This window comes from Populus nigra, chromosome 1 (assembly GCF_951802175.1).
Source record: "Populus nigra chromosome 1, ddPopNigr1.1, whole genome shotgun sequence".
NCBI classification, from domain to species: Eukaryota; Viridiplantae; Streptophyta; class Magnoliopsida; order Malpighiales; family Salicaceae; genus Populus; species Populus nigra.
Genome location: NC_084852.1, coordinates 39,384,868 through 39,449,203, shown reverse-complemented (window position 1 = coordinate 39,449,203; position 64,336 = coordinate 39,384,868). Strand labels below are relative to the sequence as shown.

The window sequence follows — 64,336 nt, the reverse complement described above, 5'->3', positions numbered from 1 at the left end:
CACGGAAAACAAAGAATGGTCAGACGAATCCTTATTTTCATCACAAATATTTAACGTTAAAAAAGACATAGCTAGTAGGAGTACGTACGTAGTCGTGTGTAACGCTACACGGATGTTGGTTAAAATTTAGATTTTTTTATATATTGATATTAAAAATAAATTTTAAAAAATAAAAAATATATATTATTTTAATAATAATAATAATAATAATAATAATAATAATGCTATTAATTTATAAACACCCTGGAAAAAAAATCAAAAGAAAGGAGAGAGAAAACAAGAGCCAGGTTAATTCCAGAGGTAAAGAGAGAATTTCTTTCTTATAGATGGGCGTCTGTCTGTACATTACCAAATGGTGGCGGCGTTGTAGTGCTGGTATTTACTGGGTAGTGCAGAAATTGTCCGCCTAAAAAAGTCCCTTTAGCGGCGTCCTCGGGGTTCTGTTTCTGCCTTCTGTTTAGGCACCCCATCATTTCCTGCGTTTTCATTTTCACAACCAAATCTCACTGTCAAGTATTGCCCCTTCTCTTCTTCAACAATTTTCATCGCATATCATAATTACCACTCACACCATAACCAAATCTCACTGTTAAGTATTGCCCCTTCTCTTCTTCTTTTTTTCCCATTACTGTGTGCACAAGCCCCTCGTGTGTGTGATATATATATAGTGAATTGAATATGTACTGTTACATAGCATGATAATTCTGTGGTTTTTGTAATCATAATTTTACTTGGGGACGAAGTATTTGTAAATTGTAAAGTGGGGATTGATTTGCAAAACACACTGCAGGGGACTTCTTTTTTTCTTTTTCTTTTTTTGCTGTTTGTTATTTTTTAGGTACTTCGTAGGCCGTGTGATTGAATCAATGAACCTTTGATTTGAAAACTTTAGACTTCAATGGAGTTGACAGATAAAACAGCGCGTGTGGTTTGGGAGAGAAATATAGTAGTAACAGTAATTGGTGAGTGCGAGAAAAAGAGAACAACTCACAGATATTACTGCAACATCAACCAGCTCCATCTTAGTGATCTTCTGCATTTACAGAAACCGTTTCAAAATCACAAGTTAATACTAGCCAACATCTTTTCAGTTCATCAACATGAACATAATTAAAGAAAAGGAAAAATATATAATCATGCAAATCTTGTGAAGCAAATGTGTGCGTATAAAATCATGATCTGTCAAATTATATATTTTTGGGTATTTGAAACAAATGAAGAGAAGATTGATCAAAAAAGAAAGCAAGAGAGACAGGGAAGTTTTGGGGCAGAGAGTTTGAAGCCTGATAATTAATGTGTGTGCATTTATAGGAAGTGATTTTGAAAAAAGCTACAAACACACAAATTCAAAATCGAAGTTCTGATTTCCTTCAAAAGTAGAAAACAAAGTAATAGACAGTGAGAATTTAGTCTATATCCTACACTAAGGACATGCAAACAGGTCACTCCTTCTCAGATTTTTTATCCGATACCAGTACTGATTCAAAGAGCCAAAGAGCAATTAAGTCCACCAGCAATGCATGAAAATCAAGTTGAAAATGAAAAACAAAATGAGATATAAAGATGAGACGTTTACAGTAACCTTAAAGAAAACGCTGCTTGTGATTAATTGTTTGGAGAGAGCGGGAGAGAGAGGGAGAGAGAGAGCTAGGGAGGAAAATGCAGAGAGAGAGGGGGGGTGGGAATTTTTTTTTTTTCTGTTCTGTTGTGAAATCAACAATGGTGTGGTGCAATTCTGCTATAGAGAGAGGGAAGATTGTAATGATTAGCAGACGTGATGCACCTCACGTGACCTGGATTCTGGTCCCCGCCCAGGCCTCCTCTCCTCTACAGTAATTGTCTCATATCTTACCGTTTTACCCCTCTCAAGTCTTGTTGATGATGGATGGGACTAGAGAGAGTTGGAAGCTCATTGAGCATACATCCTGCAAGTAGCCAGTAGCATGTAGCCAGGTCATAGCCTTTTTGTAACTTCCACGACGTGGCGGATGGTTACTTGTGAGGATTATAAGAGAGGTTTGGAGATTGCCACATTGAATAGGCTGACCTTTTAGTTCCCGGCTGGAGAGAACGTAACTGTCATTAATATTCTTTCTTCTGTAATCAAGTTTTACTGCTCACACCACACGAGTAGCAGAGGCCAGAGAGAGAGCCATATGCACGCACCAGAGTATACCAAAGAGGAATAGCCGGTTACTATTTTTTAAAATATTTTTTATTTAAAAATATATTACAATAATATTTTTTTATTTTAAAAAATAATTTTTATATCAACATATTAAAATAATATAAAAAAATTAAAAAATTTATCAAATCTCTATTTAGAACACAGTGCCAAATAAATGCTTAGTCACTTTGTAAGATATTTAGAAATGCCAAGTGCACCACCACATTTTGAGTCGTAGGTTTGAAGAAGTGAAGTGAACAAATTGGAAATACATTGTATTGGTACGTCTTCAAATCATAAAACAATTAACCAAAGTATATGATAAGACTGGACCAAGGAGGAGGTGTGTCTTAGAATACAAGGAAATTGAATGTCCTCTGAAAAATATTTTTTTAAAAACCACTTTGATGATGAATTATAAAAAGTTAATTTAAAAAATAATATTTTTTTTTGGCTGGAAAAATTTTCTCCTCCTATTAACAATGGAATACACTCTTCTTTCTCACTCTTCTTCACTGCTTACGATTAAACATCAGCAGCTACCTCTTTCAAATAAAAAAAACTCTTACCATAGCAAAATTAAACCATAGGTAATTATTTTCTCTATATATTTCTTCTGTTTTTAGGGTTTTATTTCTTTAATTTCAACTTTATAGATCAAATTTATCTTTGCTATGGTTTTTATTGCTTATTGATGGGTCATGGTTTTTACGAATAGACCCCAGTTAAAAGACAACATAGAAAAATCATAACCCCAATATAGAATTATGTTTTTCTTATCACTCAACCCTAAGTTGAGGAGGGGGATGACTATGCCCAACTCCCCTAATGGGTGAGGGCACGTTCGCGCCCTGCTCTTATTGGGCTAGGAATGTACCCATGCCTGTTGAGCATGGACACGGCCGCGCCCAGCTCTTGTTGGTCAGGGACGCCCCCGCGCTCAACTTCATGTTGGGTCTGGATATGTTCGACCCCCTGTTGCGCCAGGGTCGTCCCCACGCCCCAACCTTATGTTAGGTCTGAATGCGTCCGCGCCTAACCTCGTGTTGAGGAGGGCATGTCCACGTCCAACCCCCTGTTGAGCAGTGACACGGGCGTCTATGATCATTCTTGAGTGCAATCGCGAGCTGGACCCGTTTTCTCCTGGACTCCGGACGTGAATTGAGCCCAACGTCCTTCAGATTAGATGCGTAACTGAAAGGTCACTCCACACTAGCCTCCCGTACCCTGAGCCTGGATTAACAATTATGATGCTCATCATAATCCCATTAAATACGAACAAGCAGTCCATGCTTATATTAATTAGATGTGGTGGTACGAGCAGTAAGACAATATTATTTTAATCATATAAGATTATTTTTCTATCCCTCCTACGTTGCATGAGGTAGTAAAAATTAGGTGATATAAAAGATGGAAAAAAGAGAAGGAAAAGACTCTTTCAGCTTCTTCTCCTCACCTGTAGACCTTCTTCTCCAACCTTTTCTATACATTTATAAAAGCTCTTTAAATCTCCATTAATGTCATTCTTTACACAAATATTCTTAGTATTGATTTGATCTTCGGAGGGTCCCCCATCAACACCCATAAAGGATTTTGTGCAGGTATTTATTTCAGAAGAGTTTTATATCCCCCGAGAGATTTTCCCAAGGAGAAGCCTACGTGGTCTTGTAGTAGAGGTAATTGAATTCACCATAAATGATGTATGAAAATTTCTAGGAATAATTCATTCCAGAATATTCCCTGTAATTTTTATAACCTCATCACTTATTATAATAAAATTTTGTATAATAATCTTATGGGTTAATCAATTTTTTTTGTTATAGAGTTGCATTTTGCTCTCAGATTTGGGTGCCGAGAAATTGTCTCAAGTACTTTATTTTGAAACCCTTGTAACTTTGATTTAATCATGGTTATGATAGTTTTCATTTTAAAATATTTTTATATCTATTTATTTTTTATATAAAATCTTTTACCATAACTAATTTTTGATATAAAAACTTAAATATTAAACTTTTACTCAATACCATTAACTAATTTGGCTTTTTCAATATTTTTTTTTGGTTTTAAAAATGAACATAAAATATTAAAAAAATTCACTTAAAACATATTTAATAAGTTTATATGTCTATAATATTATACTTAAAATATTTATATTATATGTATAGGTTATATTTTATAAAATAAACTATTTATGCCCCGTTTGTTTGCTGGAAAGTAGTTTTTTTTGGAAAGTGAATTCCGAGAAAGTATTTTCCGATGTTTGGTAGTGTAATGGAAAATAAGTTGGAAAACACTTTCCATTGTTTGGTTATGTTATGGAAAATAAGCTGAAAAATAACTTATTAATATTTTATTTTTTACAAGTTTATTAAAATAATGAGGAACAAATCTTACAAATTAAAAAGTTGAATGGGAATGAAATTGAAAAAATATATAATTTCATAAATTATTTCAGATAAAATAAATAATAATCAAAATAATAGAAATCAAATAAAAAATAAAAAAATTAAAAGATGAAGAAATTGAAATAATAATAATTAATATTTCATAAATTATTTCAAATAAAATAAGTAACAATCAAAAGAATGAGGACCAAATTTGATAGATAAAAATTTTCAATAAAAAAATGATAAGAAAAAAGCAAATAGCAATTATAAAAATAAGGACCAAAGTTAATATAAAAATTAAATTTTAAGAGATGAAATTAAAAAATAAATATTCAAAACAAAATATATATATAGCAATCAAAAGTTTGAGGATCAAATTTAATATAATCAGCAAATAAAGACATTTCTAAACTTTTCACAACTTCTGGAAAGTGTTTTCCGCCCAAATTTTTCAGGAAAACACTTTCCTGAAAACCAAGCCAAATTTTTCTTTGACTAGAAAGTGTTTTTCGTTGATCAACTTTTCTAATGGCAAACAAACACATGAAAGTTTGGAAAATGTTTTTCTGAAAACCACTTTCCGAAAAACAAACACAGCCAAAAGGGAAAACACTTTCTTGAAAACCAAGTCAAATTTTCCTTTGACTGTAAAGTATTTTCCGTTGACCGAAAAATGTTTTTCTTTGACCGGAAAATGTTTTTCATTGACCACTTTTTCTAATAGCAAACAAACAAAGAAAAGTTTAGAAAGTGGTTTCCCGGAAACTACTTTCCGAGAAACAAACATGGCCTTAAAATTATATGATATGATAAATTATTTTTTTCTATTGTTACACTTTTTATATTTATTTTTTTATTGCAAGTGATTAAATAGTAACATTTTATTGCAAGTGATTAAATAGTAACATTTAATGTTTTATATATGTTAAATAAACTTAAAAAATAATATATTAATAAGTAATTTTCTAACTTATTTTTCATGACATAACCAAATACTATAGAGTATTTTTTAATTTTTTTATGATACTGTTAAATATAAAAAAAATAATTCATTTTTTATAAATTTATATTTTATAGAAACCACTTTCTAAAAAGAAATTTCGGCAAACAAACAAGACCAAAATATTCATTCATAACTGGTTTTTAATATTTAGATTTTTAAGTGATCAGAAAAAAAAAAATCTGAAGCATGTATGGATTGACTGTATAACTATAAATCATAAAGACGAATAATAAATGAATTATAATAAATTTTATATGTATATCTTATTATAAAATAAATGATTTAAAAGTTACATGATATTACAAATCTTATCATTAATCGCGTTACGTCTATTTATATTAAATTTATTAACTCTGGTTCTTGTTGTATAACATTATTCAACTATATATCCTGAGTAGCATTCGGTATAATAAATAATTCTTAACGAAATGAATAATTTAACGCAACTTTTTAATAATTTTTTTATGACTATATTATTATTGAATTTTTAAATGAAAATTTGATTAAACCTAAAAGGAAAATGTTCATACCCAAGTGTTATTTGATATTTTTATTAAACTGAATTCAGCTGGTCAATTTTAAATTCTCCAAACCTAACTCATTACATAACCTTAATTTAAAATTAAATTGGATGAGAATTACCTTAACATGACCTAATTATATTAATTGATCCAAAGATAACTTGAATAACTTATTACCTATCCCTACTTTTAAATTAAACTCTATAAAAAATTCTTGACATGATTTAGTTAAATTAATTGATCCAGAAATAATCCGAGTGACTTTGTAAAAAGTATGGATTGGCTTACAAAAATAAAAAATGATATTTCTTTTAATATTAAAACTGCAACATATTAGAACATGGATTTTTTTGAGTTTAATAACTTTCTTGTTTTAAACTATTTTTTTACTTAATTTTAAGATTACGATGACCTCATAAAAAGTAAATCAAAATAAATTATGAAGATCAATTCAAAATTAACTAAATATTTAAAGATAAAATTAATATAACAAAAGGCAAAAAGGATTTAATCGAAAGAAAAAAATTAATTTTTTTTTTTAAAAATAAAACTATTTGACATTGTTATTAAATCAGAACCAACTAAATTAAAGCCTTCCACCCCGACTCCTTGCCCAGCTCGAGTTTAAGATTAACCCGCATATGAGTTGACTCTACATGATCCAGTTGATCTAGCAGGTTTAGAGCGTGTTTGGCAGTGTGGTTGCGGATGCTTTTCAAATAGCTTTTCGTGCCGAAATGCATGCCAATGATGTTTTTTTATTTTTTAAAAATTATTTTTGACATCAGCACATCAAAACGATCCAAAAAGTACAAACCGCACTCGCTTTTAGCAAAAAAAAAAATTTCAAATTTTGACAAAATGCAGGTACAAACGCAGTACCAAACGTTCCCTTAAAGGCACTTGGATGATCGGTAAAAACATGATTTGACTTAAAAAAGTCAAGATGACATAATTGTTTTTTTAATATTGAAACAATAACATATTAGATTGATGCAAGTTTTGCAGATTAACTTGCAAAACCTGGAACCTAGATCATGGACTCCACTGAATTTAAAAAATTTGTTTTTTTGAAAATCTATTTATTTAATAATATGATAACAAAAATAGATACTTGCAAAAATTAAGTATCAACTAAATATCGGAGTGTTTGTTTGAGACTACGATAATCTCATAAAAAACAAAATAAATTATAATGACCAATTCAAAATCAATAAAATATTGAATAATAAATTTGGAAGAATAATATCTAAAAGGTATATTTCAAGAAAAATTAAAAGATTTATTTTTTTCAAATAAAAGGTTTTATTGTTCATATAAATAATGAAACACCATAATGTTCTCCGCTTCTTTTAGAGAGAGTAACTAGTTTATCACCCGCGCCTTCACCGCGGGTTGAATCTAATTTTTTTAGAATATAAAAAATAATATTTAGATTGTTTGAAACTTTCAGGTATAGTCATTAAACTCGGTATAATAGTTCAGACTTAAAAATCATGATTTTATTATCTGCTTAGCATGTGTTTTAAATTAAATTTTATGGGAGTGCCTCTACATGATCTTATTCGCTAAGTAAGTCTAAAGAAAAATCATCGAACAAAAAAGAAGAAGTAGGTCATGTTCATCCTAGTCAAACCACTAAAATCACAACTTGGGTTATGGACTCCACCGAGTTGAATTAGTTTATATATATATATATGATACAAATATGATACAAATTTTTTTATGCATAAGCATTTTGGTGCATTGTTTTCCATTCATGTTTGTGTAGCTCTTGCGTTTCTTACACTTTTCTAGGGTCGTGTGATTTAACCTGAAAGTAGGATACAAATTATACGATTAAACATTCCAGCACACTTATTACTCCATGCTTGGAACCAATGCTGGATGCCCCTAAGAAACCAGAAGGCTGGCGTTTGATGCTGCTACGGACCAGTAAAGGTATGCAAGTCCATACAAACTTGGTTTTTTGTTGCTCTAATTTGGTTTCTGTTTCTTTGTTTTTTTTTTACTGTCTAGCCATGTTAGTGCGACTCAAACCAGCACGAATATAGAGAGGATTATCAGTCAGACAACCAGAGTTGATCACCTTAAAGTTTGAATGCGCCATCCATGCCTACCAAGAAACAACACTCCTTGACTTCATTGCAGACAAAGGTAATTTTGTTTCCATGTTAGTTGCCATCAAGCTCCCGAATATTTTAAAACCCCAGTTCTTTTCTTTATTTTTCCTTTTGACAAAACAAGTTGAAAGGGCAAATTGCTCTTGTTTGGTCAGAATGAACGTAATTATTGCTTTGTCTCGGATTTGTTTCTGTATTGTATTTTAAAAACGTGTTTGGAAAAAAATAATTTTTTTATTTTAAATTAATATTTTTTTAGTGTTTTTATATCATTTTGATGTGTTAATGTTAAAAATAATCTTTTAAAAAATAAAATATATTATTTTAATATATTTTCAAATAAAAAATACTTTTACAAAAATTACAACTACATCCTCAAACATCTCACAGCAGTGACTAGCCTCATTCATGCTCAGAAAACTAAGTCTTTCTACCAACTTCTTGGAATTGTGATCAATTTGTTGGCTTACTCTACAATGTTTCTTTATTTGTTCAAGTTCTGGGGTTGTTTGTCGACCCCAAAGATATTCAACATGCTTGTGAATTCCTGTTTAGTGCACCCATTAAAAAACAATAACAATTTTCATTTTACCAGTTCCAATCATCAATTCATCGTCCTTGCACCTTTTCGACGGGTGTTTTTCGCAGCCTCCCCTGTAAAAATATTGCTTAGAATGTCATCTATATATATATATATATATACACACCGTGCGTCTAGATATACATGTTCATATAATGGGATGTTGGCTGTTGTGTTGCATTCGTAACTGTCATGGGATTCTTTCACGTTTTTTGTGATTTTGTTATAATTACATCCCTCCTTTTCGATATATTTTTCATCCATGTGATGAGCATTCCTTTTTCTGCCTTGGATTTTGTTGCTGAGAGGATGTTCGGGAGCTGGCTTTCCAGCATCACTTCATGCCTTTTCCCCACCAGTTTTTTTACCCCTTTTCAAGATGATAAATACTGAATTGTTTATGTTTTTGTCTTTCAAAAACATTTTTAAAAAAATATAATTTTTGTATTTTTTTGTTTTAAATTAATTCTTTTATTGTTTTCAGATTGTTTTGATCTAAAAAATAATTTTTTAAAAAAATATTATTTTAATATATTTATAAATAAAAAAACACTTTGAAAAACAACCACTATCATCATAACAAACGATCTGTACATCTTCTCCTGCCTTACATATTTATTTTTGTGACATGTATTTTCTAAGCTATTTTTTTTTAATTAATATGGACGTTCAGTCTAACTTGCACGTACCTCAACTAATCCTATGAATCTTGAAATTAATGAGCATGTAAGTCTTCAATGAACTTAATATTTATAAAACTCGAACATGTAACAAAAAGCCAAAATCATTCCCTTTTTATTTTGTCCCAAATGGCATGCATTTAAACAACATATTTACCCTTTTCTATTTTAAAATTATGGTAATTATTATAGTTGAAAGTTTTTTTTAATTAGAAATATATCAAGGTAATTTTTTTTATTTTTTAAAAATTATTTTTCATATCATCACATCAAAATAATTCAAAAAACTAAAAAAAACTTATTAATTTTAAACATAAAAAAATTAAAATTTTTAATAACACGAGCAGAACGAATCAGTAGCACGCCATTGCATTTAGAACCCCTTTGCTGCTTTTTAATCCCTTAAAGTTAGCTCCTTTGTATTCCAATTGTATCCCTCATAAAGCGGGTGCTCACGCAATGGCTTGTCTGCAGGAATAATGATTACACAACTTTCCTTACATTTGGGTTGCGCGCCATGCAAGCATCTGTCATTATTCTCAAGCAAACCTTTTGCTTCTATCCCCCTTTCCTCTACTGTAGTTTCAACCTTCACTTTAGAAGAATGGTCTCCCAGCTCCAATCCTCTCTCTCTCTCTCTCTCTCTCTCTCTCTTTTTTTATTGCACGCAATGGAAGTTTCTACATTCATACAGACAAGCTATGTTTGTTTCACTGTAAATCTTTTATGTGTCGACTTCTTAAATGTTGGGGAAGCTTTGCGACTGCCTTTTCGCATGACAAATCAGTGCTGTTTTTTGTTTGCCGAATGCTATACAATGAAGTTGCATTTTACGCTTCTTTTCATTCTCCCCAAGGCAACACTAAATTATCAAGAAGAAGTGATTGTTAAGAATGCAAGGAGTAATTACTAAAATGTTCTTACAGCTCTTTATCATAACAAAAACCAAAAGTCTGGCAGTGAAATAAATAGTGTGTTTTTCATTATATAAAATTTGATGGAGGAATGTGCCTCATTATTAAAATTTGTTTTCTTTAAAGATTAAAGATTGGGTGTCACTTAATGACATTAATAACATGGACAAAATTTTCCCTGCTAATATGGAACAACCCCGAAAGCTCTATCAGTCCCACGTGGCTTCCCGTCAAACACTTTACACTACCCCAGAAATGCAGCCTGCAAATCAGTAAAGGAGGAGCCTCATGTTCATGTTCATGTTCATGTTCTCCCTCCCCCCCCCCCCCCCCTCTCTCTCTCTCTATCTTCTTTCAAAATTATGCAGTCAAGCCCCTCACTCACTCGCTGACTGAGACAAAACACTTCCTTAAAAAACCAGTCTCCTTCCCATTCTCTCTCTGCAAGTAGTTACTTTGTCTCTTTCTCACATCTAATCTTCACTTTCATGTGCAACTCCCCTTTACTCAACCACATTAATAAAAAAAAATAAAAAACTCAACGTTATGTGATTCTCACTGTTTCTCTCTATTTAGATCTAACACTTTTAAAAGATTGAAACTTGGCAAGAACCCATTTCATTTTTCTCTCTCAAGTTTAAGAACCCACTTCACCAAACACTCACTGGTCCTATAAATGCAATGCCCCTTATTGTTAGATCTCAATGTTGAAGCTTTTAGGGGGCAGTGATGTAATTTGGGCATCGTTTTGTGTGGAGTGATATTCTGGAGAGATGGGATCCAGTGGAAGCAAGGCATATTGTGGTGGTGCCTCAGCATCATCATCAAGTGGAAGTGGAAGGAAGGGAAGATCTAAAGAGAGGAGTAAGGTTTTTCAGTCTGCTTGTTTGGGTTCTTCCTGTGGATCTCGTGATAGTACCAGCGGTGACCATGTCAGTCCCTCCATCATTGTTCCCTCTTCGGCTTCTTTGATCGTGTTATTTTTAGCTTTCTCAATTTTAATGCAGTTTAGTTCTTTTGTTCATTCACTCACTTATATGCACTTTCAATGGAAAATGTTTATTTTCTTTTCTTGAATTGTGGAAGTTGTGCTAATGTATCCTTTCAGAAATTGTTTTCATATGGTATCATCATAATATTCATAAGAATGCCGTGGGAGTTTCTTTACTGTTTATGGGTTTTTGAAGGACTAAAATCGTTTTACCCATGCTTTTTTAGGTTTCTGATAATGGGAATAAAGAAAATCACGAAGGAAATGCTTCAGCTGCTAACCAGAATGAAATAGACTCGGAAGAGGTTAAAATTGAGTGTTATGGAAAGGTTAAAGTTGAGCAATCTGACGAAATGCCTTGTATATCATCTGATGTTGAGCTTGATGAATGGAATCCAGCAAGTATCACGAATACTTCCTCAAGAACAGGTAGCAGCTCTGCTCGAGCTGCTGCTCCTACGCAGTCATTGACCTCTCCAAGTCGGTTTCTTTCTCGCTTTAGTTTTATTCCTGGTAATGTGAGCTTTAGGCTGAGCAGAGCAGTGAGTTTAGGGTCATCAAGGGGATATCCCATTCATTCTACTAGTCTCAGAATGTTGGACAATGAAGACCAGATTCGCCGTCATCCACAGTCTGCCAGTGGTGCTGTTGATGGAAATGGAAATGAAACACAACAGAGTAGTGATTTATTTGCTACATCCCTGGTTAATAGAACTGCTGCGCATTGTCGTGAACAAACATCTGCTAGTTTGCAGTTGCATAGTCAAACACCTGATCTCTTAGACAATATGCAAGAAAACCAGAATATTTTTCTCCATGCAGGAAGAGATGGCGGTGGAACTAGAGTGGGGGTTGATGGAAACTTACATTCTCCTAGAATATTCAATGATGTGGATGGGATTGGGACTAGACTTTCTGATAGGCGAATGGGAACACGAGAACCTGCTGATCGTAATGTTCGTTTTAGCCGAACCTTGAGTGTTGGAAGACTTCGTGATAGAGTTCTTCGTCGGTCATCAATATCTGACCTTACATTATGTCCCTTGCAACAAGAGAGAGAAATGAGAGATTCTAGCCATGGTAGCGGGAGACAGGCATTGGGGGGGCAGATGAGGGTGTTAGAATCTGAAGGGAATGCTCTAACCTCTCCAACTGCACCTGGTTATCCTCCATCTGGCATGTCTAGCTCGCTGTTCGGCATTCGAGATAATGAGGTGGAAACCTCTCGATCAAGAGAAGCCAGGTATCACGACTTGCTAGAACATAGATCAAATTTCCTTGAACGGAGGAGAAGAATACGATCTCAGGTACATAAGTTCCCTACACTTGGTAGTTATTAAAAGTTTCCATTGGACTTATTTTCATCTAATGAACACAGTGCACGTGGCTTATAATTTTTTATTTTGAACAATGGTTATTACATTTGTTGTCGAACAGTATGTGTTAAACTAGAGAATGCTTTCTACATGTTGAGCATGCCATTTGATGTTCTTGTTTGGGATTGATTTAGGTCAATGCCATTCCTGTTGCTGCTTATAAAATTAAAATTTCCTGCATCCTTACCTTCTGTTGGAACTCTTTCTCCTGAAAACCAATAAAAGGAACCCATCTTTATTTGGGCTAAACCTCATGTCTCTTTCAGCCTTCTTCCCTTTGTGCTTTCCACCTTCTTGGTGCCTGAAATTACACAAATTACTCTCATCGTATATAATGGTTTAGGTTCGTGCTCTTCAGAGGTTGGGAAGCCGTTTTGAAAACCTGTCTGGACATGAGAGGTCTTGTATTTTATCTGGACAACACAGAACAGGTCGCTGCACATGCCGTGTACGAGATGCCAACTTAAATGATGAAACAAGTGCCAGGGCTAGCATATCAAGAATTGTCATGTTAGCTGAAGCTCTATTTGAGGTAATTGGCTGTTAGCTTTGTGCTGCCTATCCTCCAGTTTTTTTGTCTTTGGTTTTTTTTACCCTACTTTTTATCTCTATAAGTTGAATCATTTATACACTTAATCAGGTTCTGGATGAAATTCACCAGCAATCAGTTGTATTGTCCTCTCGGCCTTCTATGTCCTCGCTTGGATCTGTACCCGCTCCAAATGAAATAGTGGAATCATTGCCTGTTAAATTATATGCCAAGGCCCAGAAACATCAGAATGAGGAGACAGCCCAGTAAGTAGTTGTGTCTACTAATCAAATTTCTACTAATGAAATAGTGGTGGAATCTTTGAATTTGTTTTTCTGTCTAATACCATCCATTATGCTATACTTGCCATCACTTACCACAACCTTTATGATGTCAGCTGATTGCTTACTAAGATAGTAAACTGCGGTCAAATGCTTGCTTAGAGCCTGGTCATCTAACTGCAACCTTCCTTTTCTTTTATTAGTTCTCCATGTCAAAACTTTTAAATTCCCATTTTTTGGAGGTGATTAAAGTTTTTGAGTTTGCCTAACCTGAAAAAAGAAGAAGGGAAAAAGACTAGCAAATACAACAAGGTATACATATGTAGTTACATATAGGGTTTTTTTTTCTCTTTCAAATAATTTCCATTTTTAGGCTATTGCCTGGTTTCTGATTTTACATCAAGGCCAATATGGTTTGGTTTCTGTGTAGATACATTTAAGGGTTGGCAGTTGACAGTAAGGAGTTATATATATTACCTGAAGCCACAAACTTTAAGATAACTGCTTGAATCACCTACATCTAGAAAATTGCAATTTGGTTAACTGTTGGTGAAAGATTCTACAGAGACTGCTTCTGATCAAGTCTTTAAAGTTCCAGCCAGGAACTGAGCTTGCCTTCACAAAATGAGAATTCCTACATACAACAAAGTGTTAGTATAATACCCCAGGAACCTCATCTCCTGATGGTAACTTAAATTGCTTCTCCTTCATGTGGTAACTTAAATTTCTATCATCTTCCTAATCAGCCTGCTGTCCTAGTAATTAACCACTGAAACTCTAATTTCAATGTTGCCAATATTAAGTCTTTTGTGCTCCAATAGGAACCCTACAATCTGAGTTGAATGTTCCGTTGAATAAATGCTTTGAAGGAATACTTTCTTTAGTATCATCCCTCCCTATTGCAACTTGTGGATTTCACACCCATAGCATGTCTGATAGTGCTGACACTGTCACACAAAGATCCTGAGGAAATTGCCAACTCTGAGAAACATAGTATACTAATGCACATGCAGGCAGCTCCATGGAACCAGCTTATGATGCCCTGCGTTAAATAGTTAAGCTGTTGACATATTCGATGTACAGTTAGTTACCTTCATATTAAGTACCACTTAAAGCAGGCTTCAATAACATTTGTGATCTTTTCCTTCTTTTTTTGGATAAAAAAAGTGTCATGGTTTGTGTGAGACTTATTTTTTATTATCTGCAATCTTTTGTGTAAATTTTTTAAGGTTTGTTCATGGTTACAAGGTTCACTGAGTAGTGTTTCTTCCTTTTATGTATTTTTGTTTATGTAATCTTGTTATTTGATAACCTTGTTGTATGCGTTTCTTATCCAAGTCAATGAAGTATGACCGGAATTTTAATATTGCAGTTCTTATCTCTTTATCATGATTGCCTTTTACTTATGCTCCTTTCCCTTTTTGCCATTTAAATAACAGATGTTACATATGCCTTGTGGAATATGAGGAAGGAGACAGCATGCGAGTGTTGCCTTGCCATCACGAGTTCCACAGAACATGTGTAGACAAGTGGCTTAAGGAGATACACAGGTATTCTTTTTGAATCCCAAATCTGTAACTAGCCTATAAATACATGCATGTCTAAAATAAATTCATTTGCAGCGAAACTACAATTCATGTTTATTCATGCTTAAAAGTTTTTAGGTAATGTAAATGACAGCTTTGCTGAAAATTTTGAGATAAACTAATTTGTATCCGCTGTTGTATGTATGACTCACATTTTGGGTCACTGACTATTGATACTAATATAAGTTGATAGAACTGACTGAAGGTTGCACATTGTTGACTAGAATGTCAAGCACGATTATCAGACTTGCTCTAAAACTTCAGTTGTTGCAAGATCAGAGCAACTTTTCAGAACTCCCAGTGTATGTTCACACTGTCACATTGTTGTGGGATCCATGTCTATTATAAGTGGGTTCCAAATGATCCAAGAGGGGTTGTACATGCACTGGAAGTACCATATAATTCCTCGTATCATAAGGCTCATCAAATCTGTATTTTCTGATCTTGTTCTTGTAGGATCACAAGAAATCTTAAAATGGATCTGGGCTTTTTTTTTTTGGGCGCAACAGATTTTTTGTTGGTATTTATTTATAGCAACCTTGAGGTTGGCCTGATTCTTTCTTTGTTGGATTTTTTTTTCTTGAAAAAAAAAATCTAATGGCTTGCATGATATAATTGAGCAAATACTGTAAAATGTAAGAGAAAAATTCTTAATAAGGTGACAGCATCAGATCATAGAAGTCTCAATTTTTAACCACCGGTTGTCCCCATGAGAACATTATCAATCCAAATTCAATGCTTTGCACATGAGCTGCTGGTATAATGTCAGATTGCTCTCTCCATTTGACTTTTGATGCTTTCTTGGTGGTCTATTATCTTTAACCTATACAGGTGATTTTTCAGATAGCTGCTGCTATCCCAGTTTTTAGTGTTTGCCTAACTTGTTAATGGTTTTGCAGGGTATGTCCGCTTTGTCGTGGTGATATTTGTAGATCCGATTCATTGCCTACAGAGAACTAAGGCTGCCAGTTTACAAGCAGCTACTTGATGACCGCAGGAACTCCTGCCATCACCAAGTTCTCCAGCACGACAAAAGTCTCAAAAGTTCAACCCATTTCTACCAGTACAGGAGATCTTTCTGCGATTTCAGTGGAAGATGATTGACATCAAATTCTGGTAGAAATGGACCGAACTACTTGCATTGGCAATCTCTTTGGTCAAAACCGTGGTTTGAGGTTGGGTCAGCCGTATGTGGGGTGGAATATTCGTTCATTCCATTTTTTTCATTTGGCCTAGAAATTTAAACGATATATTAAAAAAAAGGCCCTTTTATCATATTAAAAATCATTGTGTTTAATATCAGTCCAATTTTTATTGGTGCTTATTCTCACAGGGACCCAACAGGTAACGAGTTCTTTTGCTCTCTACGTTCTATTCTATAAATTTTGTTGATGCCAATATTTGATTCAGTCAGATATCTTCTGCTTGAAGAGCATGGAACCAATGGATTTTCCCATTCCCATATAGGACATGCAACCACGTGAAATGGATTGCTGGCAACAGAATCTCCACTTACCTCTCCTAGCTGAGGAGGACGTATGTTGCTTGACCATGCATGTGTCTTTGTTAGTCTTAAGCTTCAGGATAACTGTTCCAGCAATGAGTATGAGATACGTCCTGGATCATGCTGATTACTATGCGTAGGGAAGTTTTCTTCCCTTCAAACTCAATCATAGACGCACAATTGTGATGGAAAATTAGAACAACAGGATGGTTATACCCAAAAGACAAGCAAAGAAAAAAGGAAAGAGTTGAAGTGAAAAATCGGGGAAATAAAATGATAAAACAGCCAATTAGCCCAAGCATAGCTTGCTTTGGATACTTAACTGTTGGGAGTGAGTCGTAAACCTCCCCTGCTCTATAGTTGTGAACTTCGACAATCATATGAGACAATTTAAATGGTATTCAAGTCTTTCTAATTGCAGTTATGCCATTTCAAATGCTCTTTATTACTTTATCCTTGTTAGCTTCTCTTTTTCTGTCATCGTTGGCATTTTCTCAGCTGTCATGTACTCGAATATAGAATCTTGGTGCAAGAAAACACCGCATCTCCAGTCTTGTCATTACCACATGTGTAGCAACACCAACTCTTTTGCCATGAAGCAAGAGCCAGAATTTAGAAAGATGTCCGTGCAGATTGGTTTTAGACCAAGCCCTCCAAGCACTAAGCCAATCAACGACAAGGTTCACACAACAGTCATGGCACCATGAGAACACTACGGCTTCGACAGGCTGTCTTGAGCTCTACCACGACCACCATAGTAAGGCTTAACTACACAATCAACAATTATGGTCAATCTGCTAATCTGGATACACAAATATGGCTCACAGCAACCCTAACAAATCTTGAGACCTGTAGGACTAGTTGTATTGAGCTTGATGTCAGAGACTATAGACCTCTTCTGTCCATCAATGTCTTCAATTTAATCAATACTGGAGAAGTTACACTGAAGAAGACCACATACCATATCAATCGTCGATAGAAATTAGAGGCTACTCATGTTGGATCTACTTCACTGCTGGCCAATCTTTTGGTGGCTAGAGATGGCTCTGGAGAATTTAAGAAAATTAAAAAGCCAGTGAATGTTGGCAATTTCCTGCTAGCAATTTCCTTGCAGGTGATTCTTTGTTGCCATGCACCGGCGTGCCTTATGATTCATATCTGTGGAAACTCAGTTGAATGGAATCATGAAAGAAAGAACGAGTTGTTTCTCTACGGACTATATTTTTGGATGTTGTTTCACTATAATTAATTGATTTTAACATTAATTAAGAATAATGCTATTATAACTTACAGCTGCTAAGGAATCTGCGGTAAAAATGATGCTCCGGGAGGACTAATTTCTGTTAACGCAAAGAATAACCCACATGTGCTGAGCAATTATACCGACTAGCAAAAAACATCTAACTATGCTCTTAAAGCTTGGCTTGAGTGATAAATGAGCTTCCTCTCAATATATTCATCTTAAATTTTGAATTCAAGAAGATGTCAAGAGAAAAGTCTGGATTTAGAATTGCAGAACGTATATGACTTGCCGGAAAGCAATTAAAGAAGTGTATTATCTCCACAGGTGAAGAAATAGTCCAAAAACAACCGTTATACAAAGTAAGAAACACCTAATCGCCTGAAACCTTAAATTCAGGGAGCTACAATATCCAACAAGGCAAACCCTTCGGGAATGGAGGACAGAGGAGAGCCACACAAGGCAACTTTCTATTCTCCTGTACCCCTGTTTATGTAGCCCCACATTCTCCCCTTCTCATGCATCCCTCGAATAAATCGAAAATAATGGAGACAAAAGGCAGTGCTGGTGGGGCTAACGATCTAGGTTCTTGTTTCAATTTTTGTTGGGTAGCAATAGTGACACTGCTCGCACTATAGAAGGAGCCAAGTTAAGACAAAAGGCGATTCTTTTTTTAACTGTGTTCTTCCGTTAATATTTTTAACTTGTGCTCTTTTTTTTATATATATAAAAAAAAAAAACAGTAGAAGTGGGCTACGAGCGGCATGCAATGATGGGCAGAGAGCGGCTAGGGATGCGACAAGAGACACATCCCGGCCTAGCGGCGCTTTTCTTGGTCCTGGCATAGCGGGGGAGCCATGAACACCGTTTCTTGATAATCTGTGGTCTTCAATCCCATGAATTTGAAATTTAAATAGCGACATGATCCATCATCAGAAGACATCATATCTTTTTTATTATTTCATAATACTAAAATGGAGCGGAAGCACACAAAGTCACCAAGATTAGATGCATGCCGAGTGTATATTATCGGTCCAAAGTTCAAGATTTTCTTGAACGCTATATATATATAGTATATGAATTTTAAAATTCTCAGCTTGATCGCAAGATGGATCATCGGCAACATATCTGTATTTCATTCTTTTTTATACTGGCACTGGCACATATATAGATGCTCATCCTTATTCTCTCAAGCTGTGTTCGGAGAATTATGCTAGAAATAACACGCTTAAATTGATCGATTCGTACAAATTCCTGCCGAATCGGATTTACAAAAATAAAAAAAAAAACAATGTGAATAATAAATGAATCCTCAACTCTACCTAAAACAACAAAACCGAGTTTCTTCCTCTAGTTTTGTTGACAACAAGAACTATAAGATAATAGCAGCTCCCGATTGTGTTATGACGAGGTGCTTGTTGAGTTATGGGAGACGCACAACATTAATCACAGCTAATAACACCACCTAACATAAAGAGACCTCGTAACTTCATGAATGACAACTTAAGTAATCAAGTACATAAAAAGGTTCGAGGGCTTGAATAGGTGAGTTGCGTTGCGAGAAATTTATGTTGCTCGGAAGATAGTTTCGGGTTTTTTTATTAGTTATTCCCTACATTTACTTAAGAAAAAAGAAAGATTAAAATAGGATAGAGAAATATAATAAAGAATTTAAAAGGTGTAGGTAAATTAAATCTGGCGTGAAGGGTTTTCTTTTTCTTTTCTTTTTTTTTCATGATTTTTTTTATTATGATTGGGTTAATTCAAAAACAATTTGATATTTGATTAAATATAAAAAATAAAAATAAAAAGGTATAAGGGTGTGTGGCAAACTCTTCGGCGCGTGAAAGACATCTACACTTTTCAGGTAGTTCAAGCAGCGCTTCTCGACATTTAAAAAATACCATTGTCTCATGTTGTTAGAAGCTTTATCGCGTTTTCTTTCTAATGGTGCAGAGAGTCTTTAGTGGTGGTAGTCCGGTTTGTCGTAAATGAACTTTTTTTTTCTCTTTCTTCCCTTAAAATTACGACTTGACATTCTATATTGTTAATATTTTAATTTTAGTCCTTATTTAATCTCTTGATTTGATTATTGATTTTTCCGGGATAACCCGGGTTGACCTGTATCTTATTACAAGGGTTACAAGTTTATCATACTAATGTGTGTTGACCTAAACTGATTTATTTAAGTCATTTTTTTAATCAAATTTTGTTATTTTTTATTTAATGAGCTAGAAATTGAGCTATTTTGTTTGCCTTCTTTTAAAAAAAAAGGTTTTTTTTTCATGTTACATAGATTTTCTTTATTTGATTTATATATTGTCATTCCCTATTTTTTATCGCCTAATTAAAATAAAACTAACTTATTTGATCCAGTTGAATTCATAACCTGAGTTGCAAAATGGTTTTTTTAAAATATTTTTGTAGTATCTAAATATTAATTTTTTTATGTAAAACAAATTAAGCCCGGGTCCACAACTAGTTGTTTGGTATTTATTGGATAACAAATTAAAAAAAAAAACAGTAGTGGTAAATAAAAAAAATAACCCCTACAGATGGCATCCTATTATGAAGGTTAAACTACATTTTAGCTCCTGCTAAAGATTCAATAAAGCTTCACTTTGGTTCCTCATAATTAAATTTCTCAATATCAATCCTATAATTTTCCAAAATTTCAAAAGGCATTTGCTCACTCCATGCCTTCCCCTAACTTTTTTTCCTCCCAAAACCTCACATACCTAATAGTATTTCAAAAAAAAAATCCTTAAAGGTAAAATAATTAAGAAAAAAAAAATTATTGATGTCATTAGTTGTTGTAAAAGAAAATAACTCTAAGTCTGAACCCTTTAAAACCTATAAGTTTAATAATAATAAACTTGGTTGAAGTAGAATTCTTAAGAATAAAAGGGAATTATAATCTAGATCGATATAAAGATACACACCTACATAAATAAAAATTACATATAAAATGTTAAGTGGTAAGAGTTTGGAATCAAAAGGTTTGCTTCTCTTTTAATCTTAGGTTCGAGTTCTAAGATTGTTAATATTGATGACCACTAGAAACTTACCTGATCGTTAACTTCAGGATCTATGAGGATTAGTTGAGATGCGCGCAAGCTGGCCCGAACACCCCACGTGAATAAAAAAAATTACACATTAAAAATAAAAAAAGTAAAAACAACATAAGGTGCTATAAAATATATTCACTATATAAAAACTCTAATTCAAAAAATACTCTGGGATCTATTTTGAAAAGGAAAAGAATCATAATTAATAATTATTTATAAATTACATAAAAAATAAAATTATCAATTTAAATATTTGATTTTAAATAGAAAACACAAATGAGAATATTTTTAAAAATTAAATACAAATAAAAAATAAAAAATTTCCCTAGAAATCAAATCCTTGCCTAACACACCGCTTATTGTCAATTAATATTGCTGTTGTCGAAATCAGGGGATGGTGGTCGTAGGAAATTGCAATTTACAGGTCCCACTTATCTTCAATCAATCAATGAAGGACGCGTCTGGTCACTGGAGGAAGGAAAGGAGCTGCCTGGCTGCAGTGCAAAACTGCAGAGTAAAAAGTAGCCCTTTCTACCCCCTCCCCCTTTCTCCCTCCCTCTCGTTACTATTTAATTAAATGCTTCAGTCTCCATTGTTCCTTACCATTTCCTCTCTCTACAAGAGAGTCCTGCCCTGGTTTTGAAGTCAAGAGTCACATAGTGATAGCTGCATGCCCTACTGTTCTGGATTGGGGTCTTACAAATACTAGCATGTGCAACATCCTTGGTGGTGCATATTTTAAGTGAAGTTACTCTCATATTACTGTAATGCTACTCATATTTTCAAGAAAGAAGCCTCCCGTGGAACAAGCTCTGAAGAATTGCTTCTAGCTGCTCTCTTCCACAAGAATATTGCTCTTAAACCTTCACTGAGGTACGTTTCTCTACCAACCCTTCACTTCTCTTTCATCTTCTCCCTTTCAAAGCCATTCGCTTTTGTGGTGGTAAAATCTTTAAGAATTCTTTTTTAATTCTTTTCTATATCTACCTCGTCCTGTATTTTGTGGTGGCTTATCTTCTTGTTTCATCTAAGGCATTGTTTGGTTCACAATCTGGGATTTTGAAGGAAACCCTTTTTGCTCTTCTCTGGAGTTGGTTTTATATGTAAGAGCCAGAGGTATATAAAACGTGCGTCCCAGATGGTAATCTGAAGATTTGAACTGAACCTTGATTTGGATTTGGATTTGGTGTTGGGTCTTTCGGTTTGCTATGCCCATATACTTTTGGGACACTTTCTGTTTAAGATGCAGCTGGTAACAGTGCAAGGAATCTATCTTAAGTCATACATGGCAGTTTGTCTTATTTTCTTCGACTTTTTGACTGCCAAACCAAAAAAGATTACATAATCATCGCTACTTTACCCTTCAAGCTCTATTGCATCCAGGATTCATTTAAAAGTTGAAACTTTTTATTTTTCTCCCTTTCCTTCTTTTGTTTTGTTTTTTTTTTTTTAAAAAAAAACCTCACCATCCATTTTACTCTCTACCTAACAGTCCAAACACAACAACTGAGGCTTCGTTTTGTTTCTTGTGAAATAAAAGGAAGAAACAAAGAAGAAGAGATAAAAAGGGTATCTTTGCTTTCTCTTCTCTTTTTTGAATTTCAAAACTGTTTTAGAAATTACAATGCCAAAAGGCATACGCTAAACAAAAGTTGTCCAAGAAAAGAAAAGAGTTTACATATGTTTAAAACTAAAGACTGTAAAAACATCACTCATGCTATCAACATAAATGAAAATTACATTTATTACAATGAATTAATTAATTAGCATTCTCTTAAGAATTTCTATTTATACTTGCATTTCCCACCCCCTAAGTTTTTTAATAAATCATAATCTAATCTAGTCTACGCATTGTAAAGATCGGCATGTATTGTTTATTTATTTATAAAAAGTAAAAGTCGGCATCTTCATAGTACTAGTTGATGAATGAAAGTGGGTCATTAAGCCCACTAAACACAATCACTTCTCTCGAGCACAAATGTCTGTGAAAATGTTACAGTATGAGTATGGTATTTGTTGTTTATTGATGCAGGGGTAGGGCCTTGTTTGAAGCTTTTTGGATTGGGTCCTTGATCATCTTGAGCACTTTTAAAAGGGTAGTTGATTTTGCATCCCGGCCAGCCAGAAAGGAAAGTTCAGTTTTATCCATAGGGATAAGAGAAAGAAAAGAAAAGGAAAGTTACAGCAAGAAGAAATGATGATCTTGAGAAGAAGGCTCGCTTGCTGCACCAGGGACAGAGAGATTAGCCTCGACTTTGATAAACAAGAGAGTAAGATTCACATATTTTTTTCAGTAGTATTTTTAGCTGGTAACACTAGCAGTGCTTAAAAATTTGATTATCCTTGATTTGTGCACTTTTTTTTTTTGTCATTTAAATCATGATGAACTTTAAGCTTAATTAGCTTCCACTTTTGTTTGTTATGCACGTTTGTGACATTACCCACCACATGGAGAGAAATACTTGAAAACAAAATAATATCAATCAAGAGGGCTTAGACTTGGACCAGACTTGAAGAACATGGTTCACGTTTTAGCTTAATGAATCAGTCAATGAGGCTGTTTATTTTATTTCCTTTCTATGGTTATATTTTTGGGTTTTGGTTTTGGGTCTTTATTATTGTCGATGATGGTTGGTATAAAATTTAAAATAAAGAGATAGGGTTTTTATCAGAAATGAAGGGGTCCCATAAAGGTAGCAGACCCCACCAGTCCTTTAAAGCTTGATAGATCGATCGATGGCTTTCTACATGCATCAATGGTGTTTCTATTTAATTTTGAGCAGAACATTTATGATGCCTGTAGAAGAGAAGTAATGCTCTTGTCCCTCGGTTAGAAGCAGATAACACGGTATACACATTTCAAAAATTGATTTTTTCGACTATTACTATGACAATCTACCGTTGGATTTTCCTTTTTCTGTTTTAATTTCACTAGAAAAAGAAACATAATCTGTGGCTAAAGAGTGGATTTCTTGGTATGAAGTGGGACCTATTTAATGGTCCTTATCATGTGCAAAACCACATTGGGGATTTTATCTCATAATTTGAACTATTAGGGTTTGTGTTCTTAACCTTTCTTGGGATGTCAGATGGTTTAGGAATATTGGTTTTAAAGTGTACAATAATCATAGATATTGTAAAAAGAAGTGGGAAGATGAGATATCACTCCATGCCTCTATGGGACTGGGCTCTAACCAAATGTGCTGCTGCTTATTATTACTAGTATTACTGCTTTGATTGATACAAATTGTGGACCCTTAATAGGATACTCGTTTATGTGATTAGAACTGCCATCCCCACCGAAGGAGACAATGAAGCAACTTGGTGGGGGACACGCCAATGTCCTTGTCTACTAGTCTACATCACTTTCTTGAAAAAATTGGTTTAATTTCTACTTGGATCTGCATCCACATGGGAATCCTCCTCCTCCTCCTTCTCCTCCTCCTCCTCCTCCTCCTCCTCCTCTTCTCTTTTCCCTTGGTTTTTGAATATCTGTACATGTATGTGTCTTATGGTACATGGTATGTTTTTGGATCTCCTGTGAACCCGGTTCACCAATCCTCCATATTTTGGTCTGCACTATGACAGGTAGCTATCAAGAGCATGTCCTCTTGTTCTTGATTTTTTGTTGAAAGAAAAGCAGTTTGGATCTAATTGTCCATTGGGGTCTCATTCAAATGATTTCTGTGAAATTTCCTTTTTGCCGTGGTCCATGTAATGATAACATAGGAAGCTTCTGGCATCTTTACTGTCAGTAAAATTTGAAAAACCTAATTTGAGAAATGATTTCCTCATTTCCAATTTATTTCCAATTACCATTCTTACAAAATCGTTTTAAGCTAAAACTTGTTACAATATGAGATCAAGCCAAAAGTTCAACGTATTATTTCTTTCTTTTCTTTTTTCAGAATGGCATGCACAAGAGGTACACTCTTCTTGCCTGCTTCTTTTCTTAATGTATCATCCATATGTTCACATGTTTATGATGACAATTGTTATTGATGAACAAAATAGCAGTCTTTATAATGCTCAAAGCACATGCATTAACATATTATAATTCACTTGTGGTTCATTGATGAAAAGGTAAACATTATCAAGCATCAAGTACGGCCATCAAATCATGTAGCTGATACATTTCTTATTCATACCGACAAAGTTCTGACACCTGGCTGGTGGAGGCTGAACCCTTGACTTGTATCTAAGGGAAGACTAAAAATTAGGGATGATAATCAATATAAAAAGCACTTGGATCTGCGTGTGCTGAAACCTATATTGTCAGAAACAGACAAATTTGACAACTTACCTGCCACACTCGTATGCCTAGAATTCAAGGTTTATTGCTACTAGATCTTAGTGGTTGAGAAAGAGATATATGATTCATTATTTTAGCATACCACTTGATTTTTAGCATAGCCACTTGTTTGGTATCGAGTGCAGCTAACAGTCACAAAATGTGGTTAGTAGTTAAGCCCTTTGAATTATGCCAAAATAAAAATGGAAGTAGCTTTGCAGAACTAGTAGCAGTATCAGAATGTCATGTGTGACTTCTGATCAGAGACTTGACTTTGGTTAAAGCCTGATATACAAACGTGTCACCATGATTTATTGAAGCCTTATTTGGATTCTACTATGCCTTGAAGAAATGATCCAGATTTTGGATCTTAAGATTAATCTTGTAAATGGAATTTACTCGTGCTAAAAATTCTGGGCATTATCTATGTTGATTACATGTTTGGATGTATAAAAAATCCCATGATGAGGCCTGTGCAATTTGTTTATTTCTGTAAAGTAGTAAAAAACTCTTACAATAATGTTATCCTTTGTACGAAGGAATTCATATTTCAACAATAGTTTACCTTGTTTGAATTATTAGTTGCTGGGTGCATTATTAACGTGTCCGAAACCAACAAGCTTGTGCAACCCACCATAAGTGTCGATCTTTCGTATGCTTCACTTCAGTTCTATGCTTTTCTTATTGATCCATGCATTTTAATGGAAAAACTATATTGTAAAATGGATTTCAGGGATAATGACATATAATGGCCTTGAGAGTTGCATTATAAACAACCAGTCTTATGAAAACGAAAGCGGGACAAGTAGAGGAGAGGGTTGCGTAAGCGACTCCTTTGATGATGATGGTTGTTCAAGCTGTTCTTCCAGCAAAGATGCTTTTGGATCATTTTCATCTAAATGGTTGACAATGAAGAAGGATGAACATGGTTTGAATGATTGGGAGCTTGCTGGAAGCCCTCAACATTTTTATGATAAAGAGAAACCGTGTTACTCCATTCATTATTCAGATGTGGAGACAATGAAAGAAAAATTTGCAAAACTGTTACTAGGTGAAGATATCACAGGAGGGCGTAGTGGCCTCAGCACAGCATTGGCATTATCTAATGCTATAACAAATCTTGCAGGTATAATGAATCTCCTTTTGTTCAACCACGAGGTAGTTATGCTTTGGTTGCTCTCTGTAATCCTTATCATTTATATGAATGTTTTTTTCACATGATCCTGTTTCCCTATGACCTGTTAATGTTTAAGCATGCCATCTCTCTTTGTGTTACAATTGTGATTGACTAATGTACTTTATTGGGAAATAAGGAGGTTATGTTTGCATTAGGGAGATATATATGGAAAAATTGTAGATTAAAATGGGGATTTTATTCATTGAAGTCCTCAAATCAGTGTGAGAAAAAAGAAGAAGAAGATGCAATAATGCTGTTTTATGTAAACATAAAGTGTGAATGGATAGTGTTAAGTTCTAGCACCAAAATTCACGTAATGATTTTTGGTTGAACTTGATCAGGCTTTGACTTTGTCGAACTTTCCTAATTAACTCTTTAAATGTGTTGTAGCCACGGTTTTCGGGGAGCTATGGAAATTGGAGCCATTACCTGAAGAAAGAAAGACCAAATGGCAAAGAGAAATGGACTGGTTGCTTTCTCCTACAAACTACATGGTTGAGTTAGTTCCTGCTAAGCAAAATTGTGCCAATGGTCGGATGCTAGAGGTATTCTTTGTTATTTTGGAACTTTGAAGAATAAAATAATGTTTTTTTATTATCTGGTGAGATATATAATTATCCCTCGATATTGAATCAGATAATGACACCAAAAGCCCGTGCAGACATCCATGTGAATCTTCCAGCACTTAAGAAGTTGGACTCTATGCTTATTGTAGGTGATCTCTTTATTCCTAAAATTGAGATTCATTTGCAGAGTTAATATTCATGCTAGTTGCATTGAATTTTCAATTTCTGACAGGACACACTAGATGCAATGGTGAATACTGAGTTTTGGTACTCAGAAGTAGGCAGCCGGGCAGAAGGAAGAACCAAGAGCGCAAAGCAGAGCAAGAGGTGGTGGCTCCCATTGCCACAAGTACCAACAACTGGGCTTTCTGACTCAGGAAGAAAGAAATTACTCAATCAGAGTAAGGTGGTGTATCAAGTATTCAAGGCTGCCAAATCTGTCAATGAAACTATTTTGCTTGAAATGCCTGTGCCGACTATTATCAAGGATGCACTACCAAAGGTAAGATTGGTCTATCTATTTCATAATAAGTGAAATTTAATCTTGAAGAAACCTTCAGTTGGTGGAAAATGAAAACAGATCCTATCTGAATTTAATTTCAGCTCATTTTAGCAGAAGAAAACTTGCTACTGTCAGTTGTCACTAAATCTACTTATCCAGGCTTGTTATTTTTGATTTTTTGATCATGCTATGAATGGCTTAGAAACATGAAGTAAAAGGAAACATGAACATGTTCACGTGGGAATTCTGTTTTGAGCTAGTCAACCTTTGACACATGCCTTGTTCAGGGATAGTTCAGGTTTTCCACTGTGACTGATTAATTTGACAATACAATGGAAAATGAGAGAGTTGCAGATTTAGTTTTTGAATGCTGCCATCCTAGTGGCATTTGCTATAACTTCTGTTGTCCTTCTTACAGTCTGGAAAGGCAAACCTTGGTGAGGAACTGTACAAGGTGTTGACTGCAGATTCAAACACAGCTGAGGAAATGCTCAATTCTCTTGATTTAAAATCAGAACACAGTGCTCTTGAGGCTGTTAACAAGTTAGAAGCTGCCATATTTGCATGGAAAGAGAGAGTTACTGCACAAGTCAGTGGTAGATCTCCAGTTCGAACATCATGGTCCTTTGTTAAGGACCCAGTGTCAGAGTTTGACAAGATGGAGTCACTGTTGGACAGTGCGGAATCCCTTCTACAGCTGCTAAAGAGCAGATATCCAAACCTTCCTCAAACATTTCTTGATTCTACAAAAGTCCAATATGGCAAGGTGAGCTCCATTTTAGACCTTTTGATTGGAAAAATCACTTTTTGGCTGGAAAAAAAGTGTATGATTGTGGTTGCTATTTCTGTAGGACGTGGGACATGCAATCTTGGAAGCATATTCACGGGTTCTTGGAAACGTGGCATTCAGCATTCTGTCTAGGATAGCAGACGTTATGCAAGAAGATTCATTGACCAATCCCAGTTCTACTGCGGCCACATGTTGCTTTCCAGGAATAAATTCATCAGGGTATGTGGAGACTCCAGTTCATGTGCTACATGTCCGACACTCACTCACCATCGATGAGATGAATAACGTGGATGGAAAGTACCGCGAATCCAATGCCAGTCATATTTCTGATCAGGAACTCTCATACAGCGAAGCCAGAACAAGCTCGGCAATTGCAACACCAAGTCGAAGTCGAGTATGGTGCATTGGTGGAGATGCTTGTAGAAGTCTGTCCCCTACAAATTCTCCATAAAAAGAAAGAAGCTGTGGTATTTAAATGCAGGCTATTGTAAATGGTGTTGCTTGCTGTAATGTTCACTGAGATAGTATGAGAGATGCTTGGTTCTGCCTGATGTATTAAAATCATTTAGTATATGAAGTAAATCAATCAAATATTGGTTTGGCTAATGTGAATTGGTATGAAAAGACTGCAGCATATATTATACGGATGATCATAACAATTTAGTTCTACCTAAATTGATAAATCTTTTTGTATTTTTAACATATTTAATGGTTGTTCTGACTTTTCTAGGATTTATTATTATTATTATTTAAAAAATGAGGAACTGGTTATGCAATTAGAGAATATTTTTTTTAACAAATAGTAGGGCTAAATTAGATTTGAAACTTGCTTCAAAGAAGGAACTTTAATTTTTTCTATATTTTCTTATTTTATTTTGATAACAAGAAAGAAAATTAACTTAAGAGAACAACGCAATTTCTAATTGTAATTATATTTATCCTTAACGACTTTTCTAAGAGGTCTCTCTCATGAAAATTTAATTATCGGATCCATTCCATTTGGGATTGATGTTATTCATTTCAACTTGCATATCTCCAGAAAGAATATCATTATTTAATTATAAAAAAACATCAAAATACTTACTTACCATAATCTCTTTGTAATCGGTAAATGTTTGGACTGATTAGCTTGAACGCTGCAGGTACTATGAGGTCCTTGCCAATGTGGATTTACACAGTACTGTGATTCTCAAAGATGGAGAAGCTGTTGGGTACCATATGAGCACCCTGACTGAAACTTTACATTCCAATTTAACATTGATTTAAAACGATTCTCTAGGCGACAATCGATTTGGAAAAAATGCAAATTATGAGCTTGACCAAATCCTATGGTCCTCAAATGGACATCATAATTTAAAGTATTGGTGTCTCCCTGGTCGTCAATTCAGGCATAGAATACGGGGCAGTTTTTTCCATGCAGTTGTTCTTTGGGTGGCAGCCCTGTGTGGTATATATGTGCTCTATCCTGGTACGTAGCAGCATTGACAAGTTTAGAATGCGCAACACTCTTGACATTACACACTCATATGATGGATAAATTATTATCACGTGGGATTTAGTAAGTAAATTCTTATCATAAACTTCTGCTATCATCAGTTTTTGGATTTGAAATTTATGTTTACAAAAATACGTTTCTTTCTCCATCTAGATTGCAGTCTGGATATCACGTTTTATTTCTTAACAAACATTCTGTCACTTGAAATCACCTCAGAGCATGGATTTGATGATTGTATGCTTCTTATCACCTGAAACATGCATAGGCCGTTCCCCAGTAAATTTTGCTAACTCCTTTTGAAACCTATCCATGGCTTGCGATGGCAAAGACATTTGTATCAGAATCCCATCCTCTCCTGTGCTCTTTTTGAACCGCACACAGAAACTCGTGTCTGGAGCTGCTTTAGCTACACCAGCGTACACAGGTTTTCCCCACCCAAAATCAATTTCTCTAAATGGGACACGCGATGAATCTGCGACTATGAAGTGCCCAGCTGTTGAATAATGAGGTCGTCCCTTGATTACCATGTAGTCCGCTACTGACCGCATATACTCTTCTGACATTTGGGTCTTAATCTTTCTGACCAGCTCAAGTGCATAACCTAATGGGTTCTTACACACTAGTTCAGCTTTGGAAATTGCAGACGGCATGGCATATGCATTACCATAGTATCCAGGAGGCAGTTTTATGCCTCGCTTACCGCCCGCGCCGACCATGTATGATACACGAAGCATCTCGTTAGGATTGTGCTCAATTGCAATTGTGCGACATTTCCATATACAAGCTATGAGTAACTCAAACGTGGAACTTGATTGAAGGTGAGAAGGAAGGTGTTTTCTAATGCAATCGACCTCTTGGAAGCCAAAGAAGAAGGATTTATCGATCAAGTCGGCGTGGGTGTCCATGGTTGCCTCGGTGCCAGCAGTGGTGTCATACTCATGGTGTACGCATGTTACTCGAGGAGGGTCTCGTGCATTTAAGATCTCTCGTTTCCACACAGGGCGATAAGATGGTTCATTGGCACCTCTTGCTATTTCTCCAATTGTGTTCAAGAAATAGAATATCCCAAGTGCATCAGTCATGGTGTGATTCACTCGTGTTGCAACGATGAATCCTCCACAGGCCAGTCTGGTCACCTAGAACAACAACGATAATTGTTTTTTCAATGTTAATGATAATTATCTGACCATCTGATGAGCCGATTAATTTGTCTTTACGTTGATAACGGTGTCCTTTTATGTAGTACAAAAACCCAATAAACCTTCCCAGGATCCTCCCCATTTTTTTTTATTACAAATTGTTTAATAAATCAGATGATACATACTTAAACGATCTCCAAATCTAAGATTTAGATTAAAAGAAGCAAGTTTGGGATTTGAACTTGCAATCTTAATTTAAATGCGGTGTTACTAGCTACTCTAGTTGCACTCCCATTTAGAGAAGTTCTTTGGGAAAAAAATAAAAACATGCTAATTATATGTACGTACTGACCTGAATCAGCATCAAAGGGCACCCGATGATACCTGATGAGCCAGGAACATCATAAAGAAAATATTCAAGGTAAGGACAAGGTGGCTGAATTGCATCTCCAAGATGTTCAAGGGTGATGTCTGCATCAGCTTCAATAAACAAGACCCCTAATTCCCCTGTACAATCCACCATAAGCTTCCTGCTATCCCCTTCCTTGAGCCTACCAGCTAATGGATAGTAATACACCAGTGCATGAGCTAGTGCATCTCTAATGACCTTCACAGGGTCAGGGTAGGTCTCATTCCCACCTTTCTTATTAGTATTGCGAAAGAATGCTATAAAAGGCATATGGAAACGAAGGCCTTCCTGATCATCTAAATCAGAGAGTTGTTTTACTTCACTTGGTGTTGGTTTCGCAGGCAGAATCAGCCGAGGCTCTTGCCGTCTCACCGTAAAGGTTACCTGAGAGGAAGGTTGGGCCATTTTCATGCAATGCAGCACAAGACTAGCTTGGAAATTAAGACCAACGAGGTAAAGAAAAAACTAATGAGAGAGGTGCTTAATTCGGCTACCAAGAGAGACAGTATAAATAGATACCCAAAGTCAGAAGCATAGAAATTTCGGCGTCTATATATTATTATTTTTTGACTATTTCCCTTCAAGTTTTGCTGCTATATAGCCAGCCATTGAATTCAAGAATTGTGCACCTATGCTACTAAAATAAGCTTCGTTAATTTGAAGGGATATTTGCAGTGCTAAAAGACTCCAATCAAGGAGAAATTAGTCGTGCTTTTGGTGTTTGTGTACACTTTGGTGTAAGGAGAAAATTACCCGTTAAACAAGGAAAAGCGCGGGAAAAGACAGGCAACATTCAAGTTGGTGGTTAAGCCCGTGTGAAACGAGGAGAATCGCTTCCATTGAAAGTGAGAAAAAAATAAAAATAAAAATAAAAATGAAAATGGCTGGCTCGTACCGTTATCATTCGTGAGGTGTCTATCTCATTCCACATCACTCTCGCTTAATGCAATCAAACTCCTGTGTAAGTTGAAATACATTAAATCCTAGAAGACTTTAGCTATTAATAGTTAAGTACGTAGGTCTAAATACTGAAAGTAACAATATACATGCAATATTAACCAAGTAAAATTAAGAAACTAGTTATACTTTCAATCAATAACCTAACAATTTGAAAATTAACTCTAAATCGCTATACATGAAATTAAGAAATCTCAACACTCCTCTCCTCTCGGGTTGGTGCCTAAATGTACACATACCTGAACTTGTTTAATTAAAATCTTAAACAACATCCGATTTACAACTGTTTTGGTGAGAATATCGGTTAATTAATTCTCATATTCATAATTATTTTTTTAGCTTTTTGTTAATGAAAATCCATCTATTATGTTTCATATGATCATGTTGAATTAAGTTATGAACAATATCACATATAGTTTTATTGTTATAATATAATCAAATCAGTTGCCTCAACGGATAATGCAAATCTTGCAATAGAAGTTTTAACCATAATGCTTCACACGATCAAAAAATCATATATTTGAATTTAGCTTTGCACTTGAGTGAGCAATCACATCTTGTTCCTTGCTTTTCCATACAATAAGATTATCACCTACACAAATAAAATAACTAGAAATAGACTACTTATTATCTAACGCTAAAGCCTAGTTAGCATCGATATATCAATCCATGCTTTTTTATTTTTTATATAATAATCAAGATTTTATAAATGAAACCGCATTATCATTAAGACAATGATAATCGGGTTAAAAAATAGTCTTTACATAAGTAGTGGAAAAACTATATGTGCGAGTGTTTGTATAATCGATCCTGTAGATTTGATTGTAACCTTTCACCATCAATATTGATTTAAGCATTCAATAGTGCCACTAGCTTGTACTTTACCATATAAATTCATCGACATCTAACAAGTTTGTTTCCTTGTGAAGGATTAATGGGTTCTCATATTTCATTATTTTTTTTGCAAGGATTTTATCTCTTTATTCATAGTTGTTTTCCATCTTGAGTTAGCTAAGACTTCTTATATACTTTTAGAAATAGATACAATAGATAATTGATTTATAAATGACACATTTGATTTAGATAAATGATGATTAGACATATAAAAATTCATGAGATTTTTACTTTAATAGAAAGTTTGGGTTCACATATAGGTTTATAATACATGTGTGATGATGATAATTTTCTGAATGACTCAGATGCTAAGTAAGGAAACATCCTCAATAATTGATTGGTTTGGTATATTAATTATAAGAGATTCTAACTCAAACAAAGCATTTTTTAAAAAAGCATTTGTTAGAGTCATATATCTTGATCTAATTTTATATTATTCAAATCCAATTTAACTTCTTAATTTTCTGCTCTAGCTTGTGAATCATCACTTTTAGAATTCAAATTTATATCTAAAAAATTATAATCTAGAGTCAAAATTTTCTTCTAATACTCTACCTGAAGTTTAGACCAAAGAAAAAAAATACATGATGTCTTCATGAAAAAAATCTAATATAATAGACATTTGTCAAGTTGGAGGATGATAATATCGATTTTTTTTATGTGAATTAAATAAATTAGCTATCATTGGTTTAACTCAAACTTGTTCAATCAATTTTAATAGTATCCTTAAATCATTATCAATTTTCTGCAAAAATTTGAATTCCTCTATATTTACCGAAACCTTCAACTTAACAATAAAATTGATAAAATATAAAACGTACCTATTAAATAAGTCATTATTTATTTCATTATGAAACACTTAAATCACAAAATTGAAATCAATTTCATCAAATTACAAACAAATACAATTTCTTAAAATCTCAAACAAACCCTAACATGTATAAATTATATATTAATACAATAAATTTTTATGGGAAAAGTTATAAAACAAGTAAACACACAAACAAACTACATATACCATATCAAAATGCAAATTTTTTTTTTTAAAAAAATAAGTTAAAAAAAGGGTATTTTTGCTTACTTGATGCGAGGAATCCTAAAAACAAATTGAACTAGAACAGAGATGCTAACAGACCGTGTGTTGAGGTGGCTGAATTTGTGTTAATGAGAGTTTAATTTGTGATAAAATAAGAGGTTTTGTTGATATTTGCAGAGAAAAATAAAAGAAGAAGAAGAAATGGGGAAAGAAAAGAGAGGGATCACTTGTTAGGTCATAACTTAAATATCACAAAGGGATTTACTGATGGATATTAGTGATGAGTTTATTTCATCGGTAATATTGTTTGTAACAATGACACACCATTTTATTTTCATTTATTATTTTTTCATTGTAATTCTCTTGGTATAGACCGATAAAAAATTACCGTTAGTGTACATCGAGGTACATAGCAAAGAAATATTCCATTAGTAGATTTCATTGTAATTTACCGATAGAAGTGTTTTTGTCAGTATTTTCATTTATATTTATGAATTGTTTGGTAATGATCTAGGACCAAACATAAAAATCTGATTTAATAAAAATGATTCCTAAATTTAAATAATAACATGAACCAATTTTATACAACATGATTCAACATTTTTTTTCACTCATTTTCTTTCCGTTAAACTCAACTCTGCTATATATATATATATATATATATATATATATATATATAACATGATTCAATAATATTTTATTCAAATTTGCTCTGCTGCAGCTTCTGCCAACTCAAGCGCACGATTCTTTAGTAATTTCTTCTTTGCTAGTGCTCTGTAATTAATGATGCAGGTTGCTTGACAGCGTGCACAGTCGACTTTGACAACTTGCTTTATTGTAGCCCGGGTTGCTGGGGCTTCCTGCTTGGCGTGTTTCACAGATAGATTGCGTCTAATTTCGGTTTTCAACCGGAAAATTCAAGCATTTTAACAGGAAAGATATATCAAGAGGTTGAGTGCTCTGATTCAAAGGGAAAATCACGAGTTTCAGAAACTAAGCTCATACTCTGTAATTTTGTTGTTTAGAGAATGAGGAAGAAACACTATATATACATACAATACTAACTGATTTAATTTAAAAGCTAATTATATACAAAATCATCACCTCAATAATTAGAAGATCAACTCTGAACGTCTATACAGGAAATTAAGAAATTTCAACAAGTCTTCCTTCCAGAATGTCCATGAATTGGTGTATAGGGGAGAAAACGGAGGGGCTCCTGGAAAAGGCTTATGGATCAAGATGGTTGCTCCATGGAGTGGGAATCAAGGAACTTGGAAAAGACTTGGAAGAACAGTGATGCAGGCCTTATACCACTTGTTTGGCTAATATTAATTATTTCTCCCTTTCAATACTTTAATTATTTTGCCCTTTTTTATATTTATTTATCTCCGCCATCCCATTCTGACTCAACCTCAACACAGCAATTATGATTGGAAGGAAAATCAGGAAAGGGTTTAACGAAAAGTATTTGACAAAAATCCTAAATGTAGTAGATAATTAATCTTTTACAAGAAATAACAAGAATAATGTCTTTATTAAAATTATTAAAATATTAAAGTTCATCAAAAAAAGATGTTAATAACCCTATTTATATTCTAGATCCAAACTCTAATCTTTATATAAAAAAAATCATAATAATTAATATTTATAGGGTTAATATAGAATCTATCCAATATTAGTATCCTAATGCATATAGAAACAATACAAAAAGATAGAAGGTATAAGCAACACATAATTCTAACGGATAATTGTACATAAATTATAATTTAAAATTTTATCATTAAATATTTATTTTCAAATAATCTCTTGAAATATAAACTAAAAACTCTATTTATACTAGTTCTAGTTTAAAACCCTTAATTGTAAAGTAATTGTTAATATTTCCATAAAAAACTCTAATTCTCTTGGAAACTATTATATAATTGGATAATTATTTAAATATCATTTTAATAAATTTACTCAAAAATAATTTTATTTTAATTTTTTTAAAAGAGAAAAATAGCTAAGGACTATTTAAAAACAAACCAAACACACCCGGGTTTGGATGGACGGGTTGCGCCTAGGCCCGCATGCCTAGCTTTTTCTTAACCTAATTTTTCATGGATCAAACAACTTATCATTCGACTTGATAGACAATCTATCATCTTTTGGTGTTGACTATCTTCTTTTTTTATTATTATTATTATCGTGGGTGTCCGGGTCAGCTTGCGCGCACCTCGACTAATCCCACGTGCCCTGAAGTTAACGACCATGTAAGCCTCCAGTGGCCATCATATGAGCAGCCATAGGGTTTGAACCTGGGATCTAAGAGGGAGCAAACCCCTTAATCCCAAGCTCTTACCACTAAGCCACCACCTAGATGGTTGGTGTTGACTATCTTCAATGGCTAAGAAGTTGGGTTTCGAGTTTTATGACCCTAAAAACATGTTTTTAACCTAAAAACACTACAAAACATTTTAATTACTATGGGACCCATTTCAATCCAAAAACATCCTTTAATCAAAAGTAAATTGAAAACAAAAATCTCGATCCCAGTTTACCTTTTCTAGTAAGATAAATAATTCAAACCACCTACATAAAACTCATCTCTACAAAGACAAACCTATCTATTAATCTCAATATCGATCTTTTTTATGGTTAGAATGTGCCCGATTGACATTTTTCTCTCTTCATCCATTTACTAGTGACTCCCTTATCTCTCCCAATATTTACAAACTAAAAAGTTAAAAAAATAAAGTTTATGATAAAAACATAATATTTATAAATCTCAAGAACTAGTTAAATGCGTAAACTAGAACTTTAAGGATTAAAATGAAGTTTTTTGTGCCCTTCAACGTTGGGCTCTTTTTTTTCTTGGTCTTTATTTTCTTAATATCTTTTAACAACAATTTAAAATTGTATTCCACAAAATTGATTTTTAATTTAATACTGAAATATTACCGCATCTTTGGCATATATGAGAGCATGTGAGGCAAAAACAAATCTCAAATAATAAAATTATACTAATATAATTGGAAAATAAGTGATTGAAAAGAAATAAAATTCAATTATCAAAATAAATAAAAAACATTTGAGGGAGGCTATAACGCGAAACAGTAAAACCGGTTCTGCTTGTATCGTTTATGTAATTGGTGAAGGTTCACTAATATTTGAAAGTTCAGAAAGTAAAAAATGGAATTCATGGCAATGTGGACTCTTGAGGAGAAGTTTTAAGAAAAGGGGAATCAGATGAACAAAGAGATAGAAAGAAAAACTGACGTGGCATTATGTGAGTCCTGTATTTTTTTAAGATATGGTGTCACAAATCTATGATAAAACTTGAGAAAACTGGATACTATTAAAAATGGAGGGGAACTTGATTGTTCTACTTCTCACAATCTTAGATAGCTGTTTAGAAGTGGATTTTTTTTCCTGGTATCATTGAAATTTATTCGGTCGTAACTGTTTAGAAATCTACGTAAATCATGGATAAACAATGGTTGTTTTCTCAATATTAATGGTGTTCAAAGTTTAAAAATAGAGAGATAAATACAAACAAGAAGAAAAAAAGGAGATTATGAAAAAGTTTCTTTGGATTCCCAGGGAAACTCTAATGGAAAGGAAAATTTACAGGATGACTGATTTCAGGAATACTGGATGGATTTTGGCAAGTAAACATATCCAAGCAATCTTAAACATCACATAAGATGGTGATAATCACTTTTCTTCCAAGAGTTTGTTGATGATCAAGACATTGTTGCATAATTGGCGGAAGATTGCATTTCTCGACAGCAAAATTTCACGGCCAGAACTTTCCACGAATCCGTTCTCACATGATTGTGCAGCAGCAATTGCTGCTTTCACCGAAGTACGAACGTCTTTAGTACCGTCCTCTAACAAATCTGACGATGCGTCACCGAGTTGCTGGATGGCATCCAAGTATTGGTCTGAGCAGTCGGAGAGGGCCTGATCAATGACAGGGTCCAAAGTCTTGTTAAGAAGCAGAGTCTTGATGTACTGCGATGTCTCTGTTGCTTTTGAAGATGCAAGGGTTAACGCGATTATGCCTAGTTGTTTCAAATCGGCTTGTTTGCTATCAGGGTTAGATTCAAAAACTGCAACACAACTATTCTTGTTATGGGTGCGTGCGCATACTTTGTCGATTAGATTGGTGTCCGCTTTGGCAACAGATGCAAGGAGAGAGAGGCTGAGGCTGAGGGTAAAAGAAAACAGGACAAAACTTGTAATGGGCTTCATTTTCTTTCCCCAGTTTTGTTCAAAGGGGTGTTAGTGCTTTTAAATCAAGAAAGAAGAGGTTAATTTGTTTCAAAGATTGTTTGTCGAACAACTATTATGTACTGATATTTTATTGCCTGCTAAGATTTGACAGTAAAGAGATTCAACAAGGACCACCAACGGAAGAAACAAATGCGCTTAACCACTACTTAAATATAGTTCTTCAAGAATTTTTCAATAATCTAATGCATGATTGCGGGTAAATCCTATTTTTAGCTCCTGCTTAAATATCAGTTTTGCATGCAACTCCGACCATCTAGAGCTTGAATCGCTCTAGAGCTTGGAACGTGCGACTTCTGTGGCATTTCTGCAGCACTGATCATTCGGAGAGTTCCCTGCCATCTTTGCTAACTCCTTTTGAAACCTTTCCATGATTTGCCATGGCAATGAAACTTGTACTACAATCCCATCCTCTCCTTTACCATTCTTAAACTTAGCAAAGAAACTAACATCTTTAATGGTTCCTGCAGGACCACCATATACTGGCTTTCCCCAGCCTAAATCAATCTCTCCAAACGGCACACGCGTTGTATCAGCAATTACAAAATCTCTGACAGTCCTATACTGTTTCTTTCCCTTAATTACCAAAAGATCTATAGCAGACCTTGTGTACTCTTCACTCAATCTGTTCTTTATCTCCTTCACTAACTCTAGTCCATACTCTAGTGGATTTTTACATAGCAATCCAGCCTCTGAAAGGGCGACCGGGAAGGTGAATGCATTCCCATAGTAACCAGCAGGCAGTTTTAAGCCTTCCTTGCCACTGGCACTGACCATGTACGATACGCGAACGATCTCATTAGGATCAAGTTGCATTGCGATCGTTCTGCATTTCCATAAACAAGCAGTTAATACTAGAAACGAAGAACTCGCACGAAGGTGTGGTGGAAGATGTTTCCGAATCGAACTCATCTCTCTGGGGCCGAAAAAGAAAGACTTGTGAACAATAATTGTATCATCATTCATAGTGCCAAAATCGGTGTCATTGACCTCATCGAATTCGTGATGTTCATAAGTCGCCCGTGGAGGGTCTCTTGCATTTAATAGTTCTCTTTGCCACACAGGGAGAAAGGATGGTTTAGTAGCACCTGCTACCATCTCTGCAATTGTGTTCAAGAACTTGAACATACCGACTGCATCAGCAATGATGTGGCTCCAACGTATTGCAAAGACAAATCCCCCACACATCAATCGCGTCACCTGTATATCATCAAAGATGAATTGGGAATAGGTAAAAAATGCTGGGAAAAAAAAACAGAATGTCATCATTTCATGATGATTTGAAACACACTTGAAAAGCAATTAAAAGTAAAAGCTACTACACTTTTAAATACTTTTAAAATATATTAAAATAATTTTTTTTATATATTTTTTTAAAATTATCAAATCAAAACAAAAAAAAATACTTAAAAAGTATTATTTTGATGCTTTTTTCTAAAGAAAAAGCAATTTAAACACTATCATAAAATTATCAAATAACAATGGAATTACCGACGGATAATATTCATTCGGTAATGTCTAATGACAATAGTGGAAAAACAACTATATATCAGACATTACCAACGTAATTAGTGATGGAATATGTTTTATTGATAATTGTCTGTTAAATTGCTGACAGAAAAAAAATAATTAAAAAAATTAAGAAATATTTCATCGGCAAGCCTATCAATAATATGACACATCATTATTTACTAATAAAATTACCAATAAAAATATTGCATCACCAATGTTTGTTTAAAATTCAGTTGGTAAATTAAAAGTGTTATAACCAAATGTAGTCCATCCTCTCTTATTTTTCTTTTTATTGCTCCTTTTCTTTCACTATAAAAAGCAACAATCCTTTCACCTATTATGCCACATATCTAGGCCTCATTCTCATAAATTCAACCAACTCAACACTCAATAGTGTTAACATCAATGTCTTAGTTTAATCTTTTCTAAATATTCCCTACATCAAGTAAACCTACTTATTGATGTTTTAGGTTAATTTATTGATATTTTTTGTAGTTTGTTTGTATATTTAAGTGTTTTACAGCCTTTTCCTAACCAACTTTGTTGTATTGAAGTATAATTTGTATGTTAGGGTTTGTTTGAATTTTGTGAAAAATTAAATTTGTTTGCAATTTGAAGAAATTGAGTTTGATTTTGTAACTTAGATGTGTTATCCTAAAATAAATGATGGGCTATTTAATGAATGTTAATGATATTTTATCAATTTTATTGTTAAGTTGAAAATTTTAAGAGACTCGAGGAAAGTTGAATTTTTATAGAATTGATAATAGTTAGATAATATTAATTTAGATTGAATAAATTTGAATTAAAAAAATAATATATAATTAGTTAGGTTTGATTACTTGTTGTTAATTTGAGTTATTGTTTACTTCGCATTTTGATGCAACATTGAATTTAGAATTAGTGGTTGATGGGGATGACAATGTTCTCTCTTCATTTAAATGGCAATGGTTCTCTCTCCTCCTCTTTCCTTCCACTACTTGAGACTTGATCTTGATGGTTTGAAGGTTTTTTCTTAGATTCATTGGTTTTTTTTTTTATTTGTTTAACTTAAAATACATGTTTTAAGTATTATTTTCTTATTATTTGCAATTAATTTCATTATTCTACTCGTTTTGGTGGGGAAATGAAAATTACACAATTAATTTTGTACGGTTAGTCTATGGGTAATATATATCGACGGACCGGCTGACAAAAATATGGTCATTAAATATTTTTTTATGCGAATGTATGTTTTTATAGATAAATTATTCTATTGACTGAATTATTGATAAAATTAAAATTTCTAACGAGAAACTTTTCAATAACAAGTTTGCATGGGTAAATATATCGGTAATTTATATATTAATAAAATAAAACTTAAAAGCCGATCAAATATTTTGTTGGCAATAATTAATTTTATAACACTGAAAAAATGACTTTAAAAAACAATTTAAAAATCACCTTGAAAATTCGAATTGAACGAGATGCCAAAAATGCACCTAATTGAGATTATAGCTGTTGACAAGTGTTTGTGGAAGCCGTAGGGATCTGACATTTGGATTTTTGGGTATTTTTTAAGATTAGGTCCCAGCCTATAAAGCCAAGCCTCACCTACAGGCTACAGCTGTATCAAACGTGTCAAATTTGAAGAAGGGAAAGGTTATTAGAATATGCAGTCATTCATCTAAAAGGGAGTTTGTTTTTCATAAAATATTCTACAACGAAACCTGATGGTTGTGGGTGGCAGAAAGTCTACGTGGTTCTCTTTTATGCATCTTATTCAATTAGGATGGCGGTATTAGCTGCCAGAAATAATTTATTGAACACTCTGTGGGGATTTCTTCATCTTTTTGCCACAGTTGCCGCCACAGGACTGTGGACCAAGATTAATTCAAACCCCACTTGGAATGCTAAAAGCCAACTACCATTCTACTAGATACCAGATTTCAGGGAAGCTCGCTAAAGCTATTTACTGTAAAAAACTGGAAAAGGTCGGCATTTTTCAAGATCAGTGGCAAGTATACACTAACCTGGATCAGCAACAAAGGGCATCCTACGATTCCTGTAGAGCCAGGAACATTATAAAGAAGCTGATCAAGATATGGGCACGGTGGTTGAATAGTGTCCTCGAGTAGTTCAAGCGTGGTGTCAGCATCAGCCTCAAGAAACAAGACACCTTCACCTGTGCAATCCACAAGAAGCTTGCCACCAGGCCCTTCTTTAAGCCTGCCAGCAAGTGGATAGTAATACACTAGTGCTTCTGCTAGGGCAGCTCGAATGATTTTCACCTGGTCTTCTCCTTCCATACAAGGATTGCTATTACTGTCATAGAACATGATGAATGAAATTTGATAACGCAGGGCTTCTTGGTCATCTACATCTGACAGCTGCTTTTGCTCATATGGGACTGGCTTTGCCGGCACAACCAGTTCAGGATCCCTATGTCTCACCTTGAATGATACCAGAGAGGAAGATGGTGCCATCTTTTGATGCAGGGATAATAAATGAGAAGTCTTCTTTTATAGCACATATTTGAGGGGGTCGGATTTAAGAGCCTGTTGGTATGACTTTCTGTGCTTGCGTTTTATTACCCTTTGACTTTTCATCTGTCGTTTATTGAGCTTCTTTATGATTTTTAATGGCCCAACTTGCCACTTGGATGCAGAAATCTTCTATCCGAAGCAGCTGGCTAAATAATCGAACACCACCAATGCAATAAAATATGTTATCTCTAATATGAGGGTGAGATACTTAGGATATAGGTTTATTTTTAAAAAATTATTAATTTAAATATCATAAATAACTATGATTATTAATTTTAAAATTTTAAAAAATTAATCAAGATATATATATAAACCGATTGAATCACTCATAATATATATATATATATATATATATATATATATATATATATATATATATATATAATGCTCTTTCCTAGATTAGCCATGGCAAGTAAAATATTGATTGTATCTGGTGTTGTTCGTGTATAAGGTATACGGGCTCACACTGGCTCGTCCAAACTGTGATATATACAGACTAGATTTTAGCCCACAAGGTCAAATCATGGGCAAATCTCAAAAATGTTTTCAACTTTCAGGGTAATCATTTGATTAACAAAATTGTTCAGCAATCCTATGAAATTCATGTAATTTCTTTCTTTCATTAAAAACTTAAATAATCATTATCCATAACTATATAAAAAACAAAAATTTTATGTCAAAATATTTGATCCGATAAGAATATCTTTAAATTTTAAAAACCATCACATGTATTAAAAATAATTTATTGATAAACACTAAATATGTTGTCTTACCTTAAAAATGTTTCTACAAAATATTTATTTTTTTATATAATTATAAAAGTTATATGACAATACATACTAATATAATATGTAAATTCAACCCCAGTTCTAAACCCCGACTAAGAAAGAGACTAAAGACTAATATAAATCCTAAAAAAATAGGTTAATTCCAAATTCTAATTATATATTTATTTATACATCATATAAAATCTTAAATAATCTTAAATAAGGTTATTAAATCATCCCTAACATTAATTTAATACCTTACTAGCACTTTATAAGTCAATAAGAGTCGATAATTAAAATCTAAGAAAAATGAAATGTATCAAATTATTAAATAAAAAATTTTTAGTTTTTTTTTTTTTTATGGAATCATTAGTTATTGTCTTATATTATCTTTAAGTCCAGGGCAGAGCTACACTAGGGCAACTGTCCCCTTAACTTTTTTTTTTTAATAATTCTTATATTAAAATATTAATATAATAACTTAAGTCATATTTTGTAAAAGGAAAAGAATTAAGAAACAACGTATTAATGTATTCTGTTGTGACTGTCTATATTCTATCTTTAAATCCATTGAAAAATATTTTTGGTGTTTGAATTATAAGCTGGTTGCCTCAATTTTTTTTTTTTTGTTTAACAGATAGAGAAATAAAGAGATATATGATGATTTTATTCTATAAAAAATAAAAACTAATCAACGCATATAAAAAGAAAGCTAGAAATATTTAGAGAGTCACATAGAACTTTTTGTTATTATTTATGTGGTTTGTGATTATACCATCAAAACTTTTTATGTTTGATACTTTGATTGATTAGCTCCTCTATAATATCAAAGTTTCTTGGACGTTCAAAGTAAAAATCTTAAGGAATTACAAATCTATACCATTTTTGTTATGAAGTATTTAACAATATCATTGACTTAATGAGTTAGATGATTATTTCACTAAGACAAGTACATAGTTATTTTTTTGTGTGGCATGTTGTAACCCAGTTGATTGTTTCTCTACTTTCAACAAATAAAAGCTTATTCGCCTTAATGATATGATCCAGGAAATGTCAAATTCAGATTTTAACGTAAAATATGTAACCATTTAGTTTTATGGTAACAGTTATAATTCTCAATCCGATCGTTGGTTCGAGCTGAATTAGTTTTAGTGATTTTATCTATTGCAAAAAAGGTTCTTTCTTCTTATAAATTGTCGTTTCATTTTCGGATAAGGGCTTGACAGCGTCGATCAGGGCGTTGGTGACTACTGGAGTGGAAGGTGTGGTTATGGAGGTTTGGTGGGGGTAGTGGAGGCTGGAGAGGGAGAAGCCTAGGTTCAGTTTGGTTTTGAATATATTAAAAAAATAAATTAATTTGATTGGTTTTTTTATTTAAAACCAAACCTAACTGATATGATGTCACATGAGTATTTTATAACTAAGATTTGGGTTAAAAACTAACAGCTTCCCTGTTTCTATAAGCTGCTCCCTGTTCTACTTTTATCGTCATACTTTTTTCTTATTTAATTTTTTTTTTATGATTTAGTTTTATAAGATAAAATTTTAAATTATAATAAAAAGAAAAAAGATTACATGTAAAACATATAGAAAATATGAGGCCAATTTTAATTTTTTTATTATAATTTAAAATTATAATTTATTTATTTTCAATTCTCAGAGATGAAAAAAAAAACCTACTAAAAAAATGATAAAAGAAAGAGTGCCATCGATTGGCCACTGTGGCCATGAAAATATAATTCTTCACATTAAAATATTTTATTTAACAGTGAAAAATATAACTCATGGTATTAATATATTTCATTTAACAATGAGAATTTTATTGAATTGTTATCGCAAAGTTAAATAAAAAATCAGATAAATAAATGTTTTTTTAATCTTTATTTCGGATCGTATAGAGTGTTTTCTATATTTATTCAAATTGTTTTTGTTTTTTTATTAAATAAATTACCTTACTAAAATAAATTTTTTTTAGAGCAACTAATGTATAAAGAGGAAGATAAAAATGCTAGATAACAATTGTCTCCACACAATTAAAGAGTACATCTTTTCAATAATATTGTGATTAAATTAAAAACATACAAACAAGCCTACGTTTGTTATGGCTTGGTTTTCTGTACGTAGTAGAATGATACTTTGATTATCCATTGTTACAATTGAATCAAGTTGACATATACGTTTTTTTGAGCTTTTTCTTTATTATTATTATCATTATAGAAAATAGGTTTACAAATCACATATATTAAATCCATATTCCCTTCTCGTCGAGAAGTTAATAGCTAGACCTCATGCTAAACGAGCATATATGATCTTCTTACATCTGAACCAATACTTTGGTAGCTGCCGACATGTACGTGCATTGTCATTGAGATATTGGCGTTTATGTAATGCTTAAGAAATTAGGGAAATAATAAAATAAAAACGTAAAGAACAAGAGAAAGCTTATGGAGTTTTTGCGTGCATCGATCCTGAAAGGCTTCGCCGGCGCAACATGACTGAACCTCTCAACGCCCTAGCTCGTTTTTCTTGTTCTGAAGCTGAAGTTTGTTGAAGTACGTGTAGGACTTTTTGCCCGAGGTTGACAGTGCAGGCACCGGGCAAAATCCGCTGCAGCTACTCTTTGACTGACCTGAGCATATTTCAGCAACATATTTGAATGACTCATGTTTTTGTATGTAAGGTTGGGCCATATACTCTTCAATCGGCATCCACTGAGCCAAAAAGAAGAAGGAAATTATCATGAGTGGCAACTATATATGTATGTGCATGAAAAAAATTATCGATTACAAGAACCGAAGGACCATTCGACGATTTTGTCGCTGTCGCATGGCAGCGGCAGCGGCAGCTACTGCCGCGCCTGTTCATCAAGAAAACTCCAATTGTTTGGACAGTAGGGAACATCCCTTCTAATTGGTATAATCTATTGAGATCTATATGCTCGATATTGCTATGACTTTTATGATGTAGATAACAATGGTTTCATGGAATAATTAATAGCATCATGCCACTGTCCAGTGTTTAATTTTAGCATCCATATATCGATCCCCTCCTGACCCATTAAATGTCAAAATTGCAATAAAATGTTATTGTTAAATTAATTCCTGATACTTCTACCGTGTTGAATCTTCTTTTCCTTGTTTGGGATAAATTAATTAAAGCAAAATTATTCAGTTCTTTGAAGTTGTGTTATTCTCTCTTTTATGGAAGTAGGATTTATTAGTAACTTTTTATACAAGAGAGGGATCGAGTGCTACTCTTAATTATCTAGCAATTTCTCTAAATTTATAAGTAAAAAAAATACCTGAGCTGCCTTTATCTCTGAATCTTGTTTGTTGATGTCAAAACAGAGTGGTCGTAACATACAAACAAAAAATAAGTCCGATTTCCCACAAAATGTCTTGTGGGTTTGTCTGTGGATAGAGAGAGTGAGATCAATTCAAAGAAAAGGGAATATGGAGCAAAAATTAATTCGAAAATAATAATCTAACATATTCATCTTAATACCAAATATTTAATGATATATATAGCATGCTTCACAATTATCAATTAATCATATCATAATTTTAAAACCCGATCTAACCCGGAAGGTAAATCCGGGATTGAAACCGGACCGGATTTAAAAAAAAAAAAATTAAAATCTAGTTGCAACCCGTTAACTTTTGTTTTTTTTTTACTAAAACGATGTTTATTGGATTTTTAAAAAAATCAGAATTGACCCGGGTGACCTGGTGACCCGTTCAAAACCCGAAACCCGGGCCTTGAGCCGCGTCGACTACCTGGTCGAGTTTAAAGACTCTGATGAATATAAGAAGAGGGTAGTTTTTGTTTTTTTGGTTTGCAGAAAAAAAAACTTGACATATTCAGTATTTCAGCTGCTCAATATTTTTAAACCCCTTTAATTAATGGATCATTTTCTATATTATTTCAAAAGAAAAAAAAATCATGAATAAATATCAGACTTTGTTGGGCCCTTTTGTGCTTGTAGATCTTGAGGGTTAATCCCTTCATATATGAAATATAATTCCAAGAATATTTTCAACATACTCATTAACGTACGTAAATCATAAAAACCTTTGGAAGTATATATCAATTCATGTCATAGGTGGGTTATTCTCTACATTATAACATTGAATTCTCGTCAAATGAAAGGTTATAAAGAAAATATATATGTAGATATGATACTCATACTCAGCAGCTAATTAATAGAGAGGTAAAGAGTTTTCTCAAAATCTTAATATGGTACCTCATGCAGTTTGCATCTCAGGTGTTATTTAAAGAGTTCTGGAAATGTTCGCGTGATAAATTATTCACATGAAACCGAAGGTAAAGATATCTATATAAACGAAAGATGAAGCCAGTGAAGGAAACTTCTTACCTGAATGCTAAAATTTCCACGAATTCTGTGTCAATCTGAGAACCAAAACAGAGCCAAAGATGTTAGACCAGAAGAAGACATTTGTTGAAGTTAAGGAACACTATAATTTTATTTAAAACCACGGAATTTGACATACATCAGTCTCTTCCTTCACTTCTCGAATGGCGGCTGTCCAAATATCCTCGCCCTGTGAACATGGTGGAGCTCCAGAATATAAAACATTTGTGGGAAAAAAAACAGACAACAAATTGTAACACGACGACTCTCCTATGATACTCACTTGATTAGCAACGCCCGTAGGGAACTTCCATACACCTTTAGCTCCGAATGCACCGCTCTTCTCCTGAACTACTAGTACCTGTAGCCGAGTGGAATCATTTGATCTCAGATTGAGAAATCAAATTATGTTACCGAGCTATCCTAGCTAGAAATTTCACCTCGAATTTGCAGCATATATGAGCGAGCAAGTGGAAAGGCACAAAACTACATCTCCATCCTTCATATCTAGATATGGACACCTACATCCTTGAACTCTAAGTTTTGCTATCTTTTAGCCATCAGAAACTCTTGTTTTTTTGGGGGGTAGAAATCTAATTAAATTATACAAGCTTTTCTTCAATTTCAATTAAAACATTCTATATATTCAGTTAAATCAACATTTAAACTAAGAAATAAAAATAGATCGTAGCAAGAAACAGAAAAATGGGATAGATGGTGATTGTCTTGTTGTCCCTAGCTCAGCCCCTGTAAGACTCTTATATAGATGGGAAAGGGAAAGCAAAGCACTTTGTTTGCAACTTGGCAACTAGAGGATAGATATACATTAGCAAGCTTGTTATCATTATTAATAAATATAGTTTAGATACCTTAACTATTGTTATAGCCAGGACACGAGAAATTAAGTTTATATTTATATCCTGTTTATTTGTTGAAAAGTATTTTTTTTGAAAATAAATTTTAGAAAAATAAATTATTTTCTAATATTTGATAGTGTAATGAAAAATAAGTTGGAAAACACTTTTTAATGTTTGGTTATGTCATGGAAAATGAGCTGGAAAATAACTTATTAATGTTTTATTTTTTTCAAGTTTATTAAAATAATGAAGAACAAATCTTACAAATTAAAAAGTTGAATGAGAATGAAATTGAAAAAAAAATTCATAAATTATCTCAAATAAAATAAATATTAATCAAAATAATAGATATCAAATCTAAAAAATAAAAAAATTGAAAGATGAAAAAATTAAAATAATAATAATTAACATTTCATAAATTATTTCAAATAAAATAAGTAATAATCAAAAGAATGATGATCAAATTTGATAGATAAAAAATTTCAATTAAAAAATGATAAGGAAAAAGCAAATAACAATTATAAAAATAAGAACCAAAATTAATATAAAAATTAAATTCTAAGGGATGAAATTGAAAAAAAATATTCAAAACAAAATATATATAGCAATAAAAAATTTGAGAACCAAATTTGATATAATCAGCAAATAATATGACATTTCTAAATTTTTTATAATTTCAGGAAAGTGTAAAAAGAAAATACTTTCTTGGAAGCCAAGTCAAATTCTCTTTTGACTGAAAAGTATTTTTTATTGACTAATTTTTCTAATAGCAAATAAAAATAAAAAATTTTAAAAAATAATTTTTAAAAAACAAACACAGCCTTACGAGAAAGGTAAAATAAACTAAAACTAGAAGTTTCCTCCCTCAGAGGCGGCGGGACAAAGGAAAAAGGGTAGAATTATTATATATGTTGAAACTAGAAAGTGGAAAGAGTACCTCTCTGTTATTATTCATGACGAAGGCACCAATACCAACAGTGTGGGAGGCATTTGCAGGAAGAGTATCGGGAGTTTCAGGAATCCAATAGACCAACATCAAGTAATCCGACTCTGCATGGTGGTACCTAAATCCTTCCTGTGCATTTTATCAGTACAATTTATGTCATTCCCTTGTGATCCGATGTTGAGATGATGAACCGATTCCAGTTTTTTTTCTAGCTGGAGATACTGATTCTGTACGTGCCTTTTGGGAAGATATGTGCTAGCTAGTTAGCGTTTAATTACCTTAACTGTAGGTTCAACAAGATGAGCAAGCCGAGTAGGCAACTTGATCCAAACACCCTTCACCCCCTAAAGAAACATGAAAAAAAAAAAAGAGACGAGAATTAATCATGTTGCTAGTAGCTTTTACACAATTAATGTAATATATAGTACGCCCAGACATAGCCAAATATTGCTAGCTAACTGTCTTCTAGGAGGTCGTCAGTTTGATTTACCTGCTGCCTCCACTGTGATATTGAAGCTTTAAGCCGAGGAACATAGACGTCACAGTCCATTTGTTCCTCAACAAGATCTACCCGAACTCCTCCATATCTATCTTCAACTGCATTTAATGGTTCAACAGTTGACGTTGGAGATGACATTTTTTGGATTGATAATGAACTTACGTTGTCGAAAAATAAGGTTGCCAAGATGATGATGCAGTCACAAATTAAAGGCCATAGCCCATATATATGCCCGTTGGCGCGCCAAGATATTTTATAAATTTAAGAGAATTTTACCTTTAATTTGTTGTCATCTCTCTTTCACCACTACTTTCCTGGAGCTGGACTGGGTGTTACCAAACGACGAAGCTGGAAATTCTATAAAAGTCTGTGCGGGGTTGTTTGACGCGGATTCGAAGACGAAGACGCAAGTTGTCGCCTGAAAGGAACTCCTCAGCGCGAGTTCCAGGAAAAAAGCAACGGAGACTTCGTCAAGAAAGGATCCATATTTTTTATTTTTGTATTTATGCCATCTTTATTTTTACATTTTAAAAATATTTTTAAAAAGATTTAAATTTTATTTTATTTTTTTTATTTTAAATTAATATTTTTTTAATATTTTAAATTATTTTGATATGCTGATGTTAAAAATAATTTTTAAAAAATAAAAAAATATTATTTTAATACATTTCTAAGTGAAAAACAGCATAATCATACTCTCAAATAGACCAGCTAAATTTAGTTGACGAAGACTTCAGGAGTGGGGGCTGCACATGATCCAACAAAGACTTCTTTTAGATTACACAAATTTTAGTATTATAATGAATTTGTTTTTGTATTTTAAAATTATTTTTGTATTTTTCATATCATTTTAATATGTTAATATTAAAAATAAAATTTTAAAAATAAAAAAAAATATTATTTTAATATATTTTCAAATAAAAATCATTTTAAAAAATAATGATACCTCCATTACTCTAAATCCTATCAGCAATACGAACGAGCTGACAAAATAACATCCACTCTCCCCTCCTCTCAGTCCATTATAATTACTCACAAATAAACCCTCGCTCTTCACTTATATAGGTCACCAGCTTGCTTAATTTTTAAGCTATAATGGGTGACTGAGTTGGTAAAGAAATGTATACTTTCTTGGTAGTTTTCAGTTCAAATCTCTCGTCCACTAATATTAATGGCCACAAGACTTCTTTTGGCTGGCATTACAGGTCCATTTTTCCACAGAAATGACTAATTAGTGTTCAATACCAAATTATATGAAAATAATGGAGAAATTGAAACTAAAAGGAAAATTATCTGTCCCTTTTCTTTTCTCACAATTATTTGGAAAAACTTTGCAAAGTATTATATGGCATGGGGCTTTTTTCCCTTTCAAATCCATCCATGGAAGAGTAAGCTATGTTGATTGTCATAACCTAATTTTTGATCATTTTATTTTAATTATTATTATTATTATTATTTTATTTACTGAAAATGATAAAAAAATAATGATAATGATGAAAAAATAAGTAAAATAAAATAAATAAACAATGAATTAAATTCTGGGTTAAAGGCAACATGATTGGAAGTTTTGGGGTTTTGGAATTAATTCAATTAATGCAATTAGAGGTTTAATTGTAGAATTGATAAGTTTTGAGACTTAATTGAGCTTGGAATTAATTGAATTAATCAAATTAAGGGTTTAATTAAAGAATTAATAAGTTTTGAGACTTAATTGAGTTTGGAATTAATTGAATTAATAAACTCAGGGACTTAATTGAAGAATTATCAAATTTTGGGGATAACTGGGGTCAAAATTGTGCTAGATTAGAGTCCCAGGACTGTGTTGTAAAAAACGCTGAAATGCTGAGGTCCAATTAAAGTTTATCCAGGGGCTCATTTACAAATATGTCAAAACTTCAAGGACTAGATCATAAATAGCAGTTGATGGGAAAACGGAGCCGTTTCTTGGACAAAACTGTTCACTGTCTTCTTCCTCCGTTTCATCAGTTTCCAGCCAACGCTTAAATTTCAGCATTGAAGGCGCTTAAAGGGTCGGTTACAGGGCATTTAGGAGGCCGGCCGTTACCACCGATTTTGGCCTTATAAAAGGAGAGGGAGTCGCAGCCAACAGGGGGAGGGGAAAACAAAAAAAACAGGAAGAAAACGAAACAGAAACAGGGGAAGAAAAACTGGGGAAAAACTAAGAGAAAAGGAGACCCAGAACAGGGGGGTTGGGACTGAAAAGGGGACGAAAAACCAGAGAAAAAAGGAAGAAAAAAACCGGGGACTGAAAGGGGGGAAAACAGGGGAAGACTGGACGAAGATCCAGAGCTAAAAGAAACCGAGCAGAAATACAGAGTAAAAGGGCACAAATTCACAGAGAGAAGGAGAGAAAGGGGAGGGGCAACACAAAGAAGAATCAGTCTTGCCATTGTCTTCGTCCCTGAAGAAAGAGAAGAATCCGAAGACGAACAAGCCAAGAACAGAGGACGAGTGGAAGACAAGGAACGCACGGTGAAAAACGAAAAACGAAAAACACAGAGCAAAAACACAACACAAAACCCAGACCCAGATTTGAAGGGAGAAGCCAGCACCGCCTTCAGTTCTTCATCGCAAGGACTGAGAAAGCAGGGAAAAACAAAGGAAAAAGGGAACAGCCGGCACAGAAGCAAAGGAAAGCAGGAGGGAAAGCTGAAGCAGAGGAGGGCCACCGCGCTGCCACCATCCACACCGTCTCCAGAGAACAGGTAAGTCTTTGAAATTCAATTTGAATGTAACGTTGCACGGTGCGAAGGTAAATTAATTACCTTCGCACTGTGCATCATGCACGCGTGGAGCCACTCCACGCGTGCTTCATCTGTCTTTGCCCAGCCGGTCACTGGCTTGGGCCAGTGACCGGGCCGGGCTGGCTGGGTCCAGCCCAGCCCATATGGGCTGAGCTGGGCCCAGCCCCCCAAAACAAAAAAATAAAAAAAATAGAAAGTGTAGAAATAAAAATTTTGCATGTCTTAGAAAAAATATATTTTTGTCAATTTATTCACTTATATCAGGATCATGATTAAAAAAGGGAAAAGAAAAGAAAATATACTAATTTTTTGGTAGCTATGAATTTTTACCAATGCCAGAGTTGGAATTATTTGTGGTGGAATTTTTACCAACGCCAGAGTTGGAATTATTCGGGATCGAATATTCACTGGCACCAGAGTCAGGAATATTATAAACAAATCATATGTTTAGCAATTTAATACAAAATCAGCAATGCAGTCTGCCTCAGGCAGAACGTTTAAGGGATGATAATATCTTTCCTTTTACCAGTCCCGTACCATAGAATCTCTGTTGACCAGTTAGGGTTTCTAGTGACCATAATATTAGATGGCGACTCCTTAAACAAGACATTTTCCCTAAAAAAACAAGATGTCAGAAACCTGTTCTCTTTCCATAATAGAATTAATTTTAGAGTCGCCGCGATATCGGGTACGACACAGATAACGCGAATAAAGAGAGAAGTGAACGGGGAGAAAGGGAAGATTAATCAAATTACTCTCATTTGTAAAATTTTAAGCAAGGAGAAGAATAATTGGGCGGTAGGCTGCAATTGGGTCTTTTGATCAGTGTATTAAAGCCGAAACGAGCCTGTCTAGGTTTTTTTTTTTGGGAGAGATGGAGTCTGTTTGGATGAAGTACTCGGAGGACGTATATTATTTACTCTGATTATTTTTTTTAATTTTTTTTTGTTTTGAAAATATACAAATTTATGAATATATTTATACAAAATCGAAACTAGTTTGTCCATATAAATCCAATCCAATCTGTTTATATTACAACTAGTCTAAGAATTATTTTGTACCTTCAAGATGGTTTACGGTTTGTTTATTTACGTGTTGCATCGCACATAAAAATAAGTGTTAAGAGAATTAATGTATTTTTTTAAATTTATATGGGTATTCGAATCAGCTTACATGCATGTGAATTAATTTTAAAAATTTTAAAATTAATAATTACATAAATCTTTAATAATTTTAATATTTATGAAACTCAAATCGATAATATATATTTTTTAATACAGTGGAGGGTTGTTAGCCATAGTTATCAAAAGTCTGCGGGCCTAGGTACTAGGTTTTTTAGATTTTGTAGGTAAATCATAAAACAATATTGTTTAAAAATCTTTTTTTATATATATAAAATAAAGTTATTTGGACAAATTTCTCATTCAAAAAACTAAAACATTGTTATTTAAAAAAAAAACAAAATAATAAATTTTTAGAGGAGACTTGACCGTATCTCACTTCAAAAAGCAAGCCTCATGAGTCAAGTCAAGCTCTAGATTGGGAAGCCACTATAATGAGTGGGGTCAACGGTCAAGATTTATAATTATTAACTCTTTTATTACGTTATGCAAAAGTCCGTTTTCATCATCCATATTGCAATTTATTCCGATGATAGCTTACTTTAGACTATAAAAGAACTTTTCGGTCCCTAATCCTTCTTTGTGAGGTACGTTTTGCGCATTATGCCAACAACCAAATCAAAGCAGACAGTGGAAGGAGTATTTTTTATTTGGTTTGATCTAGTTTTATCCAAAATAAATAATTAAATTGTATTTTGTTCTTATAAAAAAATTAAAATGAATTCAAACCAATTAATTTTGATTCGGTTAATTAAAGGAAAATATTAATTCAGTTTTTTTTGAGATTTTTTTGCGATATTTTAGGCTTTTGAAGGCCCTTTTAAAAGGCTTCTAATTGATATAAAGAACCTATTTTTATTGTCCATTTTTCCTTTTACTAGAGTTCATCTCCAATGGCAGGAGAAATATATCTCCTAAATTGCACCCCATAGTTTTCTCAAACCAGTGCCTCCATTTTGTTGATCTTGACAAAAGTTGGCCATAATCTTGAATTTACTCATAATCTTCATTAGCTGCTGCAGCACCATAATTAAGAGCCTTCAACCTTTCAACCAACTTGGCCTTTCTTTCCTTGTAGAGGTTCGCTTCTTTAGATTGTATCTGCAGAAAAAAAAAGTTATCAACAGTTCTGCAATTAGATTTACAAATCCAGGGATAAAAACAAAAAATGGTGTTCAAAAGGTTCGCTTCTTTATGATGTTCTGTTTAGATTGTATCTGCAAAAAAAAAACTCATAATCTTCATTATGATGTTCTGTTTTCACTAGAAGGGAGAGGGGGCTTTGACTACCTTTTTAATCATCTTTCTTCAGTTTATCAAAAGGTACTCCCAAAGATTTTGGAGATCCCATTCAATTTGATATTTACTGAAAAGCCACAGTTAAATGACGAAAACACTCTTGGGTCCAAGTCCAAGAAAAACAAAATTTCAAGGGCATTTAAGTATTTATACTATTCAAAAAGATAAAAAACCAAAAAACCACTTGCCCCCAAGTTATGTATTTGTTTCAAAGGATAAATTAATAAATTTATCATGATGTTATTTATTTTAAAAACCCAATTACAAAAGCTACCATAATTCTAAATACACACATCGCTGATAACACTGAACACAAAAAAAGGAAGCTTCGGAGTTCACGATGAACTTGCTATTCATTCAGCATTTCTTAAAGATTTGAGCTTTATAATTAATATATTTTAAGATATAAACATATCAAAAACTGGTTAGTCCATTCCATGTTGAGTTTCCACCCCAGCAGCATAGGGATGATAGAATAACTGAGTATTCCAAACTGAATGCATGATGAATAAATTTATACAAAACTATGTAAAAAAAGAGAGAAAAATCATACCTGTTCTGAAACTAGCTAGCATATATGGCATGCATCACATGACATGGTCACAAGTAAGTTGGAGATGTGCAAAGGGAGAGGGGTTTTTTTTTATTTATTTAAAAGAATAATAATGGTGATGATGATAAAGATAGTATTGACGACTACGACGACTCTGAAGGTGTAATTATTATTATCAATAAAGAGTGTGCAGCAGTATAGTACTGTTGTAACCGATTAAAAAAAAAAGAAAAAGAGAGAGAGAGAGGAGAAGACCATCATTAGGTATTAATTAGTGCTGAGTACAGATGTGATTTGCGCAGACGAACGCATAAATTAACATGTTCCCGTGAGGTTTTGTAAAAAAATCTCGTCGTGAGGACGTGCATTTATTGATTTCAAGAAGGAAAATCAAGAAGTTAGCTGGCACTACAACACACAATCTTATAAAGATCTCTGCAAGCCTTTCATAATTAGTAGGAGTCGAAATTCTTGGAGACTTTTTTTTTAATTCAACTAAACAAAATTTATTATCTGCAGGCTAGGTAGGTAGCTAGGTTCCAGTACCGGCTTTTGAATTTTGATGATTTGATTATAATTGTATTCATCTGTAGTGGCACACACTTCCGAGTATTATATATACATATAGGTCTTTCTTTGAGAGTGGCAGAGAGAAGGCCACTCTTCACAGAAAAAAAAAAAAAAAAAGAGGGAGAAGTCAGACAAGTTTTTGGATAAGGAAAGAGTAATGGAGGAATCATTTCAAGAGGATGAGGTGATGGAAGTGGCTTTGCGAGGGAGGCGTCCTCGCCAAGACAGTCAGTCATCCATCACTATATCGACAACATCAACTAATGGGGACACAGACGTCCATGATGCTGTCGATTCCTCCATGACTGCAAATGGATCGGCTGAATTAATCAATCAAGAGCAAAATGGAAAGCTGGAGACTTCCATTTTCGTTAACAAAGGTATGTTCCTGCGTAATATTTAAAGCTAGCTAGCTGCTTGTCAACATGCTACACAGCTTTGCTACTGTCTTCAGGAACAGTATAGTACTATACCTTCATGACATATATGCATGCTTTCTGTGTTTCTACTCCAGCTTGTTTATATAGCTGCTCATTCGCTTTTCACCGATTTAGTAGCAGCAGGTTTAAGTTGGGTTGAAATGCTACAACACAGGAAGGAAATTAATTTTGACCGGATGCTACAACATCGACGCGATCCAGTGCACAGTTTTTATATTTTAATTATAAATGATTAATGCACTGAGTAATTTGATTTACCATAATGTTTTACATTTTTAACAAATCTATATGATCTTATATATATATATATATATATATGTATATATATATATAAGAGCATAATAGTGGAAGCATGGAGTTTGATTAAATATATTTTCAAAACACCATTAATTTACTCTTCAAGAATATTGATGAAGGCTTTCTTTCCTTTACGAGTTTGACGACTAGTTCACTTACTCGTAAGAAACTCTTTTGACTTGTTTTTCCTATGCGTGTGTGTGTGTTTTATAAATTTAGGTCGATGCGAAAAAGTCTAGCAAGATTATTGCTACTGACATTTCTTCAAATGTTGATGATCATTGGATTAATAAATTACAAATTCGAATGTAGTAATCTTTCTGCTGGTAAAACTAGCTGCCATCTCCTCTAAGCTTCAAGTCGAGAGTCAATTCATCAACTTCTACTTTAGGATTTGACTTTTTTTAAACTATATTTCAATTCGAAACTGATGGGTTTTTATTTTTTAATCTATTCTAGTACTTTATTAATTTAGTAATTTTATATTTTATATTATTATAAAAATAGTATTCTATTCAATAAAATCGGTTAATAGCCAAAATACGATTAAAATGTGATGCAAAATTTGTTAACTAACGGATGGAGAACTACAAAATCTAAAAGAAGGATTGCATTCCAAGTACAACATGGTTTAGGAAGGTTAAATTCAAAATTGAGGGATTAATTCTAAATCAATTAAAGTTTAAAAAGTTGACATCATAGTTATAAAATTTATCTGCTACACGATCTGGATTACGAGTTGATGGATTAATTCAAATTACATCCTTTTAAGATTTTCTTTAAAAAATTGAATTAAAGTTATTTTAATTTTTTTTTAAAGTCAAATTAAATCTTATCCAAGCTTTGACAAGGTTGAACTGAATTGAGTTTAATAACACTTGTTGACACACACATAACTTTATAACACACATACTTTCTATTTTATTTAAATTGTAATTGATAATCGTAACAATATTTATGATCACTTTCCCAATAAATTATACTAAATCATTGCTCACACAACATTGTAGATCAAATCAATTTTTTTTGAAGTAAAAAAATATTCGGGTGTTGTTAAAATATTTTTTAATAGAAAAAAATTAAAGTATATTAGGATTAATCTGATGTGACCTGATTAACTTGACAGATCTAAAAATAATCTAAATGACCGATTAAAATATAGTTTGACTAAAAACAATCAAAACAATATCTTTTTTAAAAAAAAAACATTGGAACAAAAATATATTAGATTGACTCTGATTAAATGGGTTAACTTGTCAAATTTATTACTCAAGTTATGAGATCCTGATAGCCTTCGAAAAATATGAGTTAAGTTACTCTGGCTAACTTGTCAAATCTATTACTCATGTAATGAGATCCTGATAACCTTCTAAAAAAAACTAAAAATATAAGTTAAGTTAACTCTGGCTAACCTGTTAAATTTGGATCGTGAGATAATGATAATCTTATAATTTTGACATTTCATTGTTATTGTAAAATAGCAAGGCATTTTATTATATGTTAATTAAAATTAATTAATGCAATGACCATGTTGGTCAACAAATTTACAGATACAGCACACGCATATAGCATATGGAGCCATATATACATGGATGGAGATAAATTTCTTTTTCCCTGGGCAAACACATTTTTATATACAGATTAGAAGTGTTTTGTTGAGCTGACCTTTCATTTTTTTAATTATATTTTTTTTTCCTGACTGATTATTGACACCAACAATCATAAACTTGAAGACGGATTTTCGTTACCAAAACATTGCCCCACATGCATGCATGAGCCAATATGGATGCATTTTTTTTCTTTCCTTTTTGTTTTGTTGAAGAAGTTAGTAGATTTCATTTAAAGAGAAGGTTGAAACCCATAATCTACAATTAAAGAGGCTTTGTTTGTTTATATATAAATAATGTCGGGGTCCCAAGGCAATAATTGAATGAATCCTATGTTCGTACCTTTTGACAACGTTGTCATTGAAGAGTAAACCGATCGACCATGGCTTCATGCGACACCCCAATGGCGACACACATGCATTCTTCCTCTCTTAACAATTTGAAGCTGCAGAGAATTAAATAGGTCTTTCAATTATATCAGTATTGGCAATTAGAATAAGAATCAAGAGTTTAGTTATATTAAAGATTGTTAAAATTATCGAAGTCGGTGCTCAAATTCCTTTGCTTATGATGGTGTCTCACCACGTACGTTACAGTTTAGCTTCAAGTTTTTTTAGGTGAACACAAGAATGAGTTTATGTATTCATCAAATGGATGATTGCTCATCCAATTTTAAAGCACATTTATAAATATTACACTAGTAATTGAAATGCTTTGTCTACTGCACGTCTTTATGGTTTCAGGCACTGAATCTATTGATGGGTTCCATGGATTGAAAGATGCCATTGTTGATATTGTATATTCAAAGCCTGAAAGGTTCTTCCCGGAAGTATCAAGCCTTCCTCCTTCCAAAATGTCGCTGGAGGAACAGATCGTACCGATCAGTTCCACCAACCAGGGGACAACAGGACATGGAGATATCAGCCACATCAAAGAAGTCGCAGAACTGTATCTTGAAAGGGTTTTTGAGAAGCCTGCTGCTCATGAATTCTACTGTCCTAACTGTAATTCTTGCATCAAGAAGGTTATAATTCGCGGTAATGAAGAGGGCAGTAGAGATGCACACCGCCCTGAGCCAGTTGATACATTCAGATGCACATCATGCTTCAGTTTTCTCATACCAATAGGTAATGACTAATGTGTCTTCCTTTATCCTTGTTGATAACCTGCAGGTCCGTATGCCATATCCTATGCCACAATATGGCCACTGTTTGACATTATATATTTTCGAACAATGGCTAGTGAGGATGATGATGATGGTGTTGATTGGATTAATTTCAATGCTTAATTTTGTATTTCATGCAATCTTATCAAAGATTTTATACCTGTCTACTCGCTTTTCTTCGTATAGTTTTCGTATGTAATGGCGTTTCCAAGTTCTATTCTTCCCAAGCTATGATACATGCTCCAATTTTACCTTTTTGTTTCATTCAACAGGCAATTGGTTCTTCCCTAATTTGGTACCGAAAGGTGAAGAAGATACACTGCATCATGAGAAAGGTGATATACTCGATGCAATCTTTTAACACTTCGATACCGCTTCCATTTCTTATTATTATGCAATCAGATTTTTATTTATTATTTTCCACGACCATGTGCTCTTGCTGTCTCCGTGATCTCTACGTGCATTTTCATTTTTTCTACCTTGTACGTGCCTCAATATGTTTCACTTAATGAGCTAATGCTGCAGACACTGTGCAAGTTCCATCACCCGATTCATCAACAAACAAATCTCCATCTGGTGGAACACCACCACTTGATCAAACCAAAGCTCCATCGAGTGAAACAGTACATGATGAAGATACGAACGCCTCAGTGATGAACCGAATTCGATCACCTGTTGCGACAACGGTAAATCAAGAACCAATTTATGGAACTACTGGTCCCCAGGAAGCTGACAGGATTAATGCAGCCTCCTCAAAGCAAGGCTCTAAACCACTTGAAGTAATAATTGTTGGAGGAAGAAAAGTAGATGATGCAGGTATGAATGTGCATGGTATCAATGGCCGCGTGAATAAAGAAATTTGTTATCAACAGTGTCTCTTTTGGCAATTTGAGTTGCTATTCACTTGCTTGCTGTATCACACACACACACACACACACACACACACAAATATATATACTGCAGCTTTACGCAACCAGTCTAGCAGTAGTGTCAATGCCTAGTATTCACTATCCCGTATATCTGTTTTTTTTTTCAATTTAAACCTTGAAAATATCTATTAATTTCTGATTTCATTGTTGCTATATAATTCTTTCATTAATAAATTTCATAGTAAATCTCATGCAAGTGTACAAATACTTTGAATTTACAGATCATCTCTTGAATGTAAAATATTTCAGAACAAAAAAGAAAGAGAAAATCTAATGTAGCACTTGTTGCATCAGGGCCCGAAGCAGAACCTCCTTTGAGCAGGCCAGTCATTGCTGATTCAACTGAGGGAACAACAGATTCTGAACTAAGAGGTGCTAAGAAATTGGAAATAGTGAAAAGCATTGTCTATGGCGGTTTAATTGAATCTATTACAAGTCTAAGTGTTGTGACATCTGCTGCTGGTGCTGAAGCAACCACATGTAAGTTTCAGAGTCATGTTTTATGTTTGTAACACCCCTCCCCAAATTTTGTTTATTGCATTTTCCTTCGCTTGTTTCCTTCTTATCTGATATTTATAAATGGATTATTATCATCATAAATTAATTACTCTCTCAATTTTCTCTATATATTTGGATATTCCACTGTTCAAATACATCAGAATTTCTATCTTTTCTTGTCTAATACACAGTAGTTTCTTCAAACTGTTATGTTCCATTTCTTTTGGCGATGTTTAACATAGTTGCTTGCATACTTATATTTGATGAGAATCACTTCTTTTCCCATGAAGAATTATTTCAGTGGTCTGAATTTATTGGTAGAGAATTATACAAAACGTATCTTAAGCTCTCACCTAACAACTTAAGCTATAGAGTTAAATTGATTCTTTAATATGATATTTCTATTTTATTTGATAAAAATTAAACACAAGATAGTGTGGGCTTACGCAAGTTTTAAATTCAAAGAACTTTCACTTAAAAAAATACGTTAGAAAATTATATAAATCATATCTCGAAACTTCATCTAACAATTTACTATCATTAACTATTTTTCTGGTTACAGTGAACATTATATCTCTGTCGCTGGCAAACTTGATTGGTGGAATTTTCATTATTGCTCACAGTGTAAGTGACTTTTCGATCCAGTCCATTTGTAAATTATTGATAGATGTTAAAATTTAAACTAAGATACTCCCGTAACATGTAAAAATACAGCTTTCGGACTTGAAAAGTGAGCAGCCTAGAGGGGCCTCCAGTCAAACAAATGAGCAAGTTGATCGCTATCAACAACTTCTGGGACGGAGAGAGAATTTCTTACTTCACGCCACCATTGCTTTGTTATCATTTCTTGTTTTTGGTTTAGTACCGCCTGCAGTGTATGGTTTCACCTTCATGGAGACTGATGACAAGAATTTCAAGCTAGCAGCAGTGGCTGTAGCTTCTCTTTTATGCATTACCATACTTGCCATCGGAAAGGCTTACATCCAGAATTCGCCCAAACCCTACTTGAAGACTGTGCTGCACTACTTTGTTACTGGAATTATGGCTTCAGGAGTTTCATACGTCGTAGGGGACCTTGCCAAAAAGTTATTTGAAAAGCTTGCCTGGTTCGAGCCAGGAGAAGCTGTCCCTGTGCGTCTTGCTGAGATGACTTCAGGGAGACTGGCATGGGCATCTTATTGATGTCAGGATCGATCACAAAAAAATCTGTTTGAGGATTTGCTTGGAATAAATGCTGTCAAGCTGATTGTTTGCTTCTAAGAGTCAAAAACAAAGGTTGGAATTTTCATTTGGCAGCTCTGTTGTTGCCATGCATGTTTATTTAGCACTGTTGGTCTCCATATTTATTGTTACATTTTGAGGGTTAAACACTTTTGAACGATGGCTGCGCCTCTTTCTTTGATGATGTAATGAGACTTTGATTATGTTTTATCACAGTCTTGCTATTTAGGAATAAACAGAAATCAGAGACATGAAAAATTAAGAGGCGGAGGATTGATAAGACAGTAAAAATATACAAGCAAGACATTACCTCAACAACGATTTATTGAAATTTGAATAAATAACAGAGTTCAAAATGCTTCTGTCAACGAAATTTAAACTCAAAACATCAAACTGGGATTTCTAAATTCGAAACATCAGAATTATTTCATAACAAGTAACAATTCCTTCAACCTCTGACTCCTTTCTGCTTCCCGCTTCTTCTCTTAGAGCATAGTGGCGGGTACTAAAATGATTCGCCTGTCGAAAATACTTGCTAGTTTTGAGCGTTTCGATTGAACGAGGCAGATCTCACATTTCTATCCTTGAACGAAACAAGACTCTTCTTATAAACATAAATTCCTTCGCACGAACTAAACCTCTGAAAGTCAAGACCCCTTATTTCTTGAGTGCTAAGCTCACATAAGTTTAGTTTCCCATACTCGGGCTAAACTGACCTTATTCCTCTTCCAACGATCTCCACTCACATTCTGAACTCCAGGAAGAGGCCCCATGGTGAGTTTTTTTGGTCCAACACCGTTCATTCAATGCCCATATATCAAGAAACTTCTCAATCTCGTGAACATTAAAGAAAGCAATGGAGTCATCATATAATACAAGTCTACCAGAAGCTGGGTCGCAATAATCTGGTGCTTTATCTCTTGGAACACATCATTATCCAGGTCAAATGCAAGGAGCGCTTCAAAATTCCCAAACTTTGTATGCGATCCTGCCCATTAAAAAACTCCATTCACCCAAGTGTAACATGTACTGTTCTGCAAGCAATGATCATGCGCCAAATGTCCACAATATCTCCATGAATTAGTCCTTAAGGAATACACAACAATTAAGGAAGGAAAGTATCGGGTATCCCTTGCTTCATCTCCGTAATACTGAATAACAACATCCTCGTGATCTTTAGCTACTGGATCTGATCTGTAACCAAAAATAAAAAAAAAATTATAAAATATTAGAAGATGGAAAAAAATCTTAAAAAAAAATTATATCAATTCGAGTTCATCTTTTAAACTCGTAACCTTTAAATTCTAAAAATAAACTCAACCAAAAAAGCTAAATACTTAACCAATTAAAATATTAAGGATAAAATAGTTAAAAAAATCAATCTAAAAAAATTAGAAAATAAAAAAAATGATTAAATTTAATAGAAAAAAAAACTGCAAAAAAGATGAAAATATTTGTATTTTTTATATTTAAAAACTTCAAATATACATATATTTTGTAATTTTAACAATAAATTTGTATGATGAGATTGGTATTTTTTTTTTAACGGGTGTGGTGGTCGAATTCCTATTGCCATTGCCGGGAATATATATGTTGCTATTTTTTCTGTTTTTTTTAAAAAAAAATTGAAGGACAAAATAATAATTGACTTTGAAGATCAATTCAGGAAATAAATGTATGCTACAAGACACATATAGGACGTAACATCTTGACCGTTGACAATATTTGCTCACGGGTTGAGTATAGAGAGGCAAAGGTAGCATAACGCAGGCGTTGTGGAATTTTTATGAGATAAATTATTTGTTTCGTGTTTTAAAAGTTTTTTAAAAAAAGTTTATATTTTTTTATTTTAAATTAATATTTTTTTAATAATTTTAGATAATTTAATGCGTTAATTTAAAAATAATTT

The 64,336-nt window shown here is 33.5% G+C and overlaps 7 protein-coding genes across 11 annotated transcripts; 3 read left to right on the top strand and 4 right to left on the bottom strand.

Moving 5' to 3' along the window:
• The first annotated feature begins 10,703 nt into the window (after positions 1–10,703).
• LOC133675875 (E3 ubiquitin-protein ligase MBR1-like) lies at positions 10,704–16,505 on the top strand. 2 transcript variants are annotated; one of them, XM_062097418.1, is made up of 6 exons: positions 10,704–11,307; positions 11,594–12,673; positions 13,101–13,274; positions 13,383–13,537; positions 14,992–15,102; positions 16,038–16,505. In XM_062097418.1, the coding sequence occupies exons 1-6, from the start codon at positions 11,149–11,151 to the stop codon at positions 16,096–16,098; spliced, it is 1,740 nt and encodes a 579-aa protein (XP_061953402.1). In that variant the 5' UTR covers positions 10,704–11,148; the 3' UTR covers positions 16,099–16,505. The 2 variants fall into 2 exon arrangements, with proteins under 2 accessions (XP_061953402.1, XP_061953393.1); XM_062097409.1 differs by having other exon boundaries at positions 13,086–13,274.
• Positions 16,506–21,394: 4,889 nt separating this feature from the next.
• Positions 21,395–28,882, top strand: LOC133675855 (rop guanine nucleotide exchange factor 14-like). 3 transcript variants are annotated; one of them, XM_062097380.1, is made up of 8 exons: positions 21,395–21,823; positions 22,983–23,220; positions 25,975–26,367; positions 26,809–26,963; positions 27,055–27,129; positions 27,217–27,486; positions 27,905–28,252; positions 28,338–28,882. In XM_062097380.1, exons 2-8 carry the CDS (start codon positions 23,145–23,147, stop codon positions 28,725–28,727), a joined length of 1,707 nt encoding a protein of 568 aa, XP_061953364.1. In that variant the 5' UTR covers positions 21,395–21,823; positions 22,983–23,144; the 3' UTR covers positions 28,728–28,882. The 3 variants fall into 3 exon arrangements, with proteins under 3 accessions (XP_061953364.1, XP_061953381.1, XP_061953372.1); XM_062097397.1 differs by lacking the exons at positions 21,395–21,823; positions 22,983–23,220 and adding exons at positions 23,280–24,538; positions 24,859–24,875; XM_062097388.1 differs by lacking the exons at positions 21,395–21,823; positions 22,983–23,220 and adding an exon at positions 23,280–24,538.
• A 948-nt stretch (positions 28,883–29,830) lies between these two features.
• On the bottom strand, positions 29,831–31,794 carry LOC133681071 (methanol O-anthraniloyltransferase-like). The gene is made up of 2 exons (XM_062104159.1): positions 31,263–31,794; positions 29,831–30,907 (listed from the first exon to the last, which is right to left on the bottom strand). Exons 1-2 carry the CDS (start codon positions 31,728–31,730, stop codon positions 29,984–29,986), a joined length of 1,392 nt encoding a protein of 463 aa, XP_061960143.1. The 5' UTR covers positions 31,731–31,794; the 3' UTR covers positions 29,831–29,983.
• Positions 31,795–37,763: 5,969 nt separating this feature from the next.
• Positions 37,764–38,451, bottom strand: LOC133701533 (pectinesterase inhibitor-like). The gene has a single exon (XM_062125471.1). It carries the CDS (start codon positions 38,443–38,445, stop codon positions 37,906–37,908), a length of 540 nt encoding a protein of 179 aa, XP_061981455.1. The 5' UTR covers positions 38,446–38,451; the 3' UTR covers positions 37,764–37,905.
• Positions 38,452–38,606: 155 nt separating this feature from the next.
• Positions 38,607–42,627, bottom strand: LOC133701527 (methanol O-anthraniloyltransferase-like). The gene is made up of 2 exons (XM_062125464.1): positions 42,009–42,627; positions 38,607–39,684 (listed from the first exon to the last, which is right to left on the bottom strand). Exons 1-2 carry the CDS (start codon positions 42,459–42,461, stop codon positions 38,758–38,760), a joined length of 1,380 nt encoding a protein of 459 aa, XP_061981448.1. The 5' UTR covers positions 42,462–42,627; the 3' UTR covers positions 38,607–38,757.
• Positions 42,628–45,454: 2,827 nt separating this feature from the next.
• On the bottom strand, positions 45,455–50,226 carry LOC133701902 (nudix hydrolase 2-like). Of its 2 annotated transcripts, none has more exons than XM_062126092.1 (8): positions 49,954–50,226; positions 49,742–49,807; positions 49,455–49,592; positions 47,944–48,021; positions 47,800–47,850; positions 47,664–47,698; positions 46,590–46,698; positions 45,455–45,917 (listed from the first exon to the last, which is right to left on the bottom strand). In XM_062126092.1, the coding sequence occupies exons 1-8, from the start codon at positions 50,098–50,100 to the stop codon at positions 45,801–45,803; spliced, it is 741 nt and encodes a 246-aa protein (XP_061982076.1). In that variant the 5' UTR covers positions 50,101–50,226; the 3' UTR covers positions 45,455–45,800. The 2 variants fall into 2 exon arrangements, with proteins under 2 accessions (XP_061982076.1, XP_061982067.1); XM_062126083.1 differs by having other exon boundaries at positions 45,455–45,999; positions 49,954–50,199.
• A 5,976-nt stretch (positions 50,227–56,202) lies between these two features.
• LOC133697344 (membrane protein of ER body 1-like) lies at positions 56,203–62,637 on the top strand. The gene is made up of 7 exons (XM_062119813.1): positions 56,203–56,650; positions 59,358–59,741; positions 60,052–60,114; positions 60,305–60,595; positions 61,003–61,188; positions 61,769–61,830; positions 61,921–62,637. The coding sequence occupies exons 1-7, from the start codon at positions 56,428–56,430 to the stop codon at positions 62,386–62,388; spliced, it is 1,677 nt and encodes a 558-aa protein (XP_061975797.1). The 5' UTR covers positions 56,203–56,427; the 3' UTR covers positions 62,389–62,637.
• Positions 62,638–64,336: the final 1,699 nt, after the last annotated feature.

Bases quoted from the DNA above. Each gene is read 5' to 3' on its own strand.
- LOC133675875 (XM_062097409.1), top strand. From the start codon at position 11,149: ATGGGATCCAGTGGAAGCAAGGCATATTGTGGTGGTGCCTCAGCATCA. The intron at 12,674-13,085 runs GTACATAAGTTC...ATAATGGTTTAG, and splicing joins GGAGAAGAATACGATCTCAG to GTTCGTGCTCTTCAGAGGTT. The intron at 15,103-16,037 runs GTATTCTTTTTG...ATGGTTTTGCAG, and splicing joins TGGCTTAAGGAGATACACAG to GGTATGTCCGCTTTGTCGTG.
- LOC133675855 (XM_062097380.1), top strand. From the start codon at position 23,145: ATGATGATCTTGAGAAGAAGGCTCGCTTGCTGCACCAGGGACAGAGAG. The intron at 27,130-27,216 runs GTAGGTGATCTC...AATTTCTGACAG, and splicing joins AGTTGGACTCTATGCTTATT to GACACACTAGATGCAATGGT. The intron at 27,487-27,904 runs GTAAGATTGGTC...TCCTTCTTACAG, and splicing joins TCAAGGATGCACTACCAAAG to TCTGGAAAGGCAAACCTTGG.
- LOC133681071 (XM_062104159.1), bottom strand. From the start codon at position 31,730: ATGAAAATGGCCCAACCTTCCTCTCAGGTAACCTTTACGGTGAGACGG. The intron at 30,908-31,262 runs GTCAGTACGTAC...TTGTTGTTCTAG, and splicing joins GCCCTTTGATGCTGATTCAG to GTGACCAGACTGGCCTGTGG.
- LOC133701533 (XM_062125471.1), bottom strand. From the start codon at position 38,445: ATGAAGCCCATTACAAGTTTTGTCCTGTTTTCTTTTACCCTCAGCCTC.
- LOC133701527 (XM_062125464.1), bottom strand. From the start codon at position 42,461: ATGGCACCATCTTCCTCTCTGGTATCATTCAAGGTGAGACATAGGGAT. The intron at 39,685-42,008 runs GTTAGTGTATAC...GATGATATACAG, and splicing joins GCCCTTTGTTGCTGATCCAG to GTGACGCGATTGATGTGTGG.
- LOC133701902 (XM_062126083.1), bottom strand. From the start codon at position 50,100: ATGTCATCTCCAACGTCAACTGTTGAACCATTAAATGCAGTTGAAGAT. The intron at 49,808-49,953 runs GTAAATCAAACT...ATGTTTCTTTAG, and splicing joins TATCACAGTGGAGGCAGCAG to GGGGTGAAGGGTGTTTGGAT. The intron at 46,699-47,663 runs GTAAGAAGTTTC...CTCTATCCACAG, and splicing joins GTGGAAATTTTAGCATTCAG to ACAAACCCACAAGACATTTT.
- LOC133697344 (XM_062119813.1), top strand. From the start codon at position 56,428: ATGGAGGAATCATTTCAAGAGGATGAGGTGATGGAAGTGGCTTTGCGA. The intron at 60,115-60,304 runs GTGATATACTCG...CTAATGCTGCAG, and splicing joins TACACTGCATCATGAGAAAG to ACACTGTGCAAGTTCCATCA. The intron at 61,189-61,768 runs GTAAGTTTCAGA...TTCTGGTTACAG, and splicing joins TGGTGCTGAAGCAACCACAT to TGAACATTATATCTCTGTCG.